A 64,658-nucleotide genomic window follows, 5' to 3' on the forward strand; every position below is an offset into this window, starting at 1 on the left:
GTTAGTGTCTCATTTCCTTATCCAATTTCCTGGTTGGTAGATGTTGTTGTGCAGAGAACGCCTGTGCTGTATGCTTATATATCTTCTCTGTTGAAATATTATGTGCGCTTTCATCATCAGCTGGTCTGTTTAAAACTGGAGGTTTTCTACCTCCCTTTGGGAAGTTTTGTAATTCAAAATGTGGCAACCGTTAAATGAATTACTAGTTTCGCCTCTCTTCTCTTTCTCATTTTGTGTGGGGGCAGGGAGAGCGGATGGCGGTTCTACTGCAACAGATTTTTTTGGGGGGGGGTTAAGCAAAAAAAAAAATTAAAAAAATCGGGACTTGGGTGGCGCTGTGGGTTAAAACACAGAGCCTAGGACTTGCCGATCAGAAGGTCAGCGATTCGAATCCCCACAACGGGGTGAGCTCCCGTTGCTCGGTCCCTGCTCCTGCCAACCTAGCAGTTCGAAAGCACGTCAAAGTGCAAGTAGATAAATAGGTACCGCTCCGGCGGGAAGGTAAACGGCATTTCTGTTTGCCAGAAGCGGCTTAAGTCATGCTGGCCACATGACCTGGAAGCTGTACGCCGGCTCCCTCGGCCAATAAAGTGAGATGAGCACCACAACCCCAGAGTCGGCCACGACTGGACCTAATGGTCAGGGGTCCCTTTACCTTTACCTTTAAGCAAAAAAGGGTTGAGAACCACAAACAGCCCCTTAGTAAGCTGGGATGTATACGATATCTTCAACAATAAGTATAATAACATAACCAGGGAGGAGGGGAATGCCAGGAAACAGGGAATTATGTTCATATGTGGTGGGGATGTAAATATGTACAATTATTTTGGCAAAGGGTTTTTGAGGAGATAACAGAAATCACTGGGTTAAAGCTGACCAAATGTTCAGAGGTAGCATTATTATCAATTTATGATGGGGTGGAAGGTTCATAGTCTATGAAGGACTTGCTCACAAATTTATTGACAGCTGCACGAATTGTTATAGATAGGAAGTGGAAGGGGCAAGCAGAATATCAAATGGAAGAATGGTGTAAAGAGGGGTGGGATATAGCTATGAATGATAAATTGACATGTGCCATCAAGGTAAGACGGGGAATATGCAGGAGAAATGATTTTGAGGAGATATGGAGGCTGTTTGTAGAATTTGTACTGTTAAAACGGAAAGGGGTCAAACCATCATGAGAGGTGTTGAAATTTTGGGAGGTTGGATAGTTACAATGGAATGGTCTCGGTGGTTGGGGTGCACATTTTTATTCTTATTTATTTATGATTATTACTTTGCCAAAATAGGAACAGAGAACTATAGACTCCTGCATTTCAGTGCCTTGGATTAGATGACACTCTGAATTCCTTCCAACTTACAATTCTTGGCACAAGAGCACACTGCCTACCTGTAATTCCCTCAGAAGCCTCACTGCCTCTAACCATGGAGGAACAGCATAGTCTTTATGGCTATGCAGAGTAGACCCACTGAAAGTCATGAGCATGACTAGGTTAGGCCCCTTGATTTCAGCGGGTCTACTCTGAGTAGGACTAGCATTGACTGCAACCCAATAACTTCGGACCGAAAAGAAAATAACTGCTAGACACACCCACTGGTTTGTTTCGCACTCAAAGGAAGAGAGTGTCCTTTTAAGATGGCTGGGGCAGAATGCCTGGATTGTTCCCGCTCCATTTGAGGCAGCTGCTGACTTGGTGGACAAAGGGCTCCCTTAGAGAGAATTATCTGATGCACGAGATGGAATCAGCTTGGTACCAAGTGGGGCAAAAGCAGCTGGGATAAAAATAAAAATAAAAATAAAAATAATGCAGTGTTCTTTGTAGCCTAAGGTCATTCGGGGAGAGGCAGTACACTCATCTTACCCCTTTACATTTTTAACAAAATTATTTATTAAATTTATTAGTCCTTTGTTTACCTGACAGGCTTCCAAGCAACTTAACGTTTAAAAACCATAAGCATAAATACATCATCCCATAGAAAAATGCACATAAAGCATCAACATTTTCCTACAACACCTCCAATCTTTATCCTATATATCCTATATAAAAAATTGTAAGGCTGTCGTCACATAGCCCCCCACTGGAGGATTTGTAGTGCTGCATCACGATCTGGGATTTGTGTGAAGTTGGGCGGGGGAGCAAGTGGGAAGGCAGGCTTTAAAATGGCGGTTTTAAACAACAGTTTCGAATAGATCAGGGATGGAGGATGAACAGGGATGAACTGTGAGGACATGGGGGCAGGGCTTGAATAAGCTGTGGGGGCTTTAAGGGGGAAGGGGGAAGAGAGAGAGTGAGGGGAAGAGAGCTTGGGTAAGATGTGAAGGGAGGGGTGTTGGGTTTGGTGGGGGTCAGATGGGGTTGGCGAGGAATGCAAGCACAGGTGGCAGTCTCTAGTAGATGGGGAGCCACAACTTAAAAGGCCCTCTCTTTTGTCACCACCTTTCGAGCCTCCCTTCAAGGAGAGGTCTGGAAAACCGTATTTGTTTTATTTAACAAAATTTATATTTTGCGGGATGCGGGTGGCGCTGTGGATTAAACCACAGAGCCTAGGGCTTGCCGATCAGAAGGTTGGCGGTTCGAATCCCTGCGACGGGGTGAGCTCCCATTGCTCGGTCCCAGCTCTTGCCAACCTAGCAGTTCAAAAGCACGTCAAAGTGCAAGTAGATAAATAGGTATCACTCCAGCGGGAAGGTAAATGGCGTTTCCGTGCGCTGCTCTGGTTCGCCAGAAGTGACTCAGTCATGCAGGCCACATGACCCAGAATGGATTCCATTCGACTTCCAAGGTATTTCAAAAAGTGAAAATCTGTACACAAAAGTTCTTGAGCTTTTTTGGGCAAAGTTGGGTTGCCATATGTCCAACATCCGAATCTTCGAGGCCATTTTTGCTGATTTCTGCCTGGACACTGCCAACGACTGCAATATTCTGGGTATGTCACAAATGAAACCTACATGAAATGCTCTGATATATTGCATAACACTTTATGGGAGTATTCCTGCTCGGGGTTTCTGCCAGCCAGCTAGCCATGCCCCTTTCCCAGAATATTCCATTCCTACACCCTCCCATTTTTCCACTTTCCTTTTCCAACTTGCAACATTTTGTGGCTCTTGAGAATACTCAGTCCTGTTGGGCTGTTTTTATTTTTAGCGGGGAGGTTTTGCCTCCTGGCTTTAGAGATCATTAGTGTTTTGATTTCGATCTCAGGTGTTTCCGCTCCCTCCCTCGCAGCCTGCTTGATACGGCCCTCTGGTTTATCATCAAACATGTTCTGCCTCCATGTCCATCGGCACTCACCACCCCCGTTCGCTATTAGAGGGATCCATCGCTCTTGACTCCTGGGAAGCCATCTCTTACGAAAGCCGGATTTCAAAAGTTGTGAATGGAGACAGGGTCGAAGGCGTCGGAAGGAGAGAAAGCCAAAACGCCGGCAAAATGGTCTTTCCTGACAACACATCATCAGGGAGGATAAAAATAGACCTTTTTTTATGGAGCTAGAGCGGCTGTTCAGAAGTAGGAAAGGAGAAGGGAGCTGGGAAGTGTTCCAAGACGCAGGAACTTCCTCTTGCATGACAGCTGTTGCATCACATAATTACCCTCTCCTGATTCACAGCACCAAACAGCTTGCTTGAGTTACAAGAAATTCGCTTCAATCCTAAAGTTTGTACAAGTATCAGAAATCCCTGGAAGCTGGGATTTGCTGCAGTGTGCTATAGGAGCACCTGGCTTAGGAGATGCTGTGTTCTTCAGCCCATCCTGAGTCAGGTCACCAGTTACCGTATTTTTCGCTCTATAGGATGCACCGGACCATAGGAGGGGGAGAACAGGAAAAAAAAAAATCTCCCCCTCTCTGCTCAGCTCTCCTTTAGCGAAGTGGCAGGAGAAATGGAGCCCCTTCCATTTCTCCTCCCGCTTTGCTGAAGGGGCGCTGCGTAGCTCTCCCTCTCTGCTGAAGCCAGAAGTCTTGTTCTCCCGGCTTCAGCAAAAGGAACCCGAAGCTTTTGGAGCGCAGTGCGAGTTCCCGCTGTGCTCCAAAGGCTCCCTGAAGCCTGGAGATTGAGAGGGGTCGGTGTGCACTGACCCCTCTCGCTCTCCAGGCTTCAGTGAAAGCAACGCAAAGCCTCTGGAGCACGGAGGGAGCGCTCCCTCTGTGCTTTGGAGGCTTCATGTTGCCATCGCTGAAGCCAAGGATTAAGGCTTTCTGGGAAATGATATATAACGAAATGAAAAAGGTATTTAAATATACCTTCCTGAAGAAACCAGAGGCCTTTCTCCTGGGTATGGTTAGCCATGTGGTGTTAAAGAAGGACAGAACTTTTTTTATGTATGCTACTACAGCAGCAAGGATTCTTATTGCAAAATATTGGAAGACACCAGATCTACCCACACTGGAAGAATGGCAGATGAAGATGACAGATTATATGGGACTGGCAGAGATGACTGGCAGAATCCGAGACCAGGACAAAGAGACAGTGGAAGAAGATTGGAAGAAGTTTAAAGACTATCTTAATAAACATTATAAAATTAATGAAGGCTAGAAAGATATGGGTTTAAAAATTAGTGGTTTACAGGGGCGTTGATTAAGGAAAAAGAATAGAATTTGCAAAAACTATGGGAAATATGGGAATGGATTTGCTAATAAGATAAATGAGATTAGAATACAGAAGGGGGAGGTGTGAGGAGGTCGGAGAAATTAGGTATAGAAAAGAAGGTTTGAATTTATACTTGTTTTTGGTTTGTTGGTTTGTGTATGTTCTTATTGTTGTTTGTGCTTATATGTTTTTATTTGAAACCTCAATAAATATCATTAAAAAAAAAAAAGAAGCCAAGGAGCCTGCATTCGCTCCATAGGACTCACACACATTTCCCCTTAATTTTTGGAGGGGAAAAAGTGCGCCCTATAGAGTGGAAAATACGGTAACTAGGCCCACACCCACACTCTGCATTTAAAGCACCCCTGTACCATTTTGTCAGTCCCCCCAAAGAAACTTGGGAAGTACAGTTTGTTAAGGGAGGAGAGAATGTTGAGGAGGCCCCTGTTCTCCTCACGGAGCTACGATTCCCTGAGTTCCCTGGGAAGAGTTGATTGTCAAAGCACCTAGACTAGCGGTTCTCAACCTGTGGGTCCCCAGATGTTGGACTACAACTCCCATCATCGCTGACCACTGATCATGCTGGCTAGGAATAATGGGAGTTGTAGTCCAACAACATCTGGGGACCCACAGGTTGAGAAACACTGACCTAGACCATACCCAGGGCAGACTCCCCATCAATGTCCTTGGTCTAGGGCGCACCAGCAGTGGGCCATTGTTTGGCCCCAAGTGCCCCGGAGAGGTGCCACTGATTGGGTCCTGCTTTTCCCAACAAGCTCTCACCTCAGTGGGTAGGAGGTGAGTTTGTGATTTGTGTTTTGCATTTGGGGACAGCAGGACAGAGAGCTCAGTAGCCTTTGGCCATTCTGTTGGCAGATTCAGGACAGACCCAAGGAGGGACTTGTTCGCACAACACATATGGAACTAGCTCCCACAAGAGGCCACCATCTCAGGTGACTTTGAAAGAGGAACCGGCAAATTCATAGAGGTCAAGGTTCTCAGTGCCTACAAGCCATGATATGTATGTATTTATGGGAGCCAGCGTGGTGTAGTGGTTAAGAGCTGTAGACTCGTAATCTGGGTGAACCGGGTTTGATTCCCCGCTCCTCCACATGCAGATGCTGGGTGACCTTGGGCTAGACACACTTCTCTGAAGTCTCTCAGCCTCACTCACCTCACAGAGTGTTTGTTGTGGGGGAAGAAGGGAAAGGAGAATGTTAGCCGCTTTGAGACTCCTTAAGGGGAGTGAAAGGCGGGATATCAAGTCCAAACTCTTCTTCTACCTCCACTGTTGGAGGCCGTATGAATACCGGTGTCTGGAAAATTCAGATGGGAGAGCGCTATCTTGCTTGTAAGCTTCCCAGAGACATCTGGTTGGCCACTGTGAGAACAGGGTGCTAGGCTGTGATGGAGCATTGGTTTGATCCAGGAAGCTCTTCTCATGTTCTTATTTCCCACAATGTACCAGTGCAAGCTGGATATTCATTACTCCCTGTGGTTGGTTGCAGTGTTGGTTGCAGTGGTTGCAGTGTTGGTTGCAGTGGTTGCAGAAATTCGGCATGCGCCTGGGTGCCATGATGGCGCCTGACATCTCCACCATCTGAAGGTGTCTGCCTGGGGTTCCTTGTATCTTGTCTCTTTTCACATACTAACAACCTGTCCCTTGGAATCCTATCAGTTATATTTTATCTGCACAATCAGAATGTATCTCAGGAACAACAACAAAAATTCATGTTTTGCCATTTCAAGCCGTCTGGCCCCAAAATGGCAACTCAACATTCTGTTTGGGCGGCTGCAAACCTGGTTTAAGGAGCCATTTGGCACCTAGTTTATATGGCGCTGTGGGTTAAACCACAGAGCCTAGGACGTGCTGATCAGAAGGTCGGCGGTTCGAATCCCCGCAACAGGGTGAGCTCCCGTTGCTCAGTCCCTGCTCCTGCCAACCTAGCAGTTTGAAAGCACACCAAAGTGCAAGTAGATAAATAAGTACTGCTCCGGCGGGAAGGTAAACGGCATTTCCGTGCGCTGCTCTGGTTCGCCAGAAGCGGCTTAGTCATGCTGGCCACATGACCCTGCAGCTGTACGCCGGCTCCCTCGGCCAATAAAGCGAGATGAGCACTGCAACCCCAGAGTCAGTCACGACTGGACCTAATGGTCAGGGGTCCCTTTACCTTTACCTTATATATCTCAGTTTCTAACATTGTTTGGTTGTGTATCTTATTTAGTCTGTTCTCTTTTCACCTCCTCTCTGTGTCTCTTTTTCATACGTTGATGTGGCCAGGCTGGGAGGGGATGTGCTTATGTTGTTTGCTTTGGACAATAGATGGTGTTGTGAAAGCTCCTGTCATATTTCAAGGAGAATTTACAGGCTGCGATTTGGCCAGGTTACCAATCAGCCAAATGGCAAGTGCCTTGGAGGTCCACAACTACATCCCAAAGCAGATTAGTTGATGAAAGACATTTACAGATGTATTAGAACAGCTGCCTGAGCCCTTTTAGATTTATAACCTAATGAAATTTTTGCTCTGGCGTGAGCATGCTGTTGCAGCTCTAACCTTGGCCTGCTTTGCAAACAGACTTCTTCTTTGTGTAAAACTCGCTTCTTCTTAGAGATGTTGCAGAACCCTGATGAAAATGGAAACAGGAGCAGAATTCACTGGTGTTCACTTCTTTAGGGCTGCCATATTTCAGAAAGCAAAAATCCGGACGCAAAAGTTCTTGAGCAAAGTGGTTGAGATTCACAACTTCTCTGAATTTTGCAATGCAGTTCTTCAGCGAAGTGATGTGTACAGAAATGCATGTACCAGGGGGAAGTGTGCATAGAGGGGCATATATTCACATGAATAGATGCATTCAAATAGTATACAAAAATCTATAAGGAGGGATTGCTTTGCAAAAATGTGTATATTAGTTCACACTAAAGTTCTGTATTCTGTATTTATTTTACTTTGCAAACTGATGAGGAAATACGGACCACTGTATTTAAGAATGGCAAAATGAGAAACGGAGAGAAAACAACAACAACAACAATTTTATTATTTATACCCAGTGGTGGAGCTTCATGCTCTGGCACCAGGGGGCGGAGAGCAGGCAGGAGCAGGTCTGGCACGCGTCCCAGGGGCGTGACGTGCCACCTGCGGGGGCGTGGTGCCCAGAGCAGGCAGGGGGGGCAGCCGCGATGGCATCCCACCGGGATCGCGCTGCCGGGGGCGGTGAGCTCCCCCCACACTCCTCTTCCTCTGCCAGTGTTTATACCCTGCCAATCTGGCTGGGTTTCCCCAGCCACTCTGGGTGGCTTACAACATATCTAAAAGCATAATAAAAACATCAGTCCTTAAAAACGTCCCTAAACAGGGCTGCCTTCAGCTGTCTTCTAAAAGTCATATATTTGTTTATTTCCTTGACATCTGAAGGGAGGGTGTTCCACAGGGCGGGGGTCACTACCGAGAAGGCCCTTTGCCTAGTTCCCTGTAACCTCACTTCTCACAGTGAGGGAACCGCCAGAAGGCCCTTGGAGCTGGACCTCAGTGTCCGGGCTGAACAATGGGGGTGGAGACGCTCCTTCAGGTATACTGGGCCAAGGCCATTTAGGGCTTTAAAGGTCAGCACCAACACGTTGAATATCAAGGGAATGATGTTGGTAGATGTGTATACAGGAACCCTAATGTGCCATGCAGTGCTGAGGCATGTTTTGAAACGTTGATAACATTGTTGGACCATGACATTTCCCCAGGTTATCATGTAATCTAAGGAACCATGTCTCTCTTGGCTTTTGTATTGGTGGAGGAAGGACAGGGGCTACTGCAAATGGGAGGGATGTCGCAAAGAGCCTTTGTCATGTAGCAATGGAGAGGGTGGGGCCTGCAAAACAGTATGTAGCATGAGACTAAGGGCGTTAACAAGCGTGCCCTTGTTTTCATTTTGCAAAATGTTCAAGGGCGTGTGCTTGGTTTCCTAACCAAGATGCTCTCCCTTTGAGCAGAACTCAAGTCGTAGGGCTGCTCTCCCTGCTTTGAGTCAACACCTCCTGGCTTTGCCTTTGTGCTGGCAAGTGTTTCTCAAAGCTGGGGTAGCTAAGCTGTGGGCCAGATCTGGCCCTACGAGCCATGGGGAAGTAGCCAACGCATCTCTGCAGCTTCCTTCCCTTATGAGGAAAGCCTGCAGCATTGGGGACATGCCTTTAAAGGCAAGCAAGAGGTCACAAGAGAAGTTGTGCATGGAATAGAGGAAGTGGCTACAGAAAGTTCCCTCTAATAATAATAATAATAATAATAATAATAATTTATTATTTATACCCCGCCCATCTGGCTGGGTTTCCCCAGCCACTCTGGGCGGCTTCCAACAAAGTATTAAAATACAGTGGTCTGTTAAACATTAAAAGCTTCCCTAAACAGGGCTGCCTTCAGATGTCTTCTAAAAGTCTGGTAGTTGTTGTTCTCTTTGACATCTGGTGGGAGGGCATTCCACAGGGAGGGCGCCACTACCGAGAAGGCCCTCTGCCTGGTTCCCTGTAACTTGGCTTCTGGCAGTGAGGGAACTGCCAGAAGGCCCTCGGCACTGGGCCTCAGTGTCCGGGCAGAACGATGCAGGTGGAGACGCTCCTTCAGGTATACTGGGCCAAGGCCGTTAAGGGCTTTAAAGGTCAGCACCAACATTTCTCATAACACTCAAAGGCATCCAATGGAGCTGAATGTTGGAAGATTCAGGAGAGATGAAAGGAAGCATTTCTTCATGCAGCACGAAATATGGTAGTCCCTCCTACAGGAGGCAGTGATGGGCACAACCTAGATGGCTTCAAAAGAGGATTAGACAGATTCATGGAGGAGAATGACTCCTAGCCACATTGGCTCTGCTCTGCAGTTGGAAGCAACGATGCTTCTGAATTCAAGTTGCTGGAAGGGAGGGCAGAGGGCTCTTGTGCTTGAATCTTGCTTGCAAGTTTCCCACGGGCATCTAGTTGGCCACTGTGAGAACAGGGTGTTCCTTTTAGGGATTTTAGGTGCCGAAATCCCAAGGGAGCGGAAAAGACTATTTATGTATGCGACCACGGCTGCAAGGATGTTATTGGCCCAGAGATGGAAAGAAGATAAAGTCCCGACCAGAGAAGAATGGCAGATCAAGTTGATGGATTATGCCGAAATGGCAAAAAATGACCGGAAGAATCAGAAATCAGGAAGACCAAAATTTTAATAAGGAATGGGGGAAATTATAACTTATCTTAAAGACCATTGTAAACAGTTAAAATTGTTAGTAGGATTGGAATAACGCTTGCAGTTTAATGGTGAATTCTGGACACATTGGAGATGTAAAAGATTTGGATTATCATAAAAGATGCGGGAGGAAATGATTAATAATTGGACCCACAAAGGGGAAGATCCTTGGAATCTTGTTTTTATGATTTATGTTTGATATATCTCTGCAAAGACATCACCTTGCCAACAAAGGTCCGTATAGTTAAAGCCATGGTTTTCCCAGTAGTGATGTATGGAAGTGAGAGCTGGACCATAAAGAAGGCTGATCGCCAAAGAATTGATGCTTTTGAATTATGGTGCTGGAGGAGACTCTTGAGAGTCCCATGGACAAGATGGTTGGACAGTGTTCTCGAAGCTACAAACATGAGTCTGACCAAACTGCGGGAGGCAGTGGAAGACAGGAGTGCCTGGCGTGCTCTGGTCCATGGGGTCACGAAGAGTCGGACACGACTAAATGACTAAACAACAACAACAACAAATATCTCTGCAAAACTTTAATTTGAAAAACCAAATAAATAAATTTGTATTAAAAGAAGAGAGAACAGGGTGTTGGACGACAGGGACTGTTGGCCTGGTCCACCAGGCTCTTATGTCCTTATGTTTATCTCCTGATCTCAGCGCTGTGGCTCTCACTGCCTTGAGTTCCACCACGGGAGAAAGTTTGGAGGCCCATCAACCTTTCACCCTCCCTCCTTCTTAGAGCTTCTGGTTCACCAGTTGAAGCAATGAAGAGGACTTTTCGTCTCTGTGGTAGGACGCTGCCTCAGAACCGAGTCAGACCTGTTCCAACCATTACGCCATGCTGCTGCTACTGTCTGAGGAAACTGTCACCCACTGAGCTGCTTCTCCTCGCATGGCAGCCACTGCCTTTGTTGTCTGATATTTATTCCACCCTCCTGTCAGCAAGGCGGCAACAGCAACACAGGAAATTCTAGCCAGCTGGTGGTTGCCTTGCAGAAAAGGCTCGGGCTGCCTCTCTCTCTCTCTCTCTCTCTCTCTCTCTCTCTCTCATTCTCTCTCTCTCCCCGTGTGTGGGCGGGGGTGGCAGCCTTATGGATTTAGTCAACGCTGGGAGGGAGTGCATGGGCTGGGCTTTTTCTCCCGCTTGGCCCATGGTGACTCCCGGTCTGGCCTGCCGTTGGTTATTATGGATTCAATCATTATTCAGGAGCGATTAGTTGAGCGGCTGCTTTCTCCCAGGACCCAGACCCAGCGAAGCCACTCAGCCAAGCTGAAGGTACAAGGGTATATTTATAGTAATAGCCGAGAGCTGGAGAGAAGGAGGAGGGGGTGGGTGCCTGAGGAGAAGCAGTTAGCCACAGAAGAGAGGAACAGGAGGAAGCCAGTAAGGAGGCGAAAGCAGAGCGTGAGAGATCAGGGGAGGGGAAGAGGGGGCCAGAATCTGCGAGAGGCTGCGGTGGGTTATATAAAATGCAAGCCACAAAAAAACCAACACACCAGCCTGTTTTCTGTGCTGTCCTCCCATCGCTGCCGCTCACATCAGTGGAGGCCAGAAGGAAAACACACATGCTGCCTTTTGTGGGTGTCTAATTTGGGGCTGACGTCTTGGATAGGGTACCATTTCATCAGACAATATGTTTGCGTGAACACACATTTGCATGTGTGTCTTGGGCACCCAGCGTTTGACCCACTTTGGACCGATCAGCGCCCAGTCGCTGGACCTCCGGTGTGCAGACAGCTGGGGGACTGTGATGTGTGAGTTTCTGATTCAGTAGGGGGTCATTTGGGGTGCGTGTGCCCAGGGACTCTGCTTTTATGCTAACTCTAGACATGGATGTCCTCCGTCGTGCCGAGTCAAACTGCAAGATGCACATGATGAAGACGATTTTGCTTTGGGCAGGGAATTCAGGGGAAGACAGCGAATAAATTCCCTGCCCTTTCTTTTTAGCCTAGGATGCTATTGCGCCTGACAGAGGGAGCCAGCCAGAGTCAGGCCTGAGTTGAGGATCAGTGCCCAGGCGAAGGCTGGAGCCGCAATCTGTTACTATTTCGTTACTTCTGAATTTTCATTTCCAAAGCTTGCCTTTCAGGGGAGATGCCCCTCCCAACAGTACCCTGTCCGAGACAGATGGCAGGGAGGTAGAATTTGCATTCTGGGTCTCTTGGGAAGGCTTCCTCTTCTATTGCCTGCCGTCCAAAGCTTTGAGAAGAAAGGAGGAAGTAGGCAGTGTGACAAAGGGGGCAAAGGCTCCTTAACATCCCCTCCATTAATTCACAGGACCTGACTTGTACTGAGTCAGACCACAGGTCCACAGGCTGACTTGTACTGAGTCAGACCACAGGTCCACCTAGTTCAGTAGAGTCTACCCTGACTGGCAGGGACACGAGTGGCGCTGTGGTCTAAACCACTGAGCCTCTTGGGCTTGCCAGTCAGAAGGTCGGCGGTTCGAATCCCCATGCTGCTCCCATTGCTCTGTTCCAGCTCCTGCCAACCCAGCAGTTCGAAAGCACGTCAGTGCAAGTAGATAAATAGGTACCACTGCAGCAGGAAGGTAAATGGCATTTCCGTGCGCTCTGGCACTCGTCACGGTATCCCGTTGTGCCAGAAGCGGTTTAGTCCTGCTGGTCATATGACCCGGAAAGCTGTCTGTGGACAAACGCCGGCTCCCTCAGCCTGAAGTGAGATGAACGCTGCATCCCATCGTCACCTTTGACTGGACTTAACCATCCAGGGGTCCTTTACCTCTTTTTTTACCTTTACCTTTACATTGACTGGAAGCAGCTCTTCAGGATTTAAAGCAGGGGTTTACCTAGAGATGCTGGGGGATTGAACCCAGGACCTTCTGCATTCAAAGCAGATGCTCTTCCACTGAGCTAAGACCCTCCCCCTATTCAGTTTATGCACTGACTGGTATTGTCCCAGCAGGAGACGAACTTTCCCCTGCTGTCCGTCCTTCCAAGCCCATAAAAGTTAACGCCTAACTGTTTTATGGCATTCTTTGGTGGTGCTGTGGCTAGAGAGTTTATGGAGTCTCCTTCCTTTTTATGTTTATTTTTATAACATGCAATTAATTTTGTGGAATTTGCTGCCACTAGATTTGGTGGTAAACCACCAGTTCATCTTAGAAGGCTTTCAAAGGGGCCTGGAGCCTCTGGTCCTCAGATGTCCTTCGACTTCATCTCCTATCAGCCTCAGCAAACAGGGTCAGTGATGCAAGGGATGATGGCAGTTGTAGTCCAACAACACCTGGAGGGCCACAAGCTCCCTCTCTGAAGAACATAAGAACAACCTGCTGGATCAAGTCAGTGGCCTATCGAGTCCAGCGTCCTGTTCTCACAGTGGCCAAGCAGATGCCCCCATGGGAAGCTTGTAAGCAGGTCCTGAGTGCAAGAACACTCTGCCCTCCTGTAGTTTCGAGAAAAACTGGTACAGTGGTACCTTGGTTTTTGAACGTTTTCGTTGATGAACATTTTGGAACCCGGACGTCCAAAACCCGGAAGCAAATGCTTCCATTTTCAAACATGCCTCACAAGTTGAATGGCTTCCGCTGCATATTTTTTTATTATTATTAATAATAATAATAATTTATTATTTATACCCTGTCCATCTGGCTGGGTTTCCCCAGCCACTCTGGGTGGCTTCCAACTGAATATTAAAAACAATACAGCATGAGACATTAAAAACTTCCCTAAACAGTTGTCTTTTAAAAATAAAATAGTTGTTTATTGCCTTGACATCTGCTGGGAGGGCGTTACACAGGGCAGGCGCCACCACCGAGAAGGCCCTCTGCCTGGTTCCCTGTAACCTCACTTCTCGCAGCGAGGGAACCGCCAGAAGGCCCTCGGAGCTGGACCTCAGTGTCTGGGCTGGATGATGGGGGTGGAGACGCAAGCAGGAGATAACTAGAGCATGCACCACTCTGGCGAGACAGTCAGCAGGCAGGTAGGGTCTCAGCCTGCGTACCAGATGGAGCTGGTAAACAGCTGCCCTGGACACAGAATTTTCAATTTTTCAATTTTCTCAGTTGAATTTGCTGACAGCCCTTTGCCTCTCGGTTTTCAAATGGTCTTTTGGAATGGATTACATTCGAGAACTGAGGTACCACGTTATGCAGGAGCACACTGCTTCTGATAGTAGACATCCACGGATTAGACAGATTCATGAAGAGAACACGTCAACTGATGCCTGCCATGTTCAGAGGCGGGATGGCTCTGAACGCCAACTGCAGGAGAGCAACATCAGTAGAAGGTTGTTGCCTTCCTGTGCTGCTCGTGGGCTTCTCAGAGACATCTGGTTCTGTCTACTATGGGGAACAAGCGTTTGGACTGGATCTGCTTGTTCTGATCCAGCAGGACTCTTCATATGTTCTTAGTGGGCTTCAGATACATTTGTGATACATCTGTTGATGGTGCTATTGAATGAAACCACATTAGGCTAGAGGGATTGCAACAGGGCAGGATTGGGGACCTCTGTCTACTGGGGTCCACTGTCCCTCAGACCTTATGGGGGGCTGGACTATTTTTTTGGGGGGGGGGAATGAACGAATTGCTATGCCCCACAAATAACCCAGAGATGGAATTTTTAAAAAAGGACACATTCTACTCATGTAAAAACATGCTGATTCCTGGACTGTCATCAGGCCAGATTTAGAAGGCAATTGGGCCAGATCCAGCCCCCAGGCCTTAGTTTGCCTACCCATGTTCTAAGCAAAAGCAAAAGACCCATGTTAGAGTATATGTTGCAACTAGGACCAGGGCCTTTTCAGTACTGGCCCAGACTTGGTGGAATGCTCTGTCACAAGAGACTAGGGCCCTGTGGGACTTGACATCTTTTCGCAGGGCCTGCAAGACAGGGCTGTTCCGCCTGGCCTTTGGTTTGGACTCAGTCTGACTCTTACGTTTCCCTCCCCTTGTGGTTTTTAAAACGAGGCTGCATTTTAAATAGCATTTTAACCCGTATTTTAAATTGGCCCCCCCCCATTATGTTTTTACTGTAATTTTACTGGTGTTAGCCACCCTGAGCCTGGGGAGGGTGGGGTATAAATAAAATTTATCATTATCATTATCATTATCATTATCATTATCATTATCACCCGTATTTTTCGCTCTATAACACGCACCAGACCATAACACGCACATAGTTTTTAGAGGAGGAAAACAAGAAAAAAAATATTCTAAACGAAATAGTGGATATATTATTTTTGTGGTTCATGCTGTGGCCACAGACATGTGATCTGACAGTGAGTTTGGAGTAGCCCAATGCAAAAATCCTGAGGATCCATGTGGATCCATGCTTTGTAACCACAGAGGAGGGAAGGAAGGCGAACCATGGATCCTCTGCTCACGACTGCAGCAGATCCCCCCTGCCACCCACAGGCATTCACTCCATAACATGCACAGACATTTCCCCTTACTTTCTAGGAGGAAAAAAGTGAGTGTTATGGTGCAAAAAATACGGTTTTCGCAAGCAAAATGGACCCAGGTTCAATGCCCAGGGTCTCTCGGTAGGCCTGGGAAGGGGCCCTGCTGAAATCCTGGAGATGCTGACAGGAGCACAGGAAGGCCAGACTAGTGGTCCATCTAGCTTCACATTGTCTACACACTGGCTGGCAGCAGTTCTCCAGGGTTTCAGGCCCGGGGCATTCCTAGCTTGAAATCGAGCCTGGGACCTTCTACCCTGCCCCTAAATGGACTACTGTTTCGATTCTGCATTAGGCAGCCTCTTAACCCACAGCCAAGGGTTCAACTGGGCTCCACAGGTTCTTCTTTTTGACTCAGGGTTTTTTTTAAATGCAATTGTTAGATCCATCTGTAGTGTCTGTCAAGTCCCTTTGTTTCTGTTCCTCAAACTTTGGGACCAGGGAGGGAGAAGAAAAGATGGACGGCAAAAACTGGGTTGACTCCCTGGCTGAGAAGATGTTGGAATAGCAGTTCTTAAATGAGGATGGAGGTGGTTCTGCTTGGGTTTTTTTTAATGCAATTGTTAGATCCATCTGTAGTGTCTGTTTGCCAAGTCCCTTTGTTTGTGCTCCTCAAACTTTGGGACCAGGGAGGGAGAAGAAAAGATGGACGGCAAAAACTGGGTTGACTCCCTGGCTGAGAAGATGTTGGAATAGCAGTTCTTAAATGAGGATGGAAGTGGTTCTGCTTGGGAGAAAGAAGCCTCTGTGTGTATCAAGAGCAGAAAGCAGCTGGGAGGACCTCTTTAGATTTACCACGAGCAATGAATGGGGTATTCAGAGGGTGCCTTGCTGAGTAGAGCTGGAATTCCACTGACACAAGCAGGCCCACGAATCTCCTGGTTTGTCACCCCTGGCCAACAGGAAGTGGTCTGCCTCGTTCTGGAGCCAATGTAAACATGGAGGGCTGGGTGGGTTTGAGCTTCACATTTTAGCCCTTGTGCCCTGTCAGAGGCAGATTGCTTCTAATTACCAGTTGCTGGGACTCACAAGTAGGCCTGGGTGATGTATCAGTGCCACCCATGAGACAAGGTGGGGTGGATTACTCCACAGAGGCAGCAGATCCTGCCTCCAAAGCAGCCTCTACAGCAGTCTCTTGGTGAATAGGAGGCGCTGCAGGCCTCCTCCCGCCAACTTAAATAAAATATTGGGGGTGGGAGGTATGCCCCGTCCCAAGTAATCAATCTCAAAACACACACCTACACCGTTTAAAAGGCAATTCCCATCAACTTTGAGGGGCCTTGGCCCCCTCAGATATTTTATTGGGGGTGCTGAAGGAATCTCAGTCCCTCCTATGTCTCCCACCCTCCTTCCCGACATAGATCTTTATTTCCCCTCTCTTCTTCCTGATGTAGATCTTAACTCACCCCTTCGTCCCTGGCAGGGAAGGAGGCAGGGGGCGCCATTTTGTGGTGCCAAAATGTCTTGAGCTGGCTCTGGTGTCTTCCTTTGCGTTCTTATATTCTGAAGAAATAGTAAACCCAATTGTGAATTCTGGGTAGGAAAAGAGTTATGTGCATCAGTTTCAATGAGTCTACTCTGAGCATTGGGTACAGCGTGTGGACCTCCCATAATAAGCATTTGGTTGGCTGCTGTGAGAACAGGATACTCTGGTCTAGATGGGCCATTGACTCGATCCAGCAGAGCTGTTCTTATGTTGATGGTGTGAGGCTCTCTGAAGCACAGGTTGACTAGCGTTGACTATAATCAAAGGTCTGGCATGGAGCTGGTGTGTGCAGGGATGTTGAGGGCCGGACTTGTGTGGACACACCCCTGCTCCCTCCCCACACAGACGAGTTATCTGAAACTCTTGAGGACTGGGTGCCTGGGTTTTAGCTCAGCGGGTTCCTTCTGTTGTTGTTTTTTTTTAAAAAATAATTTTTTATTAATTTTCCAATTTTTAACACTAAACAACAACAACACACAAACATCAACAAATACGAACACACACAAAAAATATCATTTCTTAACCTCATTTTCATACGCCTCGTTTCTCGGACTTCCCCATACCTCACCCTTTTTGCATCCTTATTTTACAGTTTTTCAACAACCCTTTTTGCCAATTAAATTTAAACCCATTGTCATTCTCAATTTCACCTTAAATCATCAAACAGTTTTAGCTGCAATTCTGCATCTTCCTTCCCCTTGACATTTTATCACTCCTCTATTTTACAACAGTTCTTAAAATATAGTTTAAACTTTTTCCAATCTTCCTCCACTGTCTCTTTCTCTTGGTCGCGGATTCTGCCGGTCATTTCTGCCAGTCCCATAAAGTCAATCACTTTCGTCTGCCATTCTTCCAGTGTGGGTAATTCTTGTGTCTTCCAATACTTTGCTAGAAGAATCCTTGCTGCTGTAGTGGTGGGTTCCTTCTGTTGAAGCAGGAACTGTGAGTCCTGGGGACAGTGTTGCTTTTCTTCATAACTCCTCCTAATAGCGCAGGAAGGGCACCAAGTCCCATGTCCCTCTGGGGAGCTTGCTATGTGTGCAGTTTGCAGCAGGGTGCCCTGTGTCTTTGCATCTCAGACTGTGGGTGGCTGGGCACTTTATTTTTAGAAGTTTTAAAAGGAATTTTTCGTTTTTTTACTTTTAGAGAAATGGAGGCAACCTACAACCCTCGGATCACCTTGTGAGTACTTCTTTTTTTTAAAAAAAACAACAGTGTGTGTCCATGCAGATGTTTTTGGGATTTCCCATTTAAAAACCCAACCAGAAATGGACTTTTAGCCCATATTTGCACCAGACATGATGCCACTTTAATCACCAAAACTCCACCCCCCTCAAATAATAGTTTGTTGGGTCCATCCATCCTTAGAGCCAACAGTATGAAAGAAAAAAGTATGAAAGAAAAAGCAGTGAGGAAAATGATGTGAAACTATTGTATATATATATATTATTTTTCGTTGTTGTTGTCGTTTGTCTTGTTTTATGTTTAATAATAAAAATTATATGGAAACATCCTTAGAGCCAACAAAGGGGAAAGTGTTCCATATATGAACTTATACAAAGGGCAAAATGAGGCAAGCTTGATATAAAAAATAAAATAAAGTAAAACCGTTGTTGACATTAATTTGAATGCATTCCGGGCCTTTTTAAATTGATTATGTTGGCTTTGGTCATTTTTCATCAGTGTTTTGTTAATCGTCTTGAATCCGTTTGGAGAAATGAGTAGGATGGCAATTCTTAAAAGGAAAACAGCTATTATTAAAGGCCTTTACAATGTAAATGACAAATGTGTGTGTGTAACCCACATCAGGACCCTGCTGTGTTATGTGGGGGGCAGGGGGGGCGGTTAGGGGGCTTTAACCTTTTGTAGTCCTGATCTGAATCTTCAAATTTAGGGCAGAATCTAATAGTGTAGAACCACTAGTGAAAGGCCTTTGTGCAGTAACACAACAATGATTTATTGACATTTGCATTTAACTGTTTTGCTTTATTTTTAACTGTTTTATGCTTTTACTATATGCTTTTATGTATATTTTTTATGTATATTTATGTATATTTTTCTGATATAGCAGTCTACAAATGGTTTTATAAATAAACAAACAAACTTCTCCTCCCTCTCTTCTCGCTGCCCACCCCCTAAATCTGTCTGGGTGTGTGTGTGTTCCCCAATACTCTAGAGCATATTTGGGGAGGGGGGCTTGTGTAGGGAGAGCAGAAGGAAGTCAAATGTCATTGCACAAGTGGACATCCTTTCATTTGCAGATCTAGTTCTTTGGATAACAGCCTCAACCCCCCCCCAAAAAAAACCTCATTCACCCAGTTGCCAATTCTGCGAATGACTTTTCATCTTGCTCGACCCCAGAGACTTCTTTAAACTCTGCACTTGCTTAAAACATCTACTTAAAGAAACACTTTAACTTCTCATTCATCAGCTGCAAGCCATCATTCTAATGTGGAAAGAGAGAATCAGGATTAATCCATCTTTCTTCCAAGCTTGGCAGTGCAGTGAGTATTTCATTAAGAAAGCGCTTGTCCGTCCACCATCCATCTAATGTTCTACTTCGGAAGACACTGAGAAATGACCAGCCCTGTGACCCATCTTCCTTTTAATTATTTTCACTGGCGTTTAAAATTTAATCATGTAGATTAATCATGTAGATTAATATTTCTAATTAATATATCCAGGAAGTCAGTATCTCTGTAGTACTAAGAACCATGTTCTGCCAGGTCTCATGGAATGTGACACGGCGCTTGTCAGGCAAGGAATGTCCAGGGTGAGAAACTCACTCTTCATTGTCAAAAATACAACTACAAGTTTTGAAAAGGCATGTCCCTCAGCCCTACATTTCTCAGCTGCTCCTGGGTGTATCCCTGATGAGGCAGTTGCCTCAACAGAGAGGCCCCAACCCTGACCTCAGCTTATCATGAATTTCATTTCAATACTGTACCACTTTACATTTTTAAGAAAAAGCTCAAAGCAGCTTACAATGCATTAAAACATCAAATAAAACAATCCAGAATATAACATAAAGTATACATTCAGAGCATTCAACAGGACGCTCAAATGTTATCCTGAAGATTTCAAAATAAAGCATTACAAAGGACTGCTGCACAGAATGCACATTTAACAAAAGAAATACCTTAAACATTTCAAAACAAAACATTACTAAAGGAAATCAAATATAAAATAAAAACAGCATAACTAACAAGAGAGTAAAATACCATAACGTATCAGCTACTGTTGCGCCAATCCTGCCAATGGTGGTTCATGGCGGGTGGCAGCTGTAGAAGCTCAGGGTCGATGACCTGGGTCTGCACTAAGTGACAGGCAAGGTGGTCGCTTATATATTTCCCCCACCTGAGCTGCCCATAAGCAGGTGGAGACTACGCCTGTGTGTAACCTGTTTCTGCTCCTCCCGCTTCAGTCCTCTCCTGGTCCTGGGAGACAGTGGAGCAGGAGAAAGGTAGGGCAGCAGCAGGAGGAGGTGTGGAAGTCCTTGAGTTTCCACCTGTTCTTCACTCTCCAATCCTGCCTCTTTTGGCTGCTACAGGCTCCCCCAGATCAGTGGCAGAGGAAGAGGGGTGCAGTGGGGGTGGTGCGCCCCAGGTGTCATCCCTGAGGGGTGTGTGACATTGCCGTGCCCCCAGATGCTAGCCCCGCCCCATGGATGGCTAGCCCCGCCTCCGGGTGCACAGCATGCGCCCACAGAGCAGCTAGCTCCGCCTCTGCCCCAGATCACTGATTTCTTTTTCCAAATCAGTGTCTAACCTCCCTTCTCCTGGTGACCACTTCGTAGCGTTCAGCCACCAGTCCCTGACAGAATGGACAGACCCTCCAAGTGTCCATATTTTCAAGGGACTGTCCCAGATTTACACAAGCCATCCCTGTTTCTGATTTGATCCCGGAATGTCCCACTTTCCCTTAGGACGTCCTTATTTTCATCAGAGAAATGTTGGAGGGTGTGGAGTTATGTGACCCCCAAGCCAAGGAGATAAGTTATTATTCAACCTTTAGAAGACATCTGAAGGCAGCCCTGTACAGTGGTACCTCTGGTTACGTGCTTAATTCGTTCCGGAGGTCTGTTCTTAAGCTGAAACTGTTCTTAACCTGAAGCACCACTTTAGCTATTGGGGCCTCCTGCTGCCGCCGTGCCGCCGGAGCACAATTTCTGTTCTCATCCTGAAGCAAAGTTCTTAACCCGAGGTACTATTTCTGGGTTAGCAGAATCTGTAACCTGAAGCGTATGTAACCTGAAGCGTATCTAACCCGTGGTACCACTGTATTGAGAAGTTTTTTTAATGTTTAATGTTTTATTATATTTTTATATGTGTTGGAAGCCGCCCAGAATGGCTGGGGCAACCCAGTTAGATGGGTGGAATAATAATAATAATAATAATAATAATAATAATAATAATAATAATAGAATAGGATGCCCCTATTTTCATCGGAGAAGTGTTGGAGGGTATGCAGGTTAGCTACACTTGCAGTGAGAAAAACTTGATGGAGTAAAGGCAAAGCCAGGGGGTATTATTTCAAAGCAGGGAGAGCAGCCTTAAGATTTGTCCCGGGTACTGGCAACCCACACTACACCACTGGTTCAAGGGCATAGTCCAGCCGGGCAAAAGTAGTCAAGGGGAAGGTACAGAGCACAGGCATGGGGGTTTGGCTTGGGGAAGGACCATGAGAGAGTCCCAGAGGCTGTAGAGGGAGACAGGCCAAGGGGGCAGCATTTGACCTCTGGGCCTGAGGGTTCCGCACCTCTGCTTTTCCACCTTTCCTCCAAGAAGCTCAAGGTGCCATAAGCTCATATCGCTTGAGTCTTTTAAAGAAAGTAGTCCTTGTCCACTTGCATAACGGGAAATCTGTAATTCTTATTTAATGTGTGTGACCACCTACAATGGCTTGCAGCTGTATAGGTGATTGGCTGATGATGATGATAATAATAATAATAATAATAATAATAATAATAATAATAATAATAATAATATTTATACCCCGTGCACCTGGCTGGGTTTCCTCAGCCACTCTGGGCAGCTCCCAACAAAATAAACTCACTTCTCGCAGGGAGGGAACTGCCAGAAGGCCCTTGGAGCCGGACCTCAGTGTCCGGGCAGAATGATGGGGGTGGAGATGCTCCTTCAGGTATACTGGGCTGAGGCCGTTTAGGGCTTTAAAGGTCAGCACCAACACTTTGAATTGTGCTTGGAAACATACTGGGAGCCAATGTAGGTCTTTCAAGACTGGTGTTATGTGGTCTCGGTGGCCGCTCCCAGTCACCAGTCTAGCTCCCGCATTCTGGATTACAAGTTTCCGCTTGTGAAGTGTCTCGCTTAAGACGGGAGGAAAGCTGTTGTTCTGTGACGGTTGATCTCCAGTCACTGCTTTGTGGCTGTGCCAATCATCCACCCACCCACCTTGCAGTTGTTCAGGTGGTCAGATGGGTTCTCAAATGTGCTTGTGTAGGCCAAGCTGACCTAACCTTCCCCTTCCCCCACTTTATTTGCAGACGTTGAAAAGAGGGTGGCATTTGGGCATTTTTTCCAATGGGAGGCGGATGGTGTACAATGTCTGCACATGCTACATTAAGCGAGCGTGCTACCTGTGCTCCCGTGTACACAAATATTTGAGCCTCTTCACTTGTACAGTGCTTCACACTTAACATCTGGTGGGTGTATGAACTTTCAACCTGTGTACAAGCTGGACAAATCAATATAAGCGGACATTTCTTTCACACAACCACTGATACACCAGTAGAGACAGCTTGTACTTGTGTTCAGTGTGATGGCTGAACAAACCTTGTGTGACAGTGTGTATTGATTGTGTCGATCAGCTGTAGAGTGCGGAGACTACACTTGTTGAACGTTATATGTGAATAACTGTATAGTACAGCCAGTGCCGGATTTACGTATAAGCTAAACAAGCTATAGCTTAGGGCCCCACTTTCGGGGGGGGGGGCAAAAAAAAGAACAAAGGAAAAAAACAACTGGATGTACATTTCCAAAATATAAGATAAAAAACAAATAAAATAAAACCTACACACAGCAACAGTGTTTTGTGTTGTGTAGGCTCCTATGATGTAAGTAATGGGCCCCGCCTGCTAGCCTGCTCCCTAAAATATCACTGGTTTGCTCATTTCTATATATAGGTGCCTACATTCTGCATGGACTGGTTGCATGGCAACATGTGCAAATGGCTTTAGATACCTAGTGGTGCTGTGGTCTAAACCACTGAGCTTAGGGCTTGCCGATTGGAAGGTCGGTGGTTCGAATCCCCATGACGGGGTGAGCTCCCGTTGTTTGGTCTCTGCTCCTGCCCACCCAGCAGTTTGAAAGCACGTCCCCGCTCCAGTGGGAAGGTAAACGGCGTTTCCATGCGCTGCTCTGGTTCGCCAGAAGTGGCTTAGGCATTCTGGCCACATGACCTGGAAGCTGTCTGCTCCCTCAGCCTATAGAGCGAGATGAGCGCCACAACTCCAGAGTCGTCCGCGACTGGACCTAACGGTCAGGGGTATCTTTACCTTTACCTTAAGTCCATAAATTACCATATAGCATATATTCAACACACACAAAAAACAGTGAAAATTTGTTGTTGACAAAGGACATATAAAGGGCCCCATTACTTTCAGCAGCTTAGGGCCTCATCAAACCTAAATCAGGCCCTGAATACGGCTCAACTATCTGCATGCACAGCTACTCAGCTAGTACTCTTGTTGAAAGCACCATGTCTACAGCTCTATAGTCTCTTTCCCAAGGGAGGGGGTTCTTTTGAAGGGGTTGTAGGTGGGTGGGAAGAGTGGCAGCAGGAAATAATTCTGCTTGCCACCACCACTGCGAAACTGGGCTTCAATGGACTGTTGAGGATCTGAACTCACCTCCTTCTGTTGGCTGCCCAGGTCCATCAGTGTGTTTCTGAAACCCTTGTCTCCCCAATATTTGGAATCTACTGACTTACTTCCTCTGAATCTGGAGCCTTGTTTCATTTCATCTCACCCTTCACCTCTTGTCCCGCGTCTCCTGTTTTAATGGGGTTGTTCCATTGCACATTTTTAAAATTACCAATGTTTACATTTTAATATTTTCATGGGATTGTTTTAATGATGAATGTTTATATTTTCATGTTTGCGCAGCTGGTTTTTGTACTTGTAGACTGCTTAGAAGCCTGGTATCAAGTGGCGTATAAACGTCAGCAACAATTAATATTAATAACCTTTCCATTTTGATTGACTTGAATTAATTTCAAAACGACTTCCTTATTTATTGCAGTAAGGATATTGATTCTCTGCCTTTTTGGATTGGGGGAGCTGTAAAACAGCTAATTAAATGTTTTTAAAAGCAGCAATAAGAAGGTGACCAATGGCTGCTGCTATCCTTCTTGCAGGACCACGAAAAGCAGTATGTGGGGTTCGCCACTCTCCCCAACCAGGTGCACCGGAAATCTGTGAAGAAGGGCTTTGATTTCACCCTCATGGTGGCAGGTGAGATCCCCAGCAGAACTACCAAGAGAGGGAGACCTCTGAGCTGATCTAAGGAGGGTCTGTCAGGATGGAGGTGGTCTTTCAGGTTTTCCCAGCCTATTGGTTTAACAATCATTCCCTCCACCCAGGGCATAGCTGTCAACTGCCCGTTATTTGGCGGGAAAGTCCCTTATCCCAGCACCGTGTCCCGCTGCTGTCCTTTATTGATGATGTCCCTTAAATTTCCTGGGTTTCAAAGGAAGCAGCTCCTCTCCCTCCCTCCCTGCCTGCCAGGGAGGAGGGAGGCTCCAACTGTGTTGCTTGGCTGCGTTGCTCACCCAATAAGGAGTCCAAGAACGACTGGGGGGTAGAGCTTGCATGCCTTGTGCCAATCAAATTGGCCGCATTGCCTGGGGACTCGCCTTTGCTCAGTGCTTCCCAGCAGAGAGGTGACGGTGGTTTTCCTTGCTGCATCCCCTTTGCCGGGTTGCTGCGCTGTGGGAACCACCGCTTGAGGCTTCGTTTGGCTGCTGGCTGGGCTTTCTGCCTTTGGCTTGGAGGGGCTCAGAAGTTGAACATACCTGTGCTCTGAAAATCCCTTATTTTGGCTGCTGATCCCTTATTTTTGAGGCTGCTCATCCCTTATTTTCAAATCTTAAGTTGACAGCTATGACCCAGGGAACTCTGGGAATTATAGCTCTGAGAGGGGAATAGGGGACCCCTCACCACTCTTAGCAGCCTTAGGAAACCAACAGCTCCCAGGATTCTTTGGGGGTAGCTAGGATGGTACGATCCTGCTTTAAATGCATAGTGTAGATGGGGCCTGAGTATAGTCCGCTTCTACAGGCTCTCAGGGGTGACCCTCCGTGTGTCCTTGGCCAAATCAATGCCTTTGAATCTTTCCCTGCCGAAATAACAGCATCTTATGTGAGCATTGTGAACAAGACAAACTAGATTTGTGGCGATGAGATATTGTGTCAATCCAAGGACAGAGCATTCTACATGGAAACATTTCCTGCTTGGGGGACGATAATCTACCTCCCTGGTGCCATTCCTGAAGAGTAACAAATGCATAATCTTGGAATTTAGCATGAAAACCTCTTGTCCAAGATGTTCTTTTAACCTGGTATTTGCGCCTGTCCCTTTTTAGGAGAGTCGGGCCTGGGTAAATCTACTTTGGTAAACAGCTTGTTCCTGACAGACCTCTACAAAGACCGAAAACTTCTCAATGCCGAAGGTATTTGCCCGTGATCAGATAGGCAACACCTCCGACCAGTAGGTGGTGCTGTTTCCTGCCGTTGCTGTCAGCTAGGATTCTGTGTCTTGTCTTGTGCTTGAAGTGCTATAGCCCTGGCACAGATTTGTAGCCACAGTGGAACCTAGGCTTGAGAAACTGGGATCTGTTTCTAGCATCTGTTGCTTGAAATGTTGCCTCTTTGTTACTGAGCAGAGCAGTAGGTTATAACCAGTAGGTTATGACTTGATCATGACCTTATCTAATGTACGTAGCAACAGCAGCACTACTGCCATATAAATATATGGTAAAAAATTAAGTGGGTCTGCAAATTCATGCTTTGGTTAAAGGTAGATCCTGGATCTGAAAAGGCTGAAGACTATGGATATAGATGCATCAACCACATGGATGATGTGGGAGCTAATTCTACAAAGCCAACCTAAGAATGTTCAAAAGAAGGGGGGTTTTCTTGGGGGGGGGAGGGGAGTATCTGTGACTCTCCAGATGTTCTAGATATAGGTAGGTAGCTCTTCAGATCTGAAGAGGTGTTCATGCACATGAAAACTCATACCAATAACAAACTTAGTTGGTCTCTAAGACTCTCCAGATGTTGTTTGTCTCCAACTTCCATCAGCTCCAACCAGCATCATCAATGGTCAGGGGGTGATGGGAGCTGAAGTCCCAACAACTACTGGAGGGGCACAGGTTTCCTTAGGAGTTCAAAGCTTCTAGAACAATTATGAGTGTTAGAATAGCCCTGCTGGATCAAGCCAGTGGGCCATCAGATACTTATAGGAAGCCCTCAAGCAAGACCTGAGTGCAACAGCACATCTTTCCTCCTTTGCAGAAGCCATGCTGGTTATGCTCCAGCAAGGCTTGTTCTTCTATATGCTCCATTATTTTTTTCTTTAACAAGCCTTTCCACCAGTTTCCCCTGGACAGACATGAAGCTAAACAACCTCACTGGATCCCCATTTTTTTGGGTGGGTGGGAGGTAGGGGAATCCCATTTTGGGGAAGGAGAGGAGAGAGAGAGAAAGACCTGGCAACTAATCATAAATAGTGAGGCCGATTTGGAGGTAGGGGAGGGACCTCTCTGGCGCTAACCTCCATTATTCTTTTTCTTCCATCTTTGTATATCAAGAAAGAATCAGTCAGACAGTAGAGATTGTGAAACACACGGTGGACATCGAGGAGAAGGGGGTGAAGTTGAAGTTAACAATTGTCGACACGCCAGGGTTTGGAGATGCTGTGAACAACACTGAGTGGTGAGTCCTATGACTCAGTAGAGAGTAAGAGAATAAGAGAGCCAGTGTGGTGTAGTGGTTAAGAGCGGTAGACTTGTAATCTGGTGAACTGGGTTCGATTCCCCGCTCCTCCACCTGCAGCTGCTGGGTGATCTTGGGCTAGTCACACTTCTCTGAAATCTCTCAGCCTCACTCACCTCACAGAGTGTTTGTTGTGGGGGAGGAAGGGAAAGGAGAATGTTAGCCGCTTTGAGACTCCTTCAGGTAGTGATAAAGCGGGATATCAAATCCAAGCTCTTCAACTCTTCTTCTTCTTCTACCCCCACACTGCTTTGGTTACCTCTGCTGCAGGGGAAATTGTGAGACACAGTCTGGTTTCTCTCCAATAGACCATTTCCCCCTTTTTGTATGCCTTTTGCAATACCAGTCCAAACTGGCCTATAATATATGCAAAGAGGTTTAAGTGATGATTAATAATAATAATAATAATAATAATAATTTTTTATTTATATCCCGCCCTCCCCAGCCGAAGCCGTGCTCAGAGCGGCTAACAACATTAAAATGATACAACATTCTAAAATCATTTCATTCCAAAATCAATTCAAAATCAATTCAAATCAGATTAATGGCAACCATTGGGCTAGAGTTCTGTGAGGATTGCCAGAGGAGGGAGTCAGGCTGTGCCCTGGCCAAAGGCCTGGTGGAACAGCTCTGTCTTGCAGGCCCTGCGGAAAGATGTCAAGTCCCTCAGCGCACTAGTCTCTTGTGACAGAGCGTTCCACCAGATCAGAGCCACAGCTGAAAAAGCCCTGGCTCTGGTTGAGGCCAGCCTAACCTCTCTGTGGCCCAGGACCTCCAAAATGTTTTTGTTTGAAGACCGTAAGGTCCTCTGTGGGACATACCAGGAGAGGTGGTCCCGTGGGTACGAGGGTCCTAGGCCGTATAGGGCTTTAAAGGTTAAAACCAGCACCTTAAACCTGATCCTGTACTCCACCGGGAGCCAGTGCAGCTGGTATAGCACTGGGTGAATGTGATCCCGCAGTGAGGACCCCATAAGGAGTCTCGCTGTGGCATTCTGCACCCGCTGGAGTTTCTGGGTCAGTCTCAAGGGCAGCCCCACATAGAGCAAAGCAAAGCACTTTGCATATCTTCTCAGTAGCCCTTTCAGCAGCTCTGTGAAAGCTGAAAGAAATAACATACATCTGTAATATTGCCCCCATGTTTACATTTTAGTGCAAATACTCAAAACCTCCTTGAATTTGCTTTCATGGAAGGTAATTATTTTCTTAACAACGCTGTGTACGGGGCAACCTGTTTCCCCAGAATTTGTTTCTATATGGAACTGCAATTCTCGCTCTTAGATAAGTTATTTTTGCTATCACAGTCCAGTCCCAAACTGTTGTTCCCAAGGAGGGAGTAGCGTAATGTTCTGGTTTTGAGCCATTCACATCCTTGCAGTTGTTGACAGGCAAATTCTTTATGTTCTTTCTCTATGATAGGCAATATTTAGTTCAGCGATTTCTACACTGGATCTAAGGGATCTCGCCTCTGTTAATGTGTGTTATCCTCTGTCCCCAAGTACCATCTAAACTGGTGTCCCATTGCCATCTGTTCCTTGTGACTTGCTCTAGTTGGAAGGCCATCACGGATTACATTGACCAGCAGTTCGAACAGTACTTCCGGGATGAGAGCGGCCTCAATCGGAAGAACATCCAGGACAACCGGGTGCACTGCTGCCTCTACTTCATCTCTCCCTTTGGCCATGGGTAAGGTGGGATGGGCTTGTTCCTTTATCTGCCTCGCATACCCTGGAACCAGTGTAGCATAGTGGTTAGAGTTCTGGACTAGCACCTTGGAGACGAAAGTTCAAGTTCCCGTTCAGCCATGAAGCTCACTGGGTGACCTTGGGCCATTCACCTTCTCTTGGCCTTAACCTACATTTCAGGGTTGTTATGAGGGTAAAATCCACATTGAGCTTATTGGAGGAACAGTGGGGTGCAGATGTAATACAGTGGTACCTCTGGTTACGAACTTAATTTGTTCTGGAGGTCCGTTCTTAACCTGAAACCGTTCTTAACCTGAGGTACCACTTTAGCTAATGGGGCCTCCCGCTGCTGCTGTGCTGCCGCCGTGCGATTTCTGTTCTCATCCTGAGGTAAAGTTCTTAACCCGAGGTACTACTTCCGGGTTAGCGGAGTCTGTAACCCGAAGTGTTTGTAACCTGAGGTACCACTGTAATGGAAAATGTAAGGATGAATATTCAATATGGCATCAAGTGAAGGGCAGATGGGCGTGGCTTGACCCAAATGGGCTTGTGGGTCAAATGGGAGAGACCTGATGGTCCTTATTAGACCCATGGGATGAAGGTTCCTTACCCCTGATATAAGACAGTAAGAGCCACAGGGCATTGGTGCCATCAGTATTGGACTTTAAGGCAGACTGGAAGTCTGCCACTCCACAGAATGACCAGGAGGGGCTCCCTGACGCAACGGGACCGGATTGCTACATTTTAAAATAAGCACACACATTATGATCTGAAGAGGAAGCAGGAAGTTCCCCACAAAGCCATTAAGCTTAGAGTCTAATATTTCCAAGCTGCCCTTCTAGGAAAAGGGACTTGTTATAAGAGGAAGTCCTGTCCCCTTTTTTTTTTTTTTTTGGCAGAAAGTTCCCCTTGCTAGCATGCAGGGAAAAATAGAGATTGCTTGCCTTCTAACGCCACATTTCTTTGTTGCAGGCTGAGGCCGGTAGACGTGGAGTTCATGAAGGCTCTGCATGAAAAAGTGAACATTGTTCCCCTTATTGCCAAAGCTGACTGCCTCATTCCTTCTGAGATCAAGAAGCTAAAAGAGCGGGTGAGCAGCGGTAGAGCTGATTCATTCATTCATTCATTTTGAAGATTTATACCAGTCTTCCTCAACCTGGTGCCTTCCTAGATTTTTGGACTACAGCTCCCATCCACCCCAGCCAGCATACCTGGGTGTATAAGTACCACTACTACTACTACTAATTTTTTTATACCCCGCCCATCTGGCTGGGCTTCCCCAGCCACTCTGGGCGGCTTCCAACAAAATATTAAAATACAGTAATGCATCAAACATTAAACGCTTCCCTAAATAGGGCTGCCTTCAGATGTCTTCTAAATGTCAGGTAGTTGTTTTTCTGTTTGACATCTAATGGGAGGGCGTTCCATAGGGCGGGTGCCACTACCGAGAAGGCCCTCTGCCCGGTTCCCTGTAACTTGGCTTCTTGCAGTGAGGGAACCACCAGAAGGCCATTGGTGCTGGATCTCAGTGTCCAGGCTGAACGATGGGAGTGGAGACGCTCCTTCAGATATACTGCGCCGAGGCCATTTAGGGCTTTAAAGGTCAGCACCAACACTTTGAATTGTGCTCGGAAATGTACTGGGAGCCAATGTAGGTCTTTCAAGACCAGTGTTATGTGGTCCCGGCAGCCGCTCCCAGTCACCAGTCTAGCTGCCACATTCTGGATTAGTTGTAGTTTGCAGGTCACCTTCAAAGGTAGCCCCAAATAGAGCACATTGCAGTAGTCCAAGCGAGAGATAACCAGAGCATGCACCAGTCTGGCGAGGCAGTCGGCAGGCAGATAGGGTCTCAGCCTACGTACCAGATGGAGCTGGTAAACAGCTGCCCTGGACACAGAATTGACCTGCACCTCCATGGACAGCTGTGAGTCCAGAATGACTCCCAGGCTGCGCAACTGGTCCTTCAGGGGCACAGTTACCCCATTCAGGACCAGGGAGTCCTCCACACCCGCCTGCCTCCTGTCCCACAAAAACATTACTTCTGTTTGTCAGGATTCAACCTCAATCTGTTAGCTGCCATCCATCCTCTAACCACCTCCAGACACTCACACAGGACCTTCACTGCCTTCACTGGTCTGATTTGAAAGAGAGGTAGAGCTGGGTATCACCCGCATATTGATGTACACCCAGCCCAAACCCCCTGATGATCTCTCCCAGCGGCTGCATGTAGACGTTGAAAAGCATGGGGGAGGGGACAGAACATATTGAAAACATTTTGGAAGTCAAATGGACTTCCGGAACGGATTCCGTTCGACTTCCAAGGTACGACTGTATACACAATAAAATGACATGCCTGAATAGGCTTGCTTAAACAAAGCACCATTTTAACAGTCACCAAAAATAACATAGAGTGGGTGCCTGTCTACAGTCATTGGGCAGGGAGTTCCACAGAGTAGGTGCTGCCACACCGAAGGATCGACGGTTTACAAGTGTGGAATCAACATTACGTAGCTCTTGTGAAAGTGTCAGTTCTATAGATCGAAGCAGTCAAGCGGGCACTTGTGGAGTAAGGCAGTTCAAGTAAACTGGTCCCAAGCTGTTGAGGACTTGACATACTTAACACAGGTGTAGCCAGTGTGGTGCCCTCTACATATACTACAACTCCCATCAGCCCCAGTCAGTGTGGCCAACCACCAGGGAAGATGGCAGTAGTAGCCCATGACATTTGTACTAAATGTTGACGACCCTTGTACTAAATGGTGACACCTTAGCTCAAAATAGTGGGGGGGCACCGGGTTGGGGAAGGCTGGCTTGTAGCTTGCCTTTCAGTCATGTGAGTCTCAAAGCAGCTTGCAAGAAACCAGTTGTAACAATGCTCTGATGTAGGGATGAGGGTGTGCTTCCTTTTTGGCCCAGACTAAATAATACTGGGCTCATTGGTCCATAGCTGTCAACCGTCCTTTGTTTGGTGGGAAACTCCCTTATCCCAGCGCTGTGTCCCGCTGCTGTCCCTTATTGCTGCTGTCCCTTAAATTTCCCGGGTTTCAGGCTCACTCAGCTTAGGAGGAAAGCAGCAGCTCAGGGTCCTCCGCCGCGCGAGAGTGCCCGTGCTGGCACCGTCGTCCTGGTGTGAGGAGTTCCATCGGCCCTTCCCCGCCCGAGAGAGGGGGGAGGGAGAGAGACTCTTGCCCACGGGCCTGGAGGCGGCAGCAGTGGTGGTAGCTGAGGAGGCGGCCTGAGGGAGGAGGAAGAGGAGGGGATAGGGAGGGACGCAGAAGGGCGGCACTTCAGCGGCGACGGTGATGCCACGACCGCCTCATGCCGGATTGACAGCATCTGTCAATCCTACCAATGTATGTAACTCTTTACAATAGCAAAATCCCTTAATTTGGCTGCTGATCCCTTATTTTTGAGGCTGCTGGTCTCTTATTTTCAAATCTGTAAGTTGACAGCTATGCGTTGGTCTGATGTAGTGGAAAGCAAGTGGTGTGTGGCCCCTGGAAGATTGCCCCAAAGGGAATGTGGCCCTTGGACTGGAAAAGTTCCCCTACTCCTGCTTTAAATGTTTCTCTTTATGGCACCAGCCAAGTATTATGTTGTAATGTGAGTGTTCTTCCTGTTTTCTCCTTCCTGTGCAGATCAGGGAGGAGATCGACAAGTTTGGAATTAAAGTTTACCAGTTTCCTGAGTGCGATTCTGACGAAGACGAGGACTTCAAACAACAAGACAGAGAGCTGAAGGTGAGGAAGGGGCAAAAATATTTCCCATAATACTTGGTCATGGTTAGGGATGAGACAACCTGTCAATTTGGGGTTGTTTCAGCTTTTCATTTTGTCTGTCTTAAGTTTCCCGCATTTTCACATCAGTTTGCAATTTTATCGTCATGAAAATTCACCAGCATTTTAGTGCAAATGTTTCTGTACGGTTGCGAATTACTCGGGATGCGGCCGGACCTCCGGAACGGATCCTGTTCGCAACCGGAGTTACCACTGTACCCGTGTAGCTGAGTCTTTAAAAGCCTGGGACACAATTTTCACAGCCCTCTAGCAGCTATGCTGGCTCATTTACCAGAAGTAATAATGTGTTTAATATTAACTCTGGAAGTGTATCCTTGGTTCTGAGCCAACTAAACCTCCTAGAGCAAAATATACATTAAGAGGCTTAGTTTGGTCAGAATTGAGTATACACTTTCAGAGTTAACACTAACACATTACTTCCACCATAGCCACTAGAGGGCCATGAAAATTTGTTAAGTGTGCATTAGTTAAGTACTGTCTTTTTTGGTGTATAACACACCCATGTGTATAAGATGGGGACTACAAATTAAGGAATTAAGGGGGGGAGTTTGCCCAGAGTTGTTGAGCTTTTTTATGGGGGGGGGGGGAATTGCCGCCAATGCCAATCGCCTGCCGAAGCCACCAATCGTCTGCCCGCTTGCCACCAGCTGCCGCCAATTGCCCATCCAATTGCTGCAGCAGCAGCCAATTTATAATTAAAAAAACCTCGTCTTATACACGGAAAAATACAGTATATGTTGAATCACAAAATATGAATTTGGACACAAATGTTATCCTGTAATACCCACACTTGATGTGTGAACATGGTCCTCTCCCTCCTTCAGCATGTCAGGCAAACATCTAAAGCAATATGGACCACATCTGCCCGTCCAGATGTTATTGGACTCCCAGACCCATCACTCCCAACCGACACGGCCAGGGGTTGGAGCTGATGGGAATTGTTGAACCCTGGGCCAAGGAAACTGAGGAATCCCTCACTCTGCTTCCCTAAATCTTCTTTTCTTCCACTGGTCTTCTCCAGCTGCTCTGATCTCTAGCTTCTTTCTGTGTCCATGTCTGACCATGTCCAATAAACCCTGAAATTATCTCTCCTCCCGTTCCAGGAAAGTGCTCCCTTCGCAGTCATTGGCAGCAACACGGTGGTTGAGGCCAAAGGTCAGAGGGTGCGAGGGCGGCTCTACCCTTGGGGAATCGTGGAAGGTGAGCCGTGTTCCTGGGCAGCGAGATGGGAGTCCTGGATGTTGGGTCTCCGAAAAGCTGTTTGGCTAAATGGAACCTGCTGGTCCGGGGGCATTCTACCTCCGAGTGCCAACCCAAAGCAGAAAACCCATGCCTCGGTTACTTATACTATTTAATTCTACTCCGATTTCTGCTATTAGCAGTCCCCCATGGCCCAGAAGCACGACTCATGTCAACGAGGAGTCGTGTTTTCAGTGTGGTGGGTCCAGCGTTATGGAACTATTAGAAGTCAGACATTCACTGCCTGTCACGGTGCCATCTCTGCAGTGCTGTGGGTGCCTGGGCATCCACAAAAAAATTCAACGGGCCCCCTCAATATTCCACAGCTGGGTGGGCTCCAGCCATGGGAGCCAATTCCAAGCGGCCGTGGGTGATTGGGCACCCACAAGAATATAATTCTGGGGGCTGGGCACCCACAGAGTCAATGAGAAGGCATCCACGCTCTGCAGCCAGCCAGCGAGGCACCCTTTTCTGGGTGGGTGTGTGTCAGACATGGAGGCAGCGTCTCTCTCAGCCCCTCCCCGCAGAAATAGGGTGCCTCATTGACTGCGGAGAAGAGCCACCACCGGCCAGCACAACACGGATGTGTGACGTCACACGCACATGTAATACAGTCATAGCTTGGGTTACAGATGCTTTGGGTTGTGTGATTTCGGGTTGTGCACTGCGCCGAACCCGGAAGTACCGGAAGGCTAAATTGCGCTTTGCGCATGCGCAGAAGCGCCAAATTGCGACCCGCGTGTGCACAGATATGGCGCTGTGGATTGTGAACGTGCTTTCTGCACGGATCACGTTTGCAACCCGAGCGTCCACTGTAATGTTAATATAATAATTTATTATTTATACCCCACCCATCTGGCTGGGTTTCCCCGGCCACTCTGGGCGGCTCACAACAGAATATTAAAAACATAATAAAACTTCAAACATTAGGAACTTCCCTAGACAGGGCTGCCTTCAGATGTCTTCTAAAAGTCAGATAGTTGTTTATTTCCTTGACATCTGATGGGAAGGGTGTTCCACAGGGCAGGCGCCACCACCAAGAAGGCCCTCTGCTTGGTCCCATGTAATTTCGCTTCTCGCAGTGAGGGAACTGCTAGAAGGCCTTTGGAACTGGACCTCAGTGTCCTGCATGTGCAGGTTTGTGCGTGTGACGTCACACATCTGCATTGTGGCGGCGGGCACCCACAGTCCTGAGGGCGAGATGGTACCCTTGGCTCCAGCGGACCTTACTCTGACTGCATAGAGCTCTGATGGGCCCTCCCGCTGCAAGTGAGCCTCAGTTAGAACCTGTGGCAGCAGCGGGAGGGCCTAACGGAGCCTGTCGCAGTCGCAACAGGGTGTGTCGGGGTTCCTACCAGTCATGTCCATGCATTGGGCACCCACAATGTTGGGAGGAACCCAGCGCACCTGCTGCCTCTGGTAGGTTTCAGGCACCAGGTGAAAGCAGTTTTATTTCAGGAGACCTTTGCACCACCACAAATGCTGTTTTATTCTCCCGGTGTTTTAATTCATGTTCTAAATTTTGTATATCGTATATTTTTGTTTTTGCAAGGAGATTTAGGACCCAGGTGTGGTGAAGAGCAGGGTATATATATATATTTATATACACAGGGTGTATATATATATTTAAAATAAATAAATGAAATAATACTCTGCTTTTCCTCCCCTCCAATGGGGACACTCAAAGCAGCTAACGAAACCCAGCAAACAATTAAGCAAGTAACGGCAACAAGCGCATAACAACCACAGCACTAAAAGCATGATATAAATACGGTGGTACCTCAGGTTACATACGCTTCAGGTTACATACGCTTCAGGTTACAGACTCTGCCAACCCTGAAATAGTGCTTCAGGTTAAGAACTTTGCTTCAGGATGAGAACAGAAATCGTGCTCCAGTGGCGCAGCGGCAGCAAGAGGCCCCGTTAGCTAAAGTGGTGCTTCAGGTTAAGAACAGTTTCAGGTTAAGAACGGACCTCTGGAACGAATTAAGTACTTAACCCGAGGTACCACTATAACACGATATGCTAAAATGGCAAGCAGCATCAATGGAATTCAGAGAGCCAATGGTCAAATAGCTCAGAATGTGCTTGCTGGGGAAGCTTTTAAAACAATCTCCCCCAATCTCTAGATCAGAGTCATCCAATTAAATATATTAATTGTGTATATTAAATAGTATTAACTATATTGCAAACTCTTTCATTTATGATGTGAGAATTAAATTCAGTGCGTAGCCCGCAGGTTCTGTCAAAGTACTCTTGCGGCCGGCGTGGTCAGAAAGGTTGGACTGCCCTTCTGTAGATGCTGTGGACTCCAGCTCCCATGAGCCTCAGCCACCATGGCCATTAGAGAGAGATGATGGGAACTGTAGTCCAACAACACTTGAGGTGCCAGATCTCTCCCCTCCCCTGCTTCAGAGGCCTCTGGCAGGCTAGTGTTGGAGCATAACGCTGGGCCTTACTGTAATCCGATGAGGCCATGTGTATGTTCCCAATCTCTAACAGAGTGGATATGGAACAATGCCATCTCAACTAATTGGAGACTTAGCAATTTGTGAGGATGCGAAGCTCAGTGTTGGACCTGTGGCGGCAGTGGCTCCTTTGGTGACTTCCACTGGTGTCTGCAAAGTGCCTCATCTGCCCTAATAATAATAATAATAATAATAGTAATAATAATAATAATAATTTATTATTTATACCCCGCTCACTCTGGGCGGCTTTCAACAAACTATTAAAATACAGTAATGCATCAAACATTAAAAGCTTCCCTAAACAGGGACCAGCCTCCACACACACAAACGCCCATGCACACATGTGTCGTATGCAATTAAAAACCCCGCATCCCCTTGAAATTGCATATTTCTTTTCATGGGTTCCCCTAGGCATGTCAGAGGAATGTGTCTGAAATGAGCTAACCGGTGGATTTCCTTCCACCACAGCTTAGCTGTGCTTGTCACGTTTATTCTCTAACACAGTTCCTTTTACAGTCATACACACTGGTGTGTGTGTGTGTGTGCGCTTGAAATAACTGAATACAATTAGGATGTAAAGGGTGATTCTGGTGCATACATTCCCCTCCTTACCCGAGATTTGTTTGTTTGTTGCTGTGTGCCAAACAATGTCTGTTGTTGCTGCTTCCTCAGTGGAAAACCAGGCGCACTGTGACTTTGTGAAACTGCGGAACATGCTGATCCGAACGCACATGCACGACCTGAAGGACGTCACCTGCGACGTTCACTACGAGAACTATCGGGCGCAGTGCATCCAGCAGATGACCAGGTAGGGTCCCCCTGAGGTTCTGGTCCGTCAAAGGATGAATGCGTCTGTGTGAATCAGCCCTTAGAGCCATAGCTGTCAACCGTCCCTTATTTGGCGGGAAAGTCCCTTATCCCAGCGCCGTGTCCCGCTGCTGTCCCTTATTGATGATGTCCCTTAAATTTCCCGGGTTTCAAATGAAACAGCTCCTCTCCCTGCTGGCAAGGGAGGAGGGAGGCTCCAATTGTGTTGCTTGGCTGCGTTGCTCACCCAATAAGGAGTCTAAGAACGACTGGGGGGTGGAGCTTGCATGCCTTGTGCCAATCAAATCAGCCGCGTTGCCTGGGGACTCGCCTTTGCTCAGCGCTTCCCAGCAGAGAGGTGACAGTGGTTTTCCTTGCTGCATCCCCTTTGCCGGTTTGCTGCTCTGTGGGAACCACTACTTGAGGCTTCGTTTGGCTGCTGGGCTGGCTGGGCTTTCTGCCTTTGGCTTGGGAGCTGGTTGACTAAAATCCCTTATTTTGGCTGCTGGTCCCTTATTTTCGAGGCTGCTGGTCCCTTATTGTCAAATCTGTAAGTTGACAGCTATGCTTAGAGCTGTTGTTGTTGTGTGGCAAATGTCTTCTGAAAGTGGGATGATTTTTCTTCTGAAAATGTGAAGTGCAGCATTTCAGCGAAGGGCCATAGCTCAGTGGTGGAGCCTCTGTTTCTCTTTAATTCAGCCCTTTACTTAAAAACATGAGGACTAGAATCTATATTTCTTCTTTGTTGTTACCAGCCATTTGCTTCGGATTGAGATATTTTTTTTTACAAAGTAATAATCATGAATAAATAAGAATAAAAATGTGCACCCCACCACTGAGACCATTCCATTGTAACTACCCAACCTCCCAAAATTTCAACACCCCTCGCGATGGTTTGACCCCTTTCCGTTTTAACAGTACAAATTCTACAAACAGCCTTCATGTCTCTTCAAAATCATTTCTCCTGCATATTCCCTGCCTTACGTTAATGGCACATGTGAATTTATCATTCATAGGTATATCCCACACCTTTTTATACCATTCTTCGGTTTTATATTCTGCCTGCCCCTTCCACTACCTAGCTATAATATTTTGTGCAGCTGTCAATAAATTTGTGAGCAAGTCCTCCATAGCCTGGGAACCTTCCACCCCATCATAAATTGATAATAATGCTATCGCTGAACTTTTGGTCAGCTTTAACCCAGTGATTTCTGTTATCTCCTTAAACCAGATTGAGAATTATAGTTGATGGTTAGTTGGCTGAATGAGTGAATCAGCTATATATTTTGGAAAGCTGTTTGTTCATTTGTTCACTATGCATTTGGGCATAAACCACAGAAGGTTGGCGGTTCGAATCCCCGTGACGGGGTGAGCTCCCATTGCCCGGTCCCTGCTCCTGCCAACCTAGCAGTTCGAAAGCACGTCAGAGTGCAAGTAGATAAATAGATACCACTCAGGTGGGAATGTAAATGGTGTTTCCGTGCGCTGCTCTGGTTTGCCAGAAGTGGCTTAGTCATGCTGGCCACATGACCCGGAAGCTGGACGTCGGCTCCTTGGCCAGTAAAGCGAGATGAGCGCCGCAACCCCAGAGTCAGCCACAACTGGACCTAATGGTCAGGGGTCCCTTTACCTTTACCTGTAACTAAATCTTGCATGGTGGCACTTGAAATCAAGGAGCAGGTTTCCATCCATGTTTGGACACAATCGGACACCATTTTGAATCAATATGGTGGACTGAACCTTTCAAGCCTGCACTGTTTTCAACTAAATTTTGCATGGCGGTTCCTGAAATTATGGAGAAGGTTTTCTTCAAAACCCCCCCCCCAATGTTTTGATACAATGGGACACTAGTTTGAATCAAGATGACAGACTGAACCTTTTAAAAATTGCACTGATTTTAACCACGGATTTAAACTTTGTACTGATTTTCTGTTGTTGTGCTTAGAGCTCCCAAGCAACGGCAGGTCCAAGATTGTTGGTGAATGAATGGATAAATGTTGCAGGGGGACGTCCTTTTTTTCTGGGATGGTAGTGGGAAAAAGAAATTTGGTTAGAAAAGTGTCTTCTGAGAACTTTTGACTCACCATTGCTGCCATAAAGCAACCTCCTGGATTGGAGAGTTAATGAAACCCAGCTTCATTCCCTCTCCCTTTTTCTCCTGCTTATGTTTTTAGCAAGCTGACTCAGGATAACAGGATAGAGAGCCCCATTCCAATTTTGCCGCTCCCAACACCGGATGCGGAAACGGAGAAGCTGATCAAGATGAAAGATGAAGAGGTAAGGAAGCATTTCGCTATTGGTCTCTCTTGAGACATCGCCCAAGCTAGCTATCTTCTTCTTGAATTTGGAGCTGTTTGGGTGTGTGTGGTAGTTTTGTCGTGTGCTGGAGCACTTTGCCATCGTTAGGCAGAATTTCTGAAAGGCGGCGTTTTGTCCTGGATCTTAGGGAAGTTTTTTATGTCTGATGTTTTGTCGTCGTCGTCATCATCATCATCATCATTATTATTTCTGTTGGGAGCTGCCCAGAGTGGCTGGGGAAACCCAGCCAGATGGGTGGGATATAAATTAATTATGATGATGATGATGATGATGATGATGATTAGGCAATCCAATTGAAAAATCACTTTTTTGGGCGTTTTTGTAAAAAAAACACACCCCAAAACCCCTCAACAATTTTGTTGTTTTTTTTAATGAATATTTATTAGGATTTTCAGTAACAAAACAAAAACAAAAATAGACAAATAAAAGAAAAAATGACAGAAATACAAAAATGCAAAACTTAAAAACAATTAAAAACACATAAAATTTCAATTGCTTATTTTCCTTTAACTTGTTTCTCAGACCTCCTCACACCTCCCCTTCTTGTATTCCAATTTAAATTATTAGCTCAGCAAATCCTTATTATTCTCATTTAGTTTAGACCATTTTAAAGACCAGTTTTAACTTTTCCAAACTTGAACATCAATACTTATACATCAGTACTCATTCTTAAACATTTTTCCTAATGTCGGCCAAACTTCCCTTCCACGACTTTCCCAATTTTCATACCAATAGCAAAACAATATAAAAACAGAACAAATTATAATTGTATACCCTTTAGATTCCCAAACTCCACCCACTCCCTTCCCGGTTTCAGTCCCCAGCAAGTGTCCATCAGTCTCAATATAGTATTAGCCTGGAGATCTCACATCTGAGGCTCTTAAAACTCTCTCAGTTCCTCTCTGCCGGTCTTTTTGATAGTCCTTAATGTTAAACCCCAAATCTCGGAGAGGCTCCGGCCCAACAGGATCCATGTTTCTTCCAGCCAGACCTCCATACTTAAAAATGAAGCCTATGGGGTATTCCAAATCTTGTTTCATACTCCTTTCAAGTCCAAATGTCCCCAAAGCCCCAGCTTCCACCTTAATCAAATTTGTAATCCTTCGGTCTTCAGATCTCCACATAAGGAGATCTCTCAATTTTCCACTCTCCAATTCTGGCCAGACTTTCCACATCAAGTTTTTATTTTGCTTTGTTGCCATCATGTCAGGCCTCAAGTTACAGCTCTCCTTTAACATCTGCAAAATTACAGCTCCTCCTTCCTTTTCTTCAGGGGCAACATATGTTTCCTTCTCCATATTTTCAAAGCCCTCAGGTTTCTCTATTTGCCCAATTGAATAGGCTTCCTGTTTCAAATCCTTATCAGATTCAACCATGTTATTTACTGTTAAGTCCAAAGTTGTGACGTTTATAGCCAAAACATCAAATTGCCCTTGTAACTTTCCCAAGAGAACAAATGCTCTGGCCAATTCCGCCTGGATTTCCCCTCCTCCAGCCATTCTTGTAATGTCCCTTAACCCCCTCTACGGGGATTTTGGTTCCTTAATGCTCCTTTCAGCTCAAATCCAAAAATCAAGTTAGTTTGTATCAACCCTTCCTTATTTTCAACAAATTGTAACAAATATAACCAGCAGAAACAACAGAAACAACGTTCTCTTTTTCCTTCTTGACAGCTAACTTGACAGCTGTCAAACTCTTCAATACTTCATCAACAGGCTCTCTCACGGAACTCTCCCGGGTCCGGGGGGGGGGGTGACACTTCAGCTCCCAAAATTAGTTCTTTATCCTCCAGTAAAATTTCTTGTAATATCAAGCCGTGAAGTTAAAATCTTTTACAAAAAAAAGGAAAGAATTCTCTCAACCTTAGTTAGCAGGTCCTTTGCTTTAAATTATTTACAAAGAGGGGGAGGCGGACTTCCTTTTTAAACCTTCCCCGCTCGTTCCTGATTCATCAAAATTTCCTTTAAGATTCCAATTTCCGTACTACTCACGGGTTGTTGCTTTAGAGTCCAATTGTTCAAAGAAAAAAGTCAGCGCTCTCCGGTAATGGCTTGCAGCTTCACTCCGCAGAAGAAGCAGTCTACTCTCAGCACCGCGCCGCACCCCGTCCCCGTTCCGGAGCCTTTAAAAAGGCTCCTTCGCAGATTGGGGGGGGGCGCAAATGGTGCCCGCCGAGTCACCACGCTCACAGGCTTCCACGCCTGTGATTTTTAAGGGTCCCCGTGTTGCCGCAGCGGCAAGACCCAGTCCTGCGGAACTGATTCCCTCCGGAGCTCGGAGGGAATCCACCATTAGTCGATGGCGCTAACCCGGAAGTCCACCCCTCAACAATTTTGGTGGCCCCCTAAATAAAAGCTTGACCATTTTGGGGTCTTCCTAAAAAAAAGCTGAACAACTTTTCAGGTGTCCTGGTTTTTTACTTTTTCAAATATGGCATTGTTCACTCTCATCTTGAAAAAGGATCAAGTGCCGTGCTGGATCGGGCCAACGGACCTTCTGGTCCAGTACCCTGGTTCATCAATTAACCCAAAGCATTTTTGCATACTTAGGAAAGTATATTAAGAAAAAAAGAGAAGAAGAAAACTTCACTCATATTAAGTCTTCAGAACTTCCACAGTCATTGGTGTGGGTAATAAGTGTGTATCATTTTGTCATCAGTGACGACACAGGCACCGTCCAGTAGGTGCAATCCCAAAGTCAACTGTTTTTGAAGGAGGCTGACATTTAACCAGCAGCCTCCAATAGCAATGTAAACACCAGGTTCCCATCAGTCAGAATGAGAGTGGGGCGTGTTCATGTCTCTATAATAATAATATTAATAATAATTTATTATTTATACCCCGCCCATCTGGCTGGGCCTCCCCAGCCACTCTGGGCGGCTTCCAAAAGAGTATTAAAATACTATGATACATCAAACATTAAAAGCATCCCTAAACAGGGCTGCCTTCAGATGTCTTCTAAAAGTCTGGTAGTTGTTGTTCTCTTTGACATCTGGTGGGAGGGTGTTCCACAGGGAGGGCGCCACTACCAAGAAGGCCCTCTGCCTGGTTCCCTGTAACTTGGCTTCTCGCAGTGTGGGAACCGCCAGAAGGCCCTCGGTGCTGGACCTCAGTGTCCGGGTAGAACGATAAGAGTGGACTTTTGTGCTGCCTGAAAGTGCAAATTTTCCATTGTTGGCCGTGTAAGTACTCAGAGTCAGATGTTGGAGGTCTTATTCCTTACTCCACTGCACAAGTTCAGCAACACCATTTTCTTTTAGGACTCAGGGGCTTGTACTATACCACTGAAGACTACAGTGTAGAAATATAATCTGCCTTGAAATTGGGGGCAGCCTGGCGGCGGGGGTGGGGGAGAGAATATTGCTGGAAAAGTAATAAATAAACAGCGTCACCTCTCTCCCCTCCCTCTCTTTTCTTCCTACAGTTGCGTAGAATGCAAGAGATGCTGCAGAAAATGAAACAGCAGATGCAAGACCAGTGAAAAAAGGAAGCTGGGATGGAAGTTGCGAAGGAAGGGATCATCCTTGTCACTGTCTGCAGTTCAGCTGGAATCGCAGATGCTTTAGGAAGGACTTTCCTGTTGCAAAACAAAACAAAACAAAAACAAAGAGACTTGTGAGCAAGAGCGGCACCCGTTCCCTCCCTCCCTCCGTCTCTCTAATTCATGGGTAGCCAACGTGGTGCCCTGCAAACACTGTCGAACTGCAACGCCCATCACAGGAAGTTGGCAGTCCAGCAGTGGCTGTAGGACACCATGTCAGCTACTCCGTGCTCTATTTCGATCGTAGCAACGTCTGTTAGTGGGAAGGCAGGAAGACGAGAGAGGAGAGAGGTTGCTTGCTGCGGACCTCTTCCACGATCGGGATATTCCCTGCTGTCCCCACTCTTTCCTAGATGTACTAAACTGTTATTAAGGAGCATTCTGGTATTTAAAACCAACCAACAAACCAACCAACCACCGTTTCTATGGCACATGGATTTTGAGGACTCTTGTGTAAAATGCACGTTAACTGTTTACTTCTAACCAAGGTGCTGTGACCCTTCTTCTCCTCCTCTTTCCAGCTCTCCCCACCCCTCCATTTTGTCCTCAAACTTTCTGAGGTCACGGCAAGCTTTTGCAAGAAGGCCGACGATACCTCTGAACCAAGTGCTGCTGACCTGAGCACCAACCAGCCTGACCTCTTGCCTAGGACATCCCTTGGTCCTCTCCCCACCAGCCGCTTTGAGAGGATGAGGATGGTTGGGTGTGTGGCGTTCTTTGATGGTTTCTCAAAACATTCCTGACATGACGATGATGTTTTTACTAAGAATCTCATGGCTCTTTTTTGCACTATGGGGGGGAAGGACTTAAAAGACCTGCTGGCGAGGGATCCTAGTAAAAAAACAGCTCCCACTGCCCTTGTTTTAGGTGAGTTGTATTGAGTGATGTAAAACTGTTGGACTTCTTGCAGAGGTAAGGATCTGCAAGGCAGGAGTTACTTTGAGATTTAGCATCATCTTGGCACGCTCAGCCCATGCTTTGTCTCTCACCATCCATGGAGCAAATTTGGATTCCTAGAGAAATGTGTTAATTGGTTTGTACGCTGTCCAGTGGATTCCTCTAGTGAATGTCTCAAGTCATTTTTTAGGGATCTAAAAAATTCCACCCGAAAATGGACTTGGGATGGGAGCAAACCATGGTATTCTGCTAACCTGGGATTGTGTTGTGTGGTTGTGGGCTTCTAGAAATATGCATTGCTTCAGTTTGGGCCACCGTGCAAATGTCTGCTGCATACAGAGTTAGTGTGAGTCTTTCTTATTCTGCTCAGTTGCGCTGCATCATGGATTTTGTAGTCTAGAGGCCAGCGCCCAATGCTCACAAGGTTACAGCTACAAAGTCCATGATGCAGTGAGACTGAGAGCAAACTGCTCATGCATGAACTGAGGAGATGTGGCTATAGGGTGTATGGCATCACAGATGGAACCAGCTGAGATCTGAATAGGGGAGGCAGATTTTTTCTACTGTTGCTAGCAGTTGGCAGTCTTATGGCCAGAGATAATGTATACACCTCGCACTCAGAAGTCCACATTCTGCAACAAGGAAACTTTAATTCTGTGCAAAGTGTGTAACGCTCCGGAAAGTGGCCACAGGCTCCCAGGGAGAGGGAAATGTGTTGTGCAGCTTTTGCAGCGCCAACCTTTTAATTTGAAATTACAGGGCTCCTTCTGCTTTCTTTGCTCTTTTGACCCTTCTTCTCCCTTTAGGACAGGCTGGGAAACCCCCTGCTCCTCCAAATGTTGTTGGACTTCAATTCCCACTTGCCCCAACACGGCCAATGTTTAGGGATGTAGTTTATCTCTGGAGGGCCCCAAGTTTCACCCTCACCTGCTTTTGAATGCAAAAGAGAGATGGGGCCCCTTGTTTTCTAACTGTTGACTAGAAACGGATATTTTTTTTTACAGGAGCAACTTGTCACAACAGAAATGTGAATATATCCCTATCAAAATACCCTATTGCGGCACTGCTAAAGATAAGGAAGCATCGTCCTCCTTTGTAGGGAGCAGGGTGAAACCTCTTTCTTTCTGTTTCTATCTTTCGCCTCCCATCTTAAACAGAAAAACAAGCAGAATATAGCGTGTTGCTGTTAGATGTGCCACACTTTCATTTAGGACAGTGTTTTCCAAACTGCTTTTGGACTACAATTCCCATCATCCCTGACCACCAGTCTTGCTAGCTGGGGATGATGGAAGTTGTAGTCCAGTAACAGCTGGAGACCCAAGTTTGGGACAGCCTTTGCTGACCTGCTGACTTCAGCTACAACTCACATGGGGCCCAGGAAGCACATGGGGCATGGCAGAATCATTCCCTAGATGTTTGCTTCTTCTTTACACCTAGCGTGTCTTCAACCACATCTCTGACAGGTCTACCAACCTGCAGACTTCCTTCTTTCCTTATAGAAAGTGAAACTTCTCAGGGTCCCAAGCTGCAGCCCTAGTTTATACCTCAGTTCCACCTGGCTAAAGCCTGGAGGAAATTGAGATGAGCCACAGGGCGTCTTGGGGAGTCTCATGGTTGTGCTCAGGAAAAGCCGGCCCTGACATTGGCCGTAATGACCGCTGCTGCCTCAGGTAGAATCTGTTTGTGTGTTGCAAATGGTGCTGAGGTGTTGGAGGACAGAGCTGTGTGTGGCGTGAGGCCTACCCTGAACCCCCTAAGTTAGCTTACTGCTCTTAGCTGCAATGTCCGGCTGTGTCCTATTCCCAAGAATCAACCCATCAGCTCCCGTATGGGGCAATGGTGGAGGGGACAGCAGTTGCTGGTGCCCACTGGGACTGGCAGGGGTGAAAGCAGGGGCGGTCTATCCTGTTTCGCCACCTGAGGCAAAGCTTTCTTGCCACACCTCCCCTGCCACCCCCTACCACTGCGGCCTTGTTTTTGTGTAGCTGTGGTGGCTTCTGGTGAAATCTTGTGGAACTCTCATGAGATCTCACAGCATTCTGCGTCTGCTTTGGTTCAGCTCAAGGGCAAGCCTGCCCTGGGTGGAAGGCAGAGTGGCCAACTGCAGAAGGAGTTGGAGCAAATGGCAGGCAGATTCTATTTAAAGCTGCCTCTAAATCTATAGTATCATGCTCTCACTTTTAACAGGCTTCATCTCTCCCCCCCCATCCCAAATCCTGGAAAGTGTAAATGTTTGGAGTTGTTAAGAGACCCCTGTTCCTCCCACAGAGCTACAGTTCTACAATTCTCATAGCAGTTTAACAGCCAGTCCCTCTTCACAGGGACACTGGTGGTGCTGTGGTCTAAACCAGTGAGCATCTTGGGCTTGCCACTTGGAAGGTCGGCAGTTCAAATCCCCGTGACGGGGTGAGCTCCGGTTGCTCTGTCCCAGCTCCTGCCAACCTAGCACTTGGAAAGCACACCAGTGCAAGTAGATAAATAGGTACCTCTGCGACGGGAAGGTAAACGGCATTTCTGTGCACTCTGGCACTCGTCACAGTGTCCCATTGTGCCAGAAGCGGTTTAGTCCTGCTGGCCACATGACCCGGAAATCTGCGGACAAATGCCGGCTCCCTCGGCCTGAAGCGAGACGAGCGCCACAACCCCATAGTCACCTTTGACTGGACTTAACCGTCCTTTACCTTACCTTTTACCTTACTCCTTAGCCTTTTCTTCTCCTGATGATATCCCGCAAGGCAGCAAAGTTTTAGGACCAGAGTTTTCCTTCTCCTAGGTGGCCTACCTTCCCAGGCTGTGGAAATTGTAGCTCTGTGCATGCAATACGGTCTCTTCTAACAACTCTTGGCACCCTTAACCAACTGCAGCTCCCAGAATGCTTTGCAGGAAACCATGTTTCCTGCAACATGCTCTAAAACGATGGTATAAATACAGCCCTTGTCTCTTGTTTCTTTGGGGCCCCAGTCAGGGTGACAAGTTCCATGATACCCCCTTTATCCTGGAAGGCACAGGGAACTGTTGGCAAGAGATAAGGATTGCCTTCTCCTGCAGCCACAGCTCTGTTCTCATTCTGCGTGTCTTTCATGCTAGCCTCACATCCAGTGAGGAAAGCTGCAGGCTGTGTGGCTTTCCGTGATAAGGCGGTACTTCAAAGGACAGCAAGCAACCCACAAGACCAGGCCACAGCCTTGCTTAGGCTGTGTACATGCCATACATCTAAAGCTCATTGTTTCTGCTACATAACTGTGGGAACTCTCTGAGCTAGCCTGCTGGAGCAAAACCAGCAGAGAGTCTTGAAAGACTAATAAATCTGTTACACCATACGTTTTTGCGGGCCACATGGACCACTCCATCAGATGCATTGAGTGTATCCTAAATTGGCAAGCGTGCGTATGAGACACAGCATTGCGGGAATGAATGAGGTCAGCAGGGAATGGAATGTCAAAAGAACAGGCAGCGATGATTAGCTGAAAGCAACATAGTTACAGTAACCAATGAACAAGGCAGGACACCGTGAACAATGGACAAAGCAGTGTTGGTGATAATGCAGATAACTGTGACGTTGGCAAGCTCTTTAATACATGCAGAGTAATCTCAGTTCCAGCTATTTGTCCGACAAATTGAAATTCAGCAGTGTCCCACTGGGTTTCTGTATGGCCAACTGTTAGGCTGAAATGCTCTCTTGCAGGAGTGGCGAGGGACCTCTGTGGTCCTGCAGCTGCTTCTGGACTACAGCTCCTCTCCTTCCTGGCCATTGGCCATGCTGGCCGGGGCTGATGGGAGTTGGAGTCCAGCAACGTGTGGACGGGTACAGCCTCCCCAGCCTTGCCCTATGGCTTACCTTAAAGGCAGGAGCTTAAAAGCCAATGTTCTCCAGCTGAGGGACAGAAGCTCATTGGAAATTCAAAGGAGGGGGAATATCCTGGGGCAGTTGGAGACTTCCTGATGTTCCCACCACTGCTTCTTTCGAGAAGGTATGAGATGCTATGGCAGGATTGGGGAACCGGCGGCCCTCCAGATGTTGCTAGACTTCAGCACCCATCAGACCCACCCAGCAGGGCTGATGGGAGTTGTAGTCCAACAACAGCTTGGAGAGCCACAGCTACCTTGGATACAACCCTGAGACTCAATGAAAGGTGACGCTCTTCTTCTGATGTTTCCTTCTTCCTGTGCTTTTGGAAACATTCCAGGGGCTTTGAAATATTGTTGAATGGGCTGAAGCGAAATATATTTGGATGAAAATTAAGGCCCTGCCTCTAAATGGGAGGGGCTATTTGTCCTAGCTCATAGCACCAGGTTCAGCATGGGTCTGTGTGCTCATTGGCAAATGGAACATAGATGGTTTGGTCTGTATTTAAATGAAGGGGAGCCCAGGAACAGGTGTGGATGTCTTGAGTTTTAAATAGGTTTGAGAAACACTGCCTTAAGGACAGCTGCCGTACACCCTAATACGCACAGATGGACCAGAGTAGAGTCCATTTGGCCATTCTCCAGCTGTCTATGGGAAAGGTCCATAGCGCGTGGTGCATCTGCACGAATCCCGATGGGCTGCAATTAGGGATGGAGGAGAATTTCAATTCTGTACTCATTTAACTCCGAATCCATCAAATTTGCTGTTTCTGAAACACTCTGAGAAGCAAAGCACAGAATCCTTCGAAATTCAGAGTTACCCGAGTTTTACGGCTCAGGTCTCCAACCAAACAACATTTACGAAAGCGCATAAAAATGAATATTTTATTGGGAGTAGAATTCACATATCAAGAGAAACGGCTTTGCAAAAATGTGTCAAAACTCCACACGCAGAGATACTTATTGGGGGGGGGAGCCACACTGAAATGCTGAAGAACTTTCATGAGGATTTCTTTAAAGCTAAAATTGCCGCAGAGATGTGGAGAATTGAGTTTAAGTTTGGAAAAATGGGAAATGGAGAGAACTCAAATGGACAAACCTTCCATCCCTAACTGCAACACATGGTTTGGCCAGTTACAAACCAGTGCTTGAAGTACAGGAGGCAGGCAGTTGGGGACCAGTCTTCTTATCTTTTGTGTTGGCCTTGCGCCCCCTTCCTATTTTAAAAATTAAAGGATATCAGCAGCAGGGCTTGTGGGTTTAATTAAGGCCCACCCTGCTTTTCTCTGTCCTCCCGCTCCAGTTTCTGAGCACTGCAACTTGGGGATGGTGAAACCTGTGGCTGTGCACAAGCCATTGCTGGGCTCCAGCTCCCATCGTTCCCTGACCATTGGCCATGTTGCCTGGGGCTGATGGGAGCTGGAGTCCCAACAACGACAGCTGGAGGGTCACCGGTTTCTCCACCCTCCTCCAAAAGCAAAGGACACCGATGGAGTTGCTGCTTTCTTCTCCTAGGTTGGCCTGGACATTTCTGCACTTCCTTACAACCTCCCAGGAGGTACGCTTCTCTGCTCTTCCCTGTGCTGTGTTCGAGGCAATGCTTTTGCTGTCGGTGGTAGGGTGCTTCTGAAAACCAGTCGCTGTGGATCTCTGGAGGACAGAGTGATGTTGCACTCAGGTCCTGCTTGTGGGGTGTCTGGTTGGGATGCTGGATTTGGAAGGGCCACCAGCCTGACCCAGCAAGGGCCATTCTTAACTGTTCTTAGGAGAGTCTCAATGGGGATGCAAGCCCACAACTTCCATAAGTAGCATGTGGGTGGTGGGTTGGAGAGGTCCAAGGTAGACTGTGCCTCACCAGGGAGGTGCTGAGCCAATATCTGTGCCAATACCCTGATTTGCTCCCACAAACGGTGGTTTGCTATTCAACGGTACACGCTTTGTGCTTGTTCTCACAAGTTATTCCGCATGCCTTTTTTTTTTCCTGGAAGGAGGGGGGGAAGGTTGTTCTCTGTGCTGTGTGATGACCTCTTGCCTTTCTCAGGCTTCCCCTCGCATCTCACTCGTTGCAGCCATGTTGTAAACTGCGGCTTGTTGCTATTGCTTCTGTGACACCCGCCTTGCCTTGCTCTGTTCCGTACCGCTTTTTTGTTTGTTTGTTTGTTTTGTATATTTCTGTTGAACTTTTTTTTTGGGGGGGGGTCATGGTGATCAAAGAGAACAGAACCTTTTAAACATATCCATTTTATTAAAATTATAATTATAATTATTATAATTATTATTATTATTAATATAATGTTTACTACCTGAACTGATCAATGAAGTAAACTAAAAGTTTTAAAAACCCGAAACCATGCTTCTTTGTCATTGATCACTCTGTTAAATTACTTTCCATAACACAGGGGTCATTGATCTTTTAAAGTCCGTGGGCACATTTTGAGATGGTGTCGTGGCCGCCAGTCACAAAATGGCTGCCGTGGTGTGTGTGGCATAACACAAGATGGCTGTCTTGTCATAGCAAAACACAAAATGGCTGCTGTGGGGTGGGTGTAATAACATTACATGGCTGTCTTGAGGGCATGGCAAAAGACAAAATGGCTGCCACATCTAAAAGAGCAGGAGGAGAGTCAGGAACATAAAAAGGTGTGGGCATGCCACCCCATCAGTGGAGGAAAAAGCATTTACATAAGTTTCCACTAGGCTCCCTCACAGTAGGAAGCTCTTTCATTCTCTCGTCTGTTCAGAATGGAAGAGAGGATGGGTGTCTGATCCCGGTATTCACTGAAAGGTGGGCATCTTTAAAGCGGTGTGTCCAATGTAGGAGAGGACAAGCCAGTGCGAACAGGAACTGAGTCAACAGTCTCTTGGGCCTTGTGGATTTTTGAGGGGATATTTTCTAAGACCTTTGGTTGGCGCCATAGGCAGGCACACTAGTACCCATCAGTGAGTCCTCCCATAGCAGAACAGGGATGCTTAAGGAGTTTGATCTTGGTGAATTCTTATTTTAAAAAAATCACCTGAACTTAATGCTGGCTCCAGAACTTGAATAGCCCTTGGGTAAGTGGGTTAAACCACAGAGCCTAGGACTTGCCGATCAGAAGGTCGGCGGTTTGAATCCCCGCGACGGGGTGAGCTCCCGTTGCTCAGTCCCTGCTCCTGCCAACCTAGCAGTTCAAAAGCACGTCAAAGGGCAAGTAGATAAATAGGTACCACTCCGGCGGGAAGGTAAACGGCGTTTCCGTGCGCTGCTCTGGTTCCCCAGAAGCGGCTTAGTCATGCTGGCCACATGACCCGGAAGCTGTACGCCGGCTCCCTCGGCCAATAAAGCGAGTTGAGCGCCGCAACCTCAGAGTCAGCCACGACTGGACCTAATGGTCAGGGGTCCCTTTACCTTTAAGTGACCAGCAGTGATCCCCCATCCCAAAGTGGGGGCCCCTTCTTCCCATTTCTGTTTCCACTAGCGTGCCTTTTCTGCTTCCAAATAAGTACAACAACTCCCATCAGCTCGTGACAGCACGGCAAATTGTCCAGGATGATGGAACATGTAGTATAATGCACAGTGGGCGGCCATAGTTTCCCTGTTCATGGTTTAGCCTCAGATCCCCATTGCAGAAATCTGCCCTCCCAGCATGTGTAAAGTGTTGAAGTTGTGACAGGGACACACGATGGAGTTTCCCCAACCCTTCTTCCCTTCATCACACAAAGCTTGAAGGTTCAGACTCTCTGGCAAATGTTGGGCTCAATCCATTTGAGAGCTGAAGAGCAGCCATCTCCATGGCTACATCTGGATGACAAGAGGGAGGAAGTCCACATACAGAAGCGTGGGTGCCATTCAGGAAGGCTTGACTTTATACTACGCACCAGCTCAATTCCCCGAACTGTTAAGGGCACTGCCCCACAGATTGTACATCATCGCAGACTAGCTTCCATTTGAATGAGTGGTGGAATCTTTGGATGGGCATTTTCAGGTCACAGCAGTCTGGATCCTGAAACAACCTAAGCCTGCGAAGTTGAGCAAGGAGAATTCCTTCCTTCCCTCCCTTCCTGACCCTTGAACGCAACGACTTCAGTCTTGTTCAGATCCAAAGCGTTGGCCGGCTCTTGCAGTGAGAGGACTATCGCCATCAGACATGGTAAGTGAGCAAGAAGCTTCATGATCTGGATTGAAATATCTATATAGCTATATCTAGATTCTTCTATGGGAAGCCGCTTGGAGATGGTCTTGTTTAGCCTGGAGAAGAGGAGGTTAAGGGGTGATATGATAGCCATGTTCAAATATATTAAAGGATGTCACATAGAGGAGGGAGAAAGGTTGTTTTCTGCTGCTCCAGAGAAGCGGACACGGAGCAATGGTTCCAAACTACAAGAAAAGAGATTCCACCTAAACATTAGGAGGAACTTCCTGACAGTAAGAGCTGTTCGACAGTGGAATTTGCTGCCAAGGAGTGTGGTGGAGTCTCCTTCTTTGGAGGTCTTTAAGCAGAGGCTTGACGACCATATGTCAGGAGTGCTCTGATGGTGTTTCCTGCTTGGCAGGGGGTTGGACTCGATGGCCCTTGTGGTCTCTTCCAACTCTATGATTCTATGATTCTATGATTCTATTGGGTGGTCTGCAAATGCAGTCAATAAAATCAATAAATTATATCAGGGTTGGGGAAACGTTTTCAGTCAGGGTTCACATTCCCTTCTGGACAACCTTCCTTGGTTGTCAGACAGAGCAACATATGGAGTATCCACCTTTGTAGAGAAGGCTAGATTCTACCAGAGATGGGTGAATCTGCCAGTTTCAGTTTCTCAATTTTTCCACTCATAAAAATCCAGTTCTCCAGATTTCCACGCCAGTATGTGATTTTTTTAAAAAAAAGTCCTCATGAAAATTCAACAAGATTTTTGCATGAATCCCTCCAGTGGACCCACATGTACACAATTTTGCCCAATGTACACATTTTATGTAAGGCAATTTCCCCTTACACAGTGCATTTTTGTCTCCTATTTTCACCAATACACTTTACCCTGTGTTTTTTGCATGTATGACTTGGATGGAGAACAGCACTGCAAAATTTAGAGAGGTGCACATTTCAAAGCATGACTGGTTTCCGGTTGACAGGATGTGGTGGAACTCCATCCTTAACTAAGGGTGACATATGCTTTTGGGTGCCGAGTCATCAGAGCTATCAGTTCTTGTGGTCAGTCCTACCCTTTACTCGACGAGTGCACAAATTTGCCCATCCTGAATGAATGTTTGAGAGGAATCGTGTGCAGAAAGCACCCGCAGATCTATTGCACAACTGCATGGACCTCCTCTTCCTTCCCTTCCACATTTATGGCAGAGACTTGGACCCTCGTCTGCACCACTTTTAACAATCATGGCTCCCCCCAAAGAATCCTGGAAAATATAATTTGTTAAGGGTGCTAAGAGTTATTAGGAGCCCAGAGATGGAAAGAAGATAAAGTCCCTACTGGAGAAGAATGGCAAATCGAGTTGATGGACTATGCCGAAATGGCAAAACTGACCGGAAGACTTGGGAATCAGGAAGACCAAAACTTTAATAAAGAATGGGAAAAAATTATAATTCACCTCGAAGGCCGCTGTAAGCAGTTGAAAATGTTAGCAGGATTTCAATAATGCTTGTAATGTAATGAGAACTATGGACACAATGGAATTATAAAAAAAATGGATTATTAAAATAAAGATGCAGCAGAAAAGATTTAACAACAGAACCCATAGAGGGGAAGGTTTGTAGGAATCTTGTAACTTTGAATGTGTTGTGGTATGATTGTAAACTCAAACATGTAAAATCATTCATATATATATATACACACACACATGCATATACACACATATGAGTTATTAGGAGACCACTATTACCCTTACAGAGCTACAGTTCCCAGAGTGCTATAATAATCAATCCCTCTTTCCAGGGAACTCTGGGAATTGTAACTCTGTGAGGGGAATAGGGGCCTCTTAACAATTCTCAGCATCCTGAAAAAGCTAAGTTTCCCAGGATTCTCTAGGGTTTCAGACTGGGGTTCTTCCCAACCCTATCTGAAGTTACCGGGGTTTGAACCTCCTCCTCCCCCCTCCTCCTCCTCCCCCTCCTCCTCCCCTCCCCCCTCCTCCTCCTCCCCCTCCTCCTCCTCCTCCTCCTCCTCCTTCTTCATTTATTTATTTATACCTCACCCATCTGGCTGGGTTTCCCCAGCCACTCTGGGCAGCTTCCAACAAAATATTAAAAATACACTAAAAATACAGGACCTCCGCCACCTCCCTTCCTTACAGGCACATGGGAACTTATTTCTGAATCCCTGCTGGTGAACTATTGCAGAATCTGAAGAAGTGTGCATGCACACGAAAGCTCATACCAACAACAAACTTAGTTGGTCTCTAAGGTGCTACTGGAAGGAATTTTTTTATTTTATTGCAGAATTGTTTTCTTATTTACCATTCTGCCACAACTGGGAGTGCAATTCCATTTCTGAGCGTGATGCGAAAACCAAGTCTTTCAGTCAGCAGGGAAGAAGTATCAGCTTGCAAGGACAAGCTTGTGGGATCTCCGCAGAATGACGGGTTAGGAACAGGCTTCCCCTTATCTTTCTGGTGCAGGCAGTGGATTTATCAGGATTGCTCAGCCGTGCACTTACTACTTCTCACACAGCTGGCCAGCATTCAGCTTGGGTTCTCATTCTGCAGAGGAGCGAGCTGAGAGTGGTAAGTCTAAAACCATTTCCCCCACAGGTGCATAGGAAACTGTCCTGTGTCAGGTCAGGTTGTTTGTCCATCTAGAGCAGCATTTCCCAAATTTGAGTCTTCACCTGTTTTTTCATGAGCCAGGACTGAGCTGTGCTCCAACATCTTCAGTGACTCTGCAAGGAATTCTCAAGGAAGTCTCTTGGGTCGTTTGGCGCATCTTTGCAATTCCCCTAAGGATATCACAGTCTCAAGAGTTATTTTCCACCTTGGGCTCTTTTAGGAGGAAGGGTGGGGTATAAATTTAATATATAATGATAATATACAATATACCCACTCTAGAACAGTGGTTCTCAAACTTTCCTCTCGGCCACACTTTTCGATTAAAAATTTGCTTGCGCCATACCCAATGCTTTTATCGATAAGAAATGCACTGGAAAACAAAAAGAAACAGCTCTTAGCAGCGCTTGATTTGGAAAAGATATCTATCCATATTCTGCAAATTTTAAAAAGTCAATACTACACTGAAATGTTTAAATATCTTTGTCCTTGAATCTTACCACCACACCAAGATGCAATCACAAACTGCTGAGATTGAGACTTGTCAATCTAATAAATTGTATGTTTCCTTTATTCCATTGTATTTATCCTTGCCGAGGTACCTGGTAGATTTACCAAACATTAAAATGAGGGTAGCCTTTATGCAGGCAAGACTAAATGTCCTTCTATTAGCAGATTGGATGGGCCAACATAAAGGAGTTCCTAAGGACAGAGTTTGTGGCTGCAACTCTGTGTCCATAGAAGACATAACTCATGTACTCCTTGAATGCCCTTTTTATAATCTTAGACGCAACTACATCCACACATTGCTAAGATCGTAGAAGGGTAGGTCATTTCTTGCAAAGACCTGTTTTCTGTTGTCTGATGTAGAGAAGTTATCTATCCTTTAAAAGGTAAAGGTAAAGGATCCCTGACAGTTAAGTCCAGTTGCAAACGACTCTGGGGTTCCGGCACTCATCTCGCTTTACGGGCTGAGGGAGCCGACGTTTGTCCACCGACAGTTTTTCTGGGTCATGTGGCCAGCATGACTATGCCGCTTCTGGCGAAACCAGAGCAGTGCACAGAAACGCCGTTTACCTTCCCGCCAGAGAAGTACCTAGTTATCTACTTGGACTTTGACGTGCTTTCGAACTGCTAGGTTGGCAGGAGCTGGGACCGAGCAACGGGAACTCACCCCGTTGCGGGGATTCAAACCACTGACCTTCTGATCTGCAAGCCCTAGGCTCAGTGGTTTAGACCACAGTGCCACCTGCATCCCATCTATCCTTTAGAACATCCAAATTTCTTACTAAGGCTCTGCAAATTCATGTAACAAAATTTAAAGAGGGTATGGGAAATGATTTATCCTCTAAAAGGTAAGGTAACGCGGGACATGGGTGGCGCTGTGGTCTAAACCACTGAACCTCTTGGGCTTGCCAATCAGAAGGTTGGCGGTTCGAATCCTCACGACGGAGTGAGCTCCCGTTGCTCTGTCCCAGCTCCTGCCAACCTAGCAGTTCGAAAGCACGCCAGAAAGTGCAAGTAGATAAATAGGTACCACTCCGGTGGGCAGCTAAACGGTATTTCCGTACGCTGCTCTGGTTTTGCCAGAAGCGGCTTAGTCATGCTGGCCACATGACCCAGAAAAACTGTCTGTGGACAAACGCTAGCTTCCTCGGCCTGTAAAGCAAGATGAGTGCCACAACCCCAGAGTCGTCCACAACTGGACTTAACTGTTAGGGGTCCTTTACCTTTTTTTCCAAGGTAAGGTAAAGGGCCCCTGGATGGTTAAGTCCAGTCAAAGGCGACTATGGCGTTGCAGTGTTCATCTCACTTTCAGGCTGTTTGTCCACAGACAGTTTTCTGGGTCATGTGGCCAGCAGGACTAAACCGCTTCTGGTGCAGCGGAACACTATGATGGAAAGCAGAGCACACGGAAAGGCCGTTTCCCTTCCCATCTCAGCAGTACCTATTTATCTACTTGTACTGGTGTGCTCCCAAACTGCTAGGTTGGCAGGAGCTGGGACAGAGCAACAGGAGTTCACCCCATCGTGGGGATTTGAACCGCCGACCTTCTGATCGGCAAGCCCAAGAGGCTCAGTGGTTTAGACCATAGCGCCACCCACGTCCCTAAAACACAAGAAACCACCACATTTGCCATCCTCTCCTGCCACACCAATGTGGTGCATCTCACCCTCTGAGAACCACTGCTCTCGAGATATGGGCGCTGTCTTCTTTCAAGTTAGGCCATTGGCTCATCTGTCTCTCCATTGTCTGGCCCCAGTTCTGCAGGACTTTAGGCACAGATCTTTTCTAACCTGACTTGGAGACACTGGGGATTGGAGCTGGGATGCTCTGCCACTGAGCTAGCACTTGTGTCTCAAAGCGATGTCTTCAAAACTCACCCGGCCCTGGGTATGAAAGAGCTTCTAATAGATCAGAGCTCTGTCTGATATGGAGCCAACTATTCTGGTCCCATAGAAGCAACAGATGAAAGAATAAGCAATGGGATACTTTCTGTCTCTCTCCTGACCGGTGTGTCAGCTGATGAAATAATACACAAGGTTTTGTGTTACGGAAAACTCTTTAAACAGGCTGCGATCCCTTTGCATGGGCTTTTTGAACAGCTCTTCTTACACTAACCTCCGGCTTCTCATTCTCCCCCCCCCCCCAAATCTCTTGTGTTGGTAGATTTAAAAGTATTCCTCCGAAAATATGTGACCTCTGGTTCATCCTCATTCCTTTCCTGCGGAGGGGAAGTTCTGCTCACCGAATGAGCCTTCCCTGTTCCTTTCCTTTGGTAGCTCCCTGCTGAAAATGTGTTCCTGGGCCTTGGGCAAGCTTTGAGAATGGGGCAGCGAGTGGAAATGGAGGGAGGAAATGGACACAGTGCTCCTCCCATTCCATTAACAGAGAAGCAACCCAGGAACCATCTGAAGGAGTCTTCGTTTGAGAGTCATGTAAAGGGAAGGACTTTAGCTCAGTGGCAGAACATCTGGTTTGGATGCAGAAGTTTCTAGGTTCAACTCCTGGTGCCTCCAGGTAGCACTAGGGAAATCCTGGAGAGACACTGCCAGTCCGTGTAGACAATACTGAGCTAGCTGGACCAATGTTGTGATTGGTATATGGTAGCCTTCTATTATATTTTGGGATGTGGGATGCGCTGTGAGTTAAACCACAGAGCCTACCACTTGCCGATCAGAAGGTCGGCGGTTCGAATCCCTGCGACAGGGTGAGCTCCCGTTGCTCGGTCCCTGCTCCTGCCAACCTAGCAGTTCGAAAGCACGTCAAAGTGCAAGTAGATAAATAGGTACCACTCCAGCGGGAAGGTAAATGGCGTTTCCGTGCGCTGCTCTGGTTCGCTAAAAGCGGCTTAGTCATGCTGGCCACATGACCTAGAAGCTGTATGCCGGCTCCCTCGGCCAATAAAGCGAGATGAGCGCCGCAACCCCAGAGTCGGTCATGACTGGACCTAATGGTCAGGGGTCCCTTTACCTTTACCTTATGCTTCTATTTAATACAGCCTTTTATCTTAATTTAGGACTGGTTTTTTTTAGAGGAAGGGGCATAGCTCAGTGGTAGAACACCTGCTCTGCATGCAGAAGGTCTCAGGTTCATTCCCTGGCAGGTGGGTCTGGGAGTGATTCATGCCTCGAACCCAGGATAGCTGCTGCCAGTCAGAGTAGGCAGTGCTGAGCTAGATAGACCAATGGTCTGACTCAGTATAAGGCAGTTTGGTTGGCAGCACCAAATACTAGCAAGAAAAGAAAAAGGGTACTGGGCAATTGAATTTTATAAAATAGTAAAATGACCAATGTACGGGGCATCAATAGAGAGTTAAAAGACTTGGGCACAAATTTGCATATGATGTGCGTGCGTTTTGCATGTGCTGATTTACTTTTAAAGGTGCAAATTTAGGATGCTTTTCAGAGGGAGGAAAACAGGCTTTGGCTGCCAGAGCTTACTCTGAGCTATGGGGCATTTGCAGAATTTTCTGGGCCCTTTACTTTTGGGTGGGTCAGGCCATTTCCCCCACCTAGGCTGAATCTAGACACACACACACACACACACACACACACACACACTGCGAAAATGCTTTAATTTTTAAAAATATATATACTGTATATATTGAATTTGCCATTAGCTCACCATCGCCATCTAGTGCCACATTTGTACAATGCACTTAAAACTCACTCAAAACATTAGATTTGCAGCTGTATAGACAAATCCCTACACCCTGTTATCACAAATGACTGCTTGTGTACTATGAAAAGTAAAGGAGGTACCTTTGGTCAAATTAAGATGACAAGCAGCTGGGGTCACACTGATTTTGCGCAGGGATGAGAAAACCTGTCAATTCTTATTTCTCTCAGTTTCCCATTTTTCTACTCTTAAGTTAAGTGGGGCTGAGAGACTTCAAAGAAGTGTGACTGGCCCAAGGTCACCCAGCAGCTGCATGTGGAGGAGCGGAGACGCGAACCCGGTTCCCCAGATTACGAGACTACCGCTCTTAACCACTACACCACATTGGCTCTCACACTGGCTCTCACCACACTGGTCATACAAAATATAGTTTGTAATGTGTGAAGTTTATATAGTTTTCATGTACAGAGGTCATTGTTTCATATTTGAATTCTTTTGTAGTTGTGCTAAAGAAGATTCCAGCGAAACAGTCAGATTATCTGGAATCACTGTCCTACGTTGTTATTCACTTACTACTTCGGCACCATGAACGCCTAAAAAAGTTTTACCGCTTAGCCCACAGGATAGCATCTATTCCTTTGTTTCAACCATAGACTTATTATACTTCTACGGACTTTCAAAGATTGACAGACGTGTGTTCGTTTGATTTCAAATATATTAGAGAATTTACAAGTGTACACATTTTGTTTTTGTTGTAGTAAATCATGTATATTATGCAATAAGAATTGCAGTGCTATCTAGTATACTGGTCTTCGTGTTGCTTGTATTCTTTGTTGGTCCAACTGGTGACTCTTGTGTCTTTCAGGGTGGAAGATGATTTTCCTCCAGCTCATCCTCCTCCTCATCTTCCTCCCTCTCGTCACTCCAACCTGCCCTGAGCCCTGCCTGTGCGCCTCCACTCTCATTGACTGCACCGCAAAAGATCTTATGCACAACAACCTCCCCACCTCCTTCCCTCCCTCGACCACCAAGCTCTACCTCAACCACAATAATCTCACCTCCATCCCCAATGGGCTCTTTGACAACCTGAAAGACCTCCAGGTGGTTCACTTGTGGGCAAACCCCTGGGAATGTGACTGTCACATCCTCTACCTGCGCTCCTGGCTCCAGTGGCAGCAGAACCGGAGCTTTTACAGGAACGTCATATGCTTATCCCCCTCCCATCTTCAAGGCAGGATCATCAGCTATTTGTCGGAGGATGAGATCATTTCCACCTGTCAGTACTGGTATTGTGGTGTGGCGCTCATCTCTCAGATGTGCCTTTTCATCTTCCTCCTCGTGCAAGCAGTCCTGCTTCTCCTGGTCATCGTCTACCTGCGTAGAATTCGAAGGATAGCCAAGGAAGCCAGGCGAACGGTCACCGAATTCGACGAACGGGGAGATACGTGGTCAACTCATTCTCGAAAGGGTGCAGACTGAACAACGGGTTGGATGTGTGGGAGAAGAGGGGAGTTCAGCAGAAGTCCACTTGTGGATGAGATGGCTTTGTTTCAGTAGTATTGAAAACAAAAATACGCAATATTCAGGTGGTTTGTTTTTTTTTTAAATTGGCCCAGCTTTGTATGAGATAACAGTGTCATCAACACAAAGGAGAATAAAGACTTTAGTTAGCCCAGTCTTAGGTGGGTGAGATGGTATGGGGAAGGTCCGTCAAATATAGATTAAATAACATGGGAGCAAGAACACATCTTCTGTCAGTAAGATGTCCCTGGTTAAATCAGTGGACCTTTACTACAGTGGTGCCTCACAAGACGAAAAGAATCCGTTCCGCGAGTCTCTTCGTCTAGCAGTTTTTTCGTCTTGCGAAGCAAGCCCATTGACGGCTTAGCGGATTAGCGCTATTAGCGGCTTAGTGGCATTTAGTGGCTTTTAGCGGCTTAGCGGCTTAGCGGATAAGCGGCTTAGCGGCTTAGAAAAAGGGGGGGGGGAGGAAAAAAACCCCGCAGGAACTTTCAAGACATTTTCATCTTGCGAAGCAAGCCCATAGGAAATTTGTTTTGCGAAGCGCCTCCAAAACGGAAAACTCTTTCGTCTAGCGAGTTTTCCGTCTTGTGAGGCATTCGTCTTGCGGGGCACCACTGTATTGTGTTATGGTACCGTGATTGGATCAAAAGTACAGTGGTACCTCTGGTTACAGATGTGTCAGATTACAGACTCCGCTAACCCAGAAATAATACCTCGGGTTAAGAACTTTGCTTCAGGATGGGAACAGAAATTGTGCGGCGGTGGTGGGAGGCCCCATTAGCTAAAGTGGTGCTTCAGGTTAAGAACAGTTTCAGGTTAAGAACGGACCTCCAGAACAAACTAGGTTCTTAACCCGAGGTACCACTGTATAAGCCTCTGTCGATGGAGTGCTGTTCAAATTTGCTCCAAAGAAGAACCTGCAATATGGAACCAAAGGCAGATTTTCAATCAATAATAGGGTTTGCCCCCTTTTGGAGCAAGTGGACCACTAACAAACAATGGCCTAAAAAAATAATAATCACTAATCCAAGCTTTTTGTTTAAGGCCTAAGAGACCTGCATAAAGTTTCCCAGCTATGGATAACAAGCTGGTAAGTCCATAGTTTTAAAACAAATATAGCAGACCTTGTGGAGCCTTCAGTGATGTGGGGTTGGGGTGGGCCGGGGGACAAGCTCTGTTAGTAATTCTTGAAATGAGGATGGGGTCTGGGAGGGGGGCATCACAAATGACACTCTGTTTTGTGCTGTGAAATGTTGCAGTTTAGGAGAAAAGTTAGAGATAATAACAAAATACCAAGGTTTCGTTTTCGTTTGTTTTTTTTAAATCACTGAATCCATCTGTTGTGAATCCCTCATCCTATGCCCATTACAAAATAAAAGAATAAATCACAGCTACCAGAGTGACTGAATTAGCACTTTTCAAATCAGCAGTCCTTCCTGCCCACCCAGATGCAGCCGAGTGAGCATGACAGACGAAGAAGCTGAATGGCACATGGAGGCCCAGAGATGAGTGGAGAAGTGTGTTGCCATAGATTTATGGCCCTGCCAGGACTTACAGACCGCTCTAGGGTCATGGTGCAGTTCATTAGCATGGCACTGAGGGCGGCTGCTTACGCTCTTATGAATGAGGGGTTGGTAAGGGTCCAGAGGATGCCTAGGAATCTTGAATGTGCCAAGCTAGGAAGGAGGAAGGTTTTCTCAATGGAAGGGAAACATGCAAAATGACTTCAAATAACAAAAACAACAAAAACAAGCAGAGGCGGAGCTGGCTGCTCTGGCAAATGGAGTGGCGTGCACCTGGGGGGCAGGGCTAGTGTTAAGTTGTGGTTGAACATATCAGGCGACACAGCGATTCTTCAAACAGCTCTCGTTTATTCATAGGCCAGAACAGAACTGAACTGAAGGGTTCAGCCAGCCTGCTTATATAGAGCGCCACTACAACGCAACAGTAACCATTTTCTGTAACTATCCAATCACTGAACGTCACTTTCGATCCCTTATTTGCATATGTGGACCTGAGTGAAAACTATCTACAGTATCCCCCTGCTGGCCCAGGGTGAGAACTTCAGTACATAACACCTAGCATCCCAGGGGGGCAGGGTGAATGTCCCAGGGGGTGGGGCGAGCGTCCCGGGGGTGTGTGGCCACCACAAGTGTGGCAGTGTCACTCCCCCCTCAGGTATGGCACCCAGAGTGGGTCACACCCACTGCATCCCCCTTTCTCTGCCTCTACAAACAAAAGCAATAGCCCCCCCCAAACACATTAAAAGGGTATAGGATGTTAATCGGCCAAAGGGGGTCTTCTCCATGCAACCACTGAGCTATGGCCCTTCTCCTGAAGTATCAACGAGAAACCTACGGCCTTCAAAATATTGGACCCCAGCTGCCATTATCTTCAGCCAACACTATAATGGGAATTGAATTGATGCTTTTGAATTATGCTGGAAGAGACTCTTGAGAGTCCCATGGACTGCAAGAAGATCAAACCTCTCCATTCTGAAGGAAATCAGCCCTGAGTGCTCACTGGAAGGACAGATCCTGAAGCTGAGGCTCCAATACTTTGGCCACCTCATGAGAAGAGAAGACTCCCTGGAAAAGACCCTGATGCTGGGAAAGATTGAGGGCACAAGGAGAGGGGGATGACAGAGGACGAGATGGTTGGACAGTGTTCTTGAAGCTACCATCATGAGTTTGACCAAACTGCGGGAGGCAGTGGAAGACAGGAGTGCCTGGCGTTCTCTGGTCCATGGGGTCACAAAGAGTTGGACACGACTGAATGACTAAACAAGAACAACAGAGCGTGGTGCTGATAATGCCATGACCAGAAAGAAGAGGAGACACAAGAGGATTGGAAGAATTTTAAAGAATATTTGGCTAAATATTGTAATATAAGATAAAGAGAAATTTCTTGGAAGTAATCATTAGGCTTAGGGGTAGAATATGAATATGTTATTAATAAATATTAAAGATTAGAATATTAATAAAGGAGAAGAAGTTAGTAAATGAAAGAAGCTAATATTATTAGAAATATGAATTTGGAGAACTGCTAAATAGGTGATATAATGAAATTCAGTTAGAGGGGATTTGAGGAAGTCCGTTATCAATGTAATGAAATTAGGATTTGGAAGTTAAAATTCATTTTTATGTGTTTGTCTTTGTTCTTTGTGTATTGTAATGTTTTTCTTTTTTCTTGTTTTTCTTTTTTTATGTGATATGTGTGAAAACCAATATATATATATTTTGGGGGAAGAAGATAATGCCACAGTTGGAGGTTCAATCCCCGTATAGGACAACTGCACATTCCTGCGTTGGATTAGATTACCCTCGGGATCCCTTCCAACGCTATGATTTTACAATGTTTCTGGAGGGCCACAGGTTGCCCTAACCGTAACCTTGCTATAAAGCTGATTGCATGCTTCTCCCACCACCTATGGCCATGATAGATTCTCACAGAAGAATTTATGGAGTAAAACTAAGCTAAACTCCCATGGGCTAACTTCCTCTGTTCAGCTTATCTGATGTTTTACTTCCATTCGTTGTTCTGCACACTGCCTTCTGAAAAGCTTTCGTGTGGGCCTTCTTAGCAGCACTGCCACTCAGAACCCAAGAGATGGCGCCCAAACCTCACCTGTGCTTCCCTTTCCTGTATTATGATTACCGGATCTTTCATCGCTGTGGTAGTAAGCTAGCTTTCTGCTTCTTCCCAGGACAGGACTTTAATTTCCTCCTATTGATCGTGGCCAGAGAAGAAAGGTGAAATGGAGATTTTATTTCCAGGACAATGGCCCCCTTATATGAAATGCCACAATCCTCTTTGTACAAAAAGACACACATAAAAAAACCCAAAAACCTTGGTTAGTGAAATGAAGGGGTTTTACCCAGGCTTATTTTGTATTTTTCTCACGGCAATTTTATATATTTTACTATCAGCTGTCTAAAATTCCACCTCCCTCCTCCCCTACAAACAGAGGAGATGAATTGCAAAACCTCTGCATTCCATTGATGGATGAGATAAACCCACAGTAACCGGGCGCTGCTATTATTTTATAATAGGCTTTTAGAAAAATCCCCAATATTTCAATAGCGGGGGTAATTACTACACTCTGGCAGAGTGAACTACGTTTTCTGTCTCAGTGCTACCTGTCTGTGACCGGTAACATCATTTGATAACAGCGCTGTGGGGTTCTGCCTCTGGCATTGCAAACCTCATTGAATAAAGCTCCTCCTTGCATAAAACCTTTCATTTCCATTTTAAGGGCATGCCCAGACTGCAAAAAATAAGCTAATAAAATTTTCTTTCTTGATGTATTGTTCCATTTATGTCCCACTATTCCTCCAAGTAGCTCAGAGTGGTGATCCTCTCTCCCATATTCCATATTATCCTCAAAACCAGGGCTCCCCACCCCAGCTGGAGCTGACAGGAGCTCACCTGTGGCACCTTTCAAGCGGGCACTGTTGCCATTCTTTTTAAAAATTATTATTATAAATTTTATTAGTATTTTCCACACAACAACAACACGAAAAATATCGAAAAATAACAAAACACAACATTAAAAAAACAAAAAATCCATATCTTACAAGTTAATAATATAAACACTAAAAAAAAAAAAAAAACCATTGACTTCCACCAATCCCACAGCACCTCCTTTACCTCTCCTTGTGTCTTCCTGTTTTCCTTATCATCTCTATCCTAGCATCCAGATATAAATCCCTCCTTCTTATCCTTTCACTTCGCAAGGTTATTCCAGACTCAGCCAGATTTCTGTCCTCAAACCTTGGCTTTTAAGGTATTCATTGAGACACTCCCATTCCTTTTTCACTTCACTTTTTGGTTTTTTGTCTTATTATACCTGTCAATTTGGCTAATTCTAAATATTCTGAAAGCATACATAACCACTCTCCCCTAGTGGGTAAATGATTCCCTTTCCAATACTTATCTCGCAGCACATA

The 64,658-nt window shown here is 46.4% G+C and overlaps 2 protein-coding genes across 4 annotated transcripts; both read left to right on the forward strand.

Moving 5' to 3' along the window:
- The first annotated feature begins 10,849 nt into the window (after positions 1 to 10,849).
- On the forward strand, positions 10,850 to 49,666 carry SEPTIN5 (septin 5). Of its 2 annotated transcripts, XR_014151632.1 has the most exons (13): positions 10,850 to 11,077; positions 17,854 to 17,889; positions 24,085 to 24,181; positions 25,311 to 25,397; positions 26,538 to 26,661; positions 28,272 to 28,406; positions 29,378 to 29,495; positions 32,044 to 32,145; positions 33,306 to 33,402; positions 36,582 to 36,717; positions 38,891 to 38,993; positions 42,459 to 47,819; positions 47,850 to 49,666. XR_014151632.1 is itself a non-coding variant. In XM_081842819.1 (12 exons), exons 1-12 carry the CDS (start codon positions 10,988 to 10,990, stop codon positions 42,513 to 42,515), a joined length of 1,182 nt encoding a protein of 393 aa, XP_081698945.1. In that variant the 5' UTR covers positions 10,850 to 10,987; the 3' UTR covers positions 42,516 to 49,666. The 2 variants fall into 2 exon arrangements, 1 of the variants encoding a protein (XP_081698945.1); XM_081842819.1 differs by having other exon boundaries at positions 42,459 to 49,666.
- Positions 49,667 to 50,273: 607 nt separating this feature from the next.
- GP1BB (glycoprotein Ib platelet subunit beta) lies at positions 50,274 to 59,860 on the forward strand. 2 transcript variants are annotated; one of them, XM_081842882.1, is made up of 2 exons: positions 50,274 to 51,448; positions 59,051 to 59,860. In XM_081842882.1, exon 2 carries the CDS (start codon positions 59,059 to 59,061, stop codon positions 59,662 to 59,664), a length of 606 nt encoding a protein of 201 aa, XP_081699008.1. In that variant the 5' UTR covers positions 50,274 to 51,448; positions 59,051 to 59,058; the 3' UTR covers positions 59,665 to 59,860. The 2 variants fall into 2 exon arrangements, with proteins under 2 accessions (XP_081699008.1, XP_081699007.1); XM_081842881.1 differs by lacking the exon at positions 50,274 to 51,448 and adding an exon at positions 53,696 to 54,024.
- Positions 59,861 to 64,658: the final 4,798 nt, after the last annotated feature.

Source organism: Podarcis erhardii, assembly GCF_964252035.2.
Source record: "Podarcis erhardii genome assembly, chromosome: 15".
NCBI classification, from domain to species: Eukaryota; Metazoa; Chordata; class Lepidosauria; order Squamata; family Lacertidae; genus Podarcis; species Podarcis erhardii.

Coding starts and splice junctions, on each gene's coding strand:
- SEPTIN5 (XM_081842819.1), top strand. CDS start 10,988: ATGGATTCAATCATTATTCAGGAGCGATTAGTTGAGCGGCTGCTTTCT. Junction 26,662..28,271: donor GCTGTGAACAACACTGAGTG/GTGAGTCCTATG, acceptor GACTTGCTCTAG/TTGGAAGGCCATCACGGATT. Junction 28,407..29,377: donor ATCTCTCCCTTTGGCCATGG/GTAAGGTGGGAT, acceptor TCTTTGTTGCAG/GCTGAGGCCGGTAGACGTGG.
- GP1BB (XM_081842882.1), top strand. CDS start 59,059: ATGATTTTCCTCCAGCTCATCCTCCTCCTCATCTTCCTCCCTCTCGTC.